The sequence below is a fragment of the Cibotium barometz genome, chromosome 29 (assembly GCF_041138505.1).
Source record: "Cibotium barometz isolate CiBa-2024 chromosome 29, ASM4113850v1, whole genome shotgun sequence".
In the NCBI taxonomy this organism is placed as follows: Eukaryota; Viridiplantae; Streptophyta; class Polypodiopsida; order Cyatheales; family Cibotiaceae; genus Cibotium; species Cibotium barometz.
The window spans coordinates 1181872-1253960 of NC_141074.1; the positions used below are offsets into that span (position 1 = coordinate 1181872).

Here is a 72089-nt window from a genome sequence, read left to right on the forward strand (position 1 = left end):
ATACATGTACGTCTCCAAGACATAGCACAACTGAGGGGTCAAATGCATAAGTGACCACATACATCACCAACAACAATACACAGCTTGTGTCTCCCCTCAAATGCAACTGCCATAGAGACAACAATCCTAATTTAGATTTGAGGTACCAATCAGCATTTTTGATAAGGGCACAGGAGGGAAATCACTGCATGTGACTATTAAAGCATAGCCATCATGTGCGAAATCGGCTTCCTCTAAATTGTTAGTTGTGGTGGGAGGCAAGACCTTGTTGCTTCTTTTTCTCCTCACTTTTTTCCGCTTCCAATAGACCTCAATGACATGAACAAGTTTCCGACAATAATTGCATCTCTTCAAGATTCTCAGATTTCTCCCCTTTGGAATCAAAAAAATCTGAATTGGCTGGTACCTTACCCTTAGGTTTAGCACAAGGAAAAGCCCCAAAATTCCCTTTTCCATAGTGGGAGGGAGAAAAAGGAAGCTTTCGATTGGAACGAGAATACTCTTCCTATAAACATGAGAGCTACTAACTCATCTTTGTAAGGAGGCGCAGAGTGGTAGCAAATCCCTAATATGATTGAGGCAGTCCATTGAGAATTGTAGAGACAAGAAAACTGTCAGGAATGATTTCATCAGTATTAATCAACTACTTTCTTAGATCCTTAACACGAGTTAAAAAAGCATCCATATATTCACCCTTAATCAAAAGGCTCTAAGTCAAGATTTTTTCGGAGATAGGCAACTCGAGCTTCATTGTGGATATGATACAGAGGCAAGTATATCCCATGCAGCATTAGTAGAAGTACATGAACGGATGTGAGGAATGACTTGGCGTTTATAGGAAAGAGCAATCAAGGCATGAATCTATGCATCTTTAGCATCACATCTAAGATGTTTAGTTTAGACGAAATGGGTGTAGGTGGTACAATTCCACTGGAACTAAATTCACCAGTTTTGACAGTGAAAACTCCTTATGTGGTGGCAGTGGTGTAGGGCCAGCAGGCCTTAAGTAAGCTCCTAAGATATACACCCACACGTTTTTTGCCCTAGTACATGCCTCATCATGTATGCCCACATGGGATAGTTGGTGCTATCCAACTTATCATCCATGAACAATATGCCAAACAAATCACTGATGTTTTTGGACATTTTACACAAAAAAAAATGAGCAAACTAAAGTAAATATGACACCAGCAGTAGCTAAACGTGACTCTCAGAGTACCTCAAATGTCTACTCAATGCATGTGCAAAATCACCAAATCAGTAATTTGTAGGTTGGAAGCTATAGATGCAATTAGTAGATGTGATGCAGAATCAATAGGTGTAAAAGGTCGAAAGCTAACGTGGTATCAGGAAGTCAACATGTCAGAAGCTGACGTGGCATCAACCAACGATTTTAGCTGGCTAGGGTTCCTATATCCGGCGGTCGGGTGAAGAGTTTCCCTTTTCTCTTCTAGGAGGTCTCATGGAGGCCTTGCACTAGTATCATAGCATGGTTTTTTCCTCATGCTTCGCTTTCTCTACGAAATCTCACCACTGGCTATGCACATTGTTAAAGTGAGGAGGATTTAGTGCAGTTTCTCTCTGCCTCGCCTCGTTTTCATATATCTTGGAAGAGTGCAATAGCCATCATATACGGTGCAACAACCATCACTTTTAGTCCTTGCGCAACCGAACAGCAATCGTATACGGCTTTTGTAGGCGGTTCAGAACACGTAAGTAGGCCATAACGACTGCATCATCAACAGTAGCCGAGCCACCACATGGTTGCCAAGGTGACGACTGCAGCACCTGGCGCACCTCAACGTCGACTACAGCCACCACACATGCGGCAACAACACAACATCCGCACAACAGCCCGGTGCGATCGGAGTAGTTGTGCGGCAGTTCACCGTTTGACGCTGAAAAGCCGGCCATCGCTGCAGTTCACCATTCGACGCTGCAGAGCCAGCCAACGGCAGCCATGTTTTTTTAAAGAATATATATATATATATATATATATATATATATATAACAAACGTTGTTGAATCCAGCCATGGGCAGACAAAAAAAAAAAAAAAGAGAGAGAGCAGCGACCAACTTTTTTTTTATAACTCTCTCTCTCCCGTTAGTGTCCACAGCAAAGCCAACATCCTTCTCTCTGATCTCACAGGCGGAAGGAGAGCCGCATATCTTTCTCTCTCTCTCTTATATCCGGAAGTCCCACCCTTGGTCGTATATGCCCTCGCGTTGCATTCTACCAACGTTAATACCTCTCTCTCTCTCTCTCATATCGGGAAGGAGAGAAGTATCATTTTTTCTCTCTCTCTCGTATCGGGATCTCGTATCGGGAAGGAGAGAAGTATCATCTTTTTACGGCGGTGAAGGAGAGAAGGACCTTTCTCTCACTCTCTCTCTCTCTCTCATCGAAAGGAGAGAAACATCTCTCTCTCTCTCTCTCTCTCTCTCTTATTGGTGAAAGGAAAGAAGCATCTCTCTTGTATCGGTGGAAGGAGAGAAGCAACATCACAACTCTAGCACCGAGGGGTGTCCACAAGAGTAAAGAGAAATCAAGAGCAAGTCGAGCCAGGTATTCATCTTCATCTTGCATTTGAATTTGATTTATTACCATAACCTTAGTAGATTTCGAGCACCCCGAGGGTCAGAAGCATGATGGTCATCCATCTTTGGATAACAATATGGCTTATCTGGATATGGGTGATCACGGATTTGTAGATTTGCATGTACATACTTTATTAGAATCATGCACACAACGTATTAAGCAAAGTTTACTTCTTCTTTCTCAAAGTTTACAGACCATGCAAGAGACTCTTAAGAAGTTGGTCACTAGTTCAAGGTTTCGGAGTGTCTCGATTGATACTCCAGGGGCATCTACTCTTGGGGAGTCAACTCAAGACACCGAAATGCTCGGGAATCAGGAAGTCACAAATATGCTTAAGAGAATGAAGCCTCCTATGTTCTGCGGGGAAGAGAAGAAGCGTAATAAAGATGCAGTGAACACTTTTTTACAAAAGTGGACAAACTTGCACCTTTTGAAGCGTTCTCCTGATGTTGTTTGTGCACTTGAGGTAAGTCTCACGCTTGAGGTGGATGAGTCTTGGTGAGAGCAGTCAACCTATGACATGGGCTGCTTTTGAGGCACTTTTTTGAAAATAATTCTTACTTGAGAATGAGAAGAAATATTGCAATTGGGATGCTTGGGACAGCTGTAAGATGGAAGATCTTCCGTTAACCCAATATGATTCCAAGTATCGTGAGATAATTCTCAAGCTCAAAGGTTTGAATGATTTCCAGAAGGTACAAGGTTTTCTACGTGGTACATAATGAATATAAGACTAACATTAAAACTCAATATCCTAAAACTTTGGAAGATGCCATAAAAAGTGCACAGATCTTTGATGATAATATTGAGAAGAAACGCCTGGCCAAGACACCTTGGGTTAGAGCATCCGACTTCCGTAAATCTAAGGAGAACGAACAGAAGGGAGCCAAACAAGGTAATGATGTAGTTAAGAAGACCAAGGGACCAAGGGGTCCCTTGTCACCGCGTAAGCTTATGAGTGAGCTAAAAAGAAAAAATTATGTTTTATTTACATGGCTACTACTGATCATGATAAAATAATTTTCCAAAGAACCATGGCAAAGATGTCAATAAGGGCGGTAGTAAGGCAGTGCACACGGTGCAAATCTTGCCACTTGAAGCTTCTCAGAAGTTTTTTGAAGTTCAAGTATGTCATACTGATGCCATGCATGAGTGTAGTGTAACCTCTACGATGTGGGTACCCTCTTTCGGGCCTTATGATTTGGTTCGAATACATGGACACATCAATAGACAAAGAGTGGGCTACACATAACTTTTTGAATTATTATTTCATTAAAAAAGTAAAATTACCACAAAGCCCTAGTGATCATAAATACATGGTATCTCTTGCTAATGGGCATGATAAGCATGTATGGGACACGGTAGTTAAGCAAGTACCACTTAGTATTCAAGGACATGAAATGCACTTAGATTTTTAGGTTATGCATATTACGAGAGCTGATGTTACTCTAGGTCATAAATGGTCATTTCATCTAGGACCATCTCTTTCTCGTAGTTATTTAGATGATACTTTTGATTTTGAGGTATGGTAAACAAGCTCGTTTGCAGGGTGAACGTGATGTACCCCTATCTCCACTCATTTATTTTGCTAAAGTGGACTGCCTTGTACATGCTCATGAAATAGAGAATCTCTTTTTATGTTACATGTCTCCTTCATTTTTGTCTCATGATGACGCTAGTGGTGGTGGTTTTAATTCTAGTTTGAGCATTCAATCTCTTTTTATGTTACATGTCTCCTTCAGTTTTGCCTCATGATGATGCTAGTGGTGGTGGTTTTAATTCTAGTTTGAGCATTAAATCTCTCAATTTTGCAATTTGTGAACAACATTTTAGTGCTATGCATAATAATGAATAAACTAAAATTTTTCCTAAGCTGACTCAACAAGTTTCTAATTCTTTGCAAAATCTTTTGCATAAATTTCATGATGTATTTCCAAGTGACTTGCTGTTTTGTTTGCCCCTGAGCCCAATTTCCAGCATGCCATTGAAGTGCTCAAGGATGCAAAGCTACTCTACAAGCCTCCATATAAGCTTAGCACTAGTGAAGCCAATGAGGTAGAGCGTCATCTTGCTGACTACCTCTCCAAGGGCTTCATTAGGCTTAGCAATTCGCCATGGGCATCACTAATTTTATTGGTGAAGAAGAAAGATGGATCTATGCATTTATGCGTCGAATATCGTTGTTTGAATGCAATCGATAAAGAATAAGTATCCATTACCATGAGTTGATGAGCTTTTTGATTAACTATAAGGTGCATGATACTTTCGTAAAATTGACTTAAGGTCATGCTATCATCAAGTTTGCATCCGCATGGAGGATGTGCCTAAGACAACTTTTCGTACCAGATTCAGACATTATGAGTTTTTAGTTATGCCGTTTGGTCTAACTAATGCTCCAGCTACGTTTATGACATTTATGGAGAGCATCTTATGCCCGTACCTTGGTCGATTATTTGTAGTATTTCTTGATGATATTTTGATCTTTAGTCACACAGAGCAAGAGCATTTCCAACACTTAACGTTAGTGTTTGAATTGCTAAGGCAAAATGCACTTTATGCTAAAGAGATCAAGTGTGAGTTTTTTGCCTCTCAGAGATCCATTATTTGGGTCACATCCTCTCAGCAAAGGGAATTCAGATGGATCCTGCGTGGAAGTAGAGGCAATACTTAAGTGGCCTCATCCAACCAATTTGGAGGAATTATAGATATTCCTTGGGTTTCTAGGGTTCTATCATAAATTCATCCGAGATTATGCTAAGTTAGCGGTCCCCATGACGGACCAGTTCAAGGCTAAGGGTCACAACTTTGTTTGGAGTCTTGACCAACAACAAAGTTTTGATCGCCTTAAGGCTGCCATAGCTATTGCACCTATGTTGGCAATAGTATATCCTAATCAACCGTTTGTGGTGGTTGAAATGGATGCTAAAGACCATGTAGTTGGTGCTGTGCTTCTTCAAGGAGGAAGACCAGTAGCTTTTGAGGGCAAGAAGTTGGATAGAGCTTAGCGGAACTATTCTGCATATGAGTGTGAGCTTTATTCTATCATTCGTACTCTAGGTAAGTGGATACATTATCTCTACAGTGCTAAGTTTGAGATTGTCTTTGATCATGAGAGTGTCAAATGGTTGACAATTTAAACTAATTTAAAAGGTTGTAAAGATCGGTGGGCAGAAGTCCTTCAAGAATTCGACTTTCAACTAAGGTATCGTAAAAGTCGATACAATGTCGTGGGCTGATGCCTTATGTCGCATGCCTCAAGTCAACTTGTCTTTGATCATGAGAGTGTCAAATGGTTGACAACTTAAACTAATTTAAAAGGTTGTAAAGATCGGTGGGGGTAGAAATCCTTCAAGAATTCGACTTTCAACTAAGGTATCATAAAGGTCGATACAATGTCGTGGGCTGATGCCTTATGTCGCATGCCTCAAGTCAACTTGTTGAGTTTCATGGAGTTGAAAAGTGAATTTTTAGATTCACTCGAAGGAAAGTGCAAACATGATCAATCATATGCAAAGGTGTGGATAATTTTTATACATAGGGATCCCTCCCACTCCATAGTAGTAGCGAGTGCAGATGAGAGTTCCACGCCCAACTCTTCTCTTTCTAGGGATGAGCTTAATTGTTGGAAGCATTTTTCCATGGATAATGGATACTTGTTACACAAAGGAAGAGTGTGTGTACCCATGGACTTCGAGACTAGTAGGCACCAAATACTTTATGAGTGTCATCATAGTCTAAGTGCAGGTCATCCTGGAATTAGGAAGACCTATGTCTTAGTGAGAAGGAAATTTTATTGGCCTGGACTTCATAAGGATGTCCAAGAATATGTTTTGCATTGTCAAAAATGCCAAGTCAATAAGGTTGAGCATCTTAAGATAGGCGGGCTATTACAACCATTAGAGATCCCTGATGGTGGTAAGTGCAGGTCATCTTGGAATTAGGAAGACCTATGTCTTAGTGAGAAGGAAATTTTATTGGCCTGGACTTCATAAGGATGTCCAAGAATATGTTTTGCATTGTCAAAAATGCCAAGTCAATAAGGTTGAGCATCTTAAGATAGGCGGGCTATTACAACCATTAGAGATCCCTGATGGTGGTAAGTGGGAAAACATCTCTATGGATTTTATTGTAGGTCTACCTACAATTAGCAGAGGTCATGATGCCATCTGGGTTGTAGTGGATAGGTTGACCAAGATGTCTCTGTTCATTACGACTAACACAACGGTGAAAATGGTAATTTTATTAACCTGGACTTAATAAGGACGTCCAAGAATATGTTTTGCATTGTCAAAAATGCTAGGTCAATAAGACTGAGCGTCTTAAGATAGGTGGGCTATTATAACCATTAGAGATCCCTGATGGTAAGTGGGAAAGCATCTCTATGGATTTTATTGTAGGTCTACCTACAACTAGTAGAGGTCATGATGCCATCTCGGTTGTAGTGGTGGACAGTTTGACCAAGATGTCTCAGTTCATTCTGACTAAAACAATGGTGAAAATACCAAAGTTAGCTCGACTTTTCATTGAGAATATCTATCGACTTTATGGACTGCCAGCCAATATAGTCAGTGATAGAGACCAGAAGTTTAATAGTCACTTCTGGCAAGCAGTCTTCAAAAGGTTGGTCACAATGCTGAGTATGATCACAGCTGACCATCCCTAGAGTGATGGTCAGACAGAAAGGTTCAACCAAGTACTTGAAGATATTCTAAGAGCATATGTGAGTAAACGACAAACAAATTGGGAAGATTACTTACCAATTTTAGAATTTTCCTACAACACTACCAAGCATGTAGCTATAGGCTTTAGTCCTTTCAAGGTTATGTATAGGTTTCAACCCCAATCTCAAGTAGCTATGGGGTTAGATACTTAAAGAATTCAAAAGGTTAAATATTTTCTACAGGATCATATAACGATATGCTAAAAATTACTAAGGAAAATGTAAAACGGGCCAAATATTGTTAAACAAGCATTATATGGATTAAGACCATAGAGTAGTCACATTTGAAGAAGGTGACCAAGTATTTCTCAAAGTTCCCTCAAGTTTGGAAACTTTGAAGATGGGCAAAGTGACAAAGTTGTCACCTAGGTATTGTCGACCCTTCAGAATACTTAAGCGTGTAGGTGAAGTTTCCTACAAGTTAGCTCTACCAGAACATTCCAAGGTTCACCTAGTTTTTCATCTTAGTCATCTGTGGAAACGACTAGGCAAAGATGGCAGTGTGGTGGATACATGTGTTCTTGTAGATTTAATTAAGCCTCCGGTGTTACCACACGAGCCAGAGCGCATCTTGGATTTTCAAGCAAAGGAAACTCATCATCACAGAATTAGACAACAGTGTCTAGGTAAGTGGAAGGATAGACCAGAAGAAGATTCAACTTGGGAGGACGTTAGTACTCTCAAGACCCGATATCCTTTCTTTGTTTTTGAGGACCAAAACTCTTCCAAAAGGGGGGAGTAGTGTCAGGACACCGGTAGGACTAGGCGGGAGTCAGGTGGTTCAGGGGAGTCCGAACATGTGTGGACAACCAGGGCTATTTTAGCCGGCTAGGGTTCCTATATCTGACGGTCGGGTGGAGAGTTGCCCTATTCTCTTCTAGGAGGTCTCATGGAGGCCTTACAGTATGGCAGCAAAACCGAAATAGGCCACCCATGTAAACATGATTCACCACTTCAGGGAGGGACTAAGATGAGGAGTTGTTAGCTCTACAGCCAAGCTTAGAAAACCAACTCTAAAAAATGCAACAAGAGCCAATGACAACAAAAGGAAAGGTGTCAAGACTAATGGTAGGAAGTCAAGGCTAGAACAGATGCAAATGCCAGAGGCATGAGCCATCAACCAAATGCAAACACATGCACTAAAACGGAGTTCGCTCTGAGCTATTGGCATTGAAACCAAGGCCATCATAAACACAAGATCTGATACCAATTTCGGATGAGGGAGAAGATGCTCTGCACACTCACATAGACACGCATGCACACACAATCAAATCAAGCTTTAAGAACAAGAGAGAGACCAGAAGCGAAGCTGGAAAGTACTTGATAATAATGATAAGGAATGAATGGAGTACAAGAGTACAAATAGCCCTAGCCCTATGGGCTGATGTGGCTAACACACGAGTGTTTTCACACGGGGAAAAAACCCTTGCCAGCATAAGGTAAAAAGTCCCTGTGTGCAGAGGGTTGTTCACACTAGGGACTTATAGGCTAACATATACTAAAGATGATGCCAACTCAATATAGTACAAGAAGCAAATGTTGGTAATAACGTGAGAAATTTTGGATCTCTGAGGAGATTTGTCTTGGTTTTTCTCCTTTTATGAGAGGAACATTCATGGTTCTCTACTCAATTTTCATGGGTTTTCCTTGCTCTCTAGTCAATGCTATAGTCATGTTTCGCTATCCATCCTCTTCCAAGGATTATTTCTTTTGGCATACTTCTTGCAATCATGATAAAGAAGCTACCCACAACAGGATTAGAGTTCATGTGGAAATCAAGCTTCACGAAACCTTCACATTCATTGTACAGTCCTAAAATGGTTTGCACTAAGGCCTTTGTAGGCTCTAGGACTACTTTTCCTCATGAGATCCACATTTGATAGGACATCAAATTTTGACCTGCTCTTATATCTAATAAAACAAGTTTTGCTATACTATTTTCTTTTATTTGGAAGTCTAAGAAATTCCTTATAGGCATCACTTCTTTCTCCACATCATTTGTGTCTACTATAGCCATGTGGATATAGTATTGGAGTGGAGATCAATGTAGCAACACACACATAGATGCAAAAAGTAAGGACAGAATGAGTGACTCAAAGTAGATTGATGAAAATGAGTGACGTACAAGTGAAGGGACATGATAAGGTCACTTACACACACTCATAAGAGTGTGTACATACACACAAAAGAAAAACCTCCTAAAGAGGAAAAAAGTGCCCTATCCCATTATTAGCCTACATCCACACATTACTATCATATAAGTGGCTATAAATCCCCCCTGAAGTGGTGATGATGTGAACATGTACATGGATCATTTGGTCAATCCCCAAACGACAATAAGAATAAATTTTTACACGAAAAGCTTCAAACTTCTCTTATGAGAGAACCTTTCATGAACATATATGTGCCATATTACCATGTATAGGGACATAAGCTAGGCTACCGGACATAATGATAATGCACCTCAATGTGATTTGTGTGCAAGCATATGAAACATTGGGTTCCTCATAATACTAGCTAATGCACTTTGGCTACTAGTGTGAAGATGGAGGTGGGGGACTATTCTCCAACACCAAGATCTACCAAAAGGCATCTGAGCCATACACACTCCACAATCACTATAAAAACTAACCTATACTCAGCTTCATAGCTCAATGTGGCCACTGTTAGCTTCTTCTTACTGATCCATGATATACATGAATCACCAATGTGATAGCAAAAGCCATTAGTGGGACACTTGTGTGTGTGATCACCAATGTCTTGAAAGAAAAAGCCACTAGTGGACACTCATGTGTCATAACATGCTACCTAATTGGTAACTTAATTGGAATCACTGAAGTCATTCAAATGTACATCACCCCCCTTAGCATAGAATAAGCCAAGGCCCTGAGTGCCCTACAACAAGTATCTAAATACTTTCTTTTTGTAGCCTGCCAATGCTTACTTCCAAGACTCTGCATAAACCTACTCTCAACGTACTCAACTTAAATTGAATGTCTGGCCTTATATTACGTAGATAGATCAGGTCAATACATTAAATGGTTCACCTACATCATGGATACTAAGCCTAGAATGCATGTTTGTACTAGTGTAGCAACGTGATATAGTCTTCAAGAACAAATCGTGTAAGTAGCCTTTGTATGTAATTTGACTATAACATAACAATACTATCATCACACTGCATAAATTTGTATGTCCAAATAATAATCCAATAAGCCAAAATATATCATCTCAAATGACACATATAAATCAGTCTTAAAGGCTAAAATCTTCTCCTCAGGGCCAATGTGAGTAGCATGTCATTAACGTATAAAAAGATGTCCAAAATATAATGTTTACTCGTCTTTTCTTAGTGGGTACTCTCACTAGTTGGACTGTTACGAAATCCATAATGATTCATAACCAAGTATGAGTTTATCTTCTTATAAGATTCTCTAAGAGCTTAAGGCCATATAAATATTTTCTTAACTTGTATACTTTAGATTTATTCCCTTTCTCAACAAAACTATGAGATTGAGATACATAAACCTTCTCATGCAAGTCACCAGTCAAGAAGGCAGTCTTAAACATTTCAACTATGATGCACTACCAATGCAATTATACATTGTCCTTGCAACCATACAAGATGTGGGTGAAAAAGGTTTCATTATAAAATATGTCTTTCTCTTGAGAGCATAACCCTTTTTGCAGTAGCAATAAGCCTTTCCTTATACCAATCTCAATGCTACCATCAGCTTAACACTTAATCTTTTAAACCCCAATCGCCAATAGTACCATATTAGATGATTTGGAAAATTTCTCATTCCCATTTGAAAAATGGGATCATGGTGGTGAACTTGTTCAAAAGTTTGTCAAAACCCCCTCATGTGACATATCATTGGAAAGATCTTGAAGAGTAGAATCTAAATCTAAAATTTGGAGTTGGTATGTTTAAGATATGTACAAAACTATATGGAGTAATTGATTCCCAAAATATGACATTTTTTCCAAATTATCTAATATTGACTTCAATGGCCTTCTTGATCTTATAAACTCAATGCCAATGGCCTTCTTACTATAAGGCAAATCTGCTAAATACTAAGTTTCATTTTTTAGAATTAAGTTGTACTCATTCTACATGGCATGCATCCATTTTCCTGTGCTTCTTCAAAGGAACCAAGGTCCTCTTCATTACATATGCTAGAGCATGATCTATTATAAAAGAATAAGATGCCATGATGAGAACCTGCACGTGTCCTACTTGCTAAAGAGTAGCAAACTCACTGTTTCACAATATCTGCATAAGCATTTTAGCATACTCTTGGACACTTGTATGGCTACCTTTTCTCTTTCATTGTATCATCCACAATTGACTCATCAATAGGCTGATCTGGGAGCTGAAATTCAAGCTGATTTTTCAGCCAGTGTGTGGGCTAATTTGCAACACTTTTTTGAGCATTCATTTACTCCACATATGTCTACCATGTATTGTATGAAGATATGAGTGTATCAAAGGTGTCTTGTGGGTATACATTTGGTTGTTTTATACATAAAATTATGGGCTGAACTAAGTTCTCAAAGACATCTCTACCCAAAGTCCTCTGGGTATACATATCAAAGGTGTCCTGTGGGTATATATTTTGTTGTTTTATACATAAAAGCATGGGCTGAATTGAGTTCTCAATAAATATAATATCTCTACTCACCAAATTCAACTTTGTGGCTGGATGGTAGAGTCTATACCCTTTTCTTTTCTAAGCTATATCCCACAAAAATACATTTTACCACCTTATCATCCATCTTATTGCATTGTTGCTCAAGCAAAAGGGCATAAGAAAGATAACCAAAAATATGTAAATGGGCCATAGAGGGCTTCCTGCTGCCATTCCATGATTTATAAGGGCTAATTATCTGTAAGGCCTTGGTGGGGCATCAATTTAGCATATAAGTGGCACACATAAAGGAAAAAAGTAAAGATATCTCTCAGTCAATGGTGTGTTCATGATGGGACCACATATATCACTATGTATAAGATGTAATTTCTAGAAAGCCCTAACTGATCCATATTAAGAGAATGATGCCTATTGCATCTTGCCCAGAAATGTGCCTCCTCACATACATGTTTGATAGGGGCCTGAAGCTTTGCAAACTCAAACACCATTTCTTACCTTTTAAGGCACAATAAACTACCAAAATTTAAGTAACCAAAGTGGGCATGCCATAGATCCATGGGATAATAATCAAACAAGAATTATGTTCCAATCTCTCAAACCTATCAAATGTGTAAAGACCATCACTTAGAGTATTCGATATACCATATTTATGTCTCCATCACTTCGGTCCAATAATGTACACCTATTATCAGCAAAGTTGACCACTAGGCTTGCCTTAGCTGTAATATTCCTCCATCAACCTCTAAAAGTGTATAACACAACCCCCAGTGATCATTCCCTCTCTTTTGTGCAATAAAAGACCTTGTTTACCCTGTTCTAACCTAGAGAGATAAATATTCTAGAGAGAGAATACCACATCTTGGAAATATTTTTGATAGAGAAATTGTCCCAAACTTTATGATCACATTCCTTAAAGCAGTATCGTAAAAAAGGATTTATAGATTGGGTTAAAATCTTGGACAATGGGTGCATGTAAACACGCCTGAAAATTTTTTCAAAGGCCAAAAATAAGAAATCTTTCTAGATATCAATATTTCCACACATGGGAAATGTGGAACATTGGAAAAATAGAAGATATTTCTCATAAAAAACATAAAATATTCAAGCATGTGTGGTGTCAAACAAGTGGAAAGTGGTGGCATAGACTTGGGAGAGTGTGATTATTGTCTTAAAGAGCAAATTGACACCTTGCAAGGAGAGGTAATCCCACTTCAAGGGGGCACCTAGAAATCACATCAAAGGGACTATTTTTTATTCAAAAACTACATGAGGTGGCTAGATATTTCTTCATTTTTTTAGATAGGCTTAACGAGGCCAATTTTGATCAAAAGTAAGCCAGATTAAATGGGGATCTCTAAATTTAGAGAGCACCCCAGAGCCCCCCCTTTGTAAAAACGTTAGTGTAAACCTCATTCTAGTGTAATTTTTCTCATTTCTCCATTCCTCTCCCTTGGTGGAAGCTTTTGGGCTTTAACTAAACCACTTCATCTTGCCCTAATCGTCTTCATGGTGGCCATAGCTCTCTTCTTTTGAAGCCTACTCCTTTCCATGGTGGTCTAGCCTCTTCTCTTTAAGGGGGACCCTCTTTTGAAGGCTCCTTCTTCTTTCCTTAAAAGTTATCTCTTCTTGAAGGCTACACTCTTCTCTCTAAGCTCAAGAAGCAAGCTCACACTAAGTGTAAGCCTAAACCATGATGCTTATACTCTTTTCTTATCTTTTATGCTTAGAAGCATGTTTAGACATGGCTTCTTATCTAAACCATGTTTAAGGGAATGTTTAGACATTAATATCTTGTTTATGCTTTTGATTAAGGTTTTTAATAATGTTAAGATGTTAAACATATACTCCATGTGTATGTATCTCGATGTAGATCATTCCCATTTATCTTGTTTTCATTTTAATCATGGATAGTCATGAGGATGAATGTATAAACCATGCATAATGATGTTCATCTAGTCTTATGTGTGGAGAAATTTTAGTTACATTTACATGTTCATATTCATGGCATGCTTATGTATGAACATTGAATGTCATAGATGTCAAAAGAGGAATTTTAGTTACATTTTCATATTCACATTCATGGCATGTTTATGCATGAGTGATATAGATGTCAAAAGAGGATGTTGGTTACATTTACATGTTCACATTCATGGCATGTTTATGTATGAATGTCATTGATGTCAAAAGAGGATGTTTGGTTACATCTTCATGTTCATATTCATGATATGATTATGCATGAATATCATTGATGTCAAAAGAGGATGTTTGGTTACATCTTCATGTTCATATTCATGGCATGCTTATGCATGAATGTCATCATTAGGGGACATTTGAACATATTTTGGGCCTTTTGCTAATGAAAGTAATTAGAAATGGACCAATATGAATAGAGGATTATGAACATTTGGTCTCCTTTGAATATAGTTTGAATATAGGGAGGGAGACTAGGCTGTAGGGAGGGGGACTAGGCTTTTAGTACTAATAATTACACTTCTACCTTTCAAAAAGTAGGGGGGATAGGGTAGGTATGGTCCCACCATTTTTGTGTCTCAAAAAGTCCTTAAAATTTAAAAGTTTTTGAGATTCCCCTAAACGTCACTTTCCCCCCCCCCCAAAAAAACCCATCTCAAATTTCATTGTAGTCAAAAATTTCATTTTCAAGTCTGCTTTCCCTCTTGAACGTCCAAATTAAACTCTCGTTAACCTTCCTCCCTTCCTCTTCCATCTCTATCCATCAAGCCTAAAACCCTAATCTCTTCGTGTTTTCTTTCTCTATCTCATTTGCCCAACCCTAATCTCACTACTATAGCTTCACAATTGATATGGCTACACCACGAAGAAGACTAAAAGATGAGATTGAGGAGATCTCATTGTACAAAAAGAGGGACAATGATGGTGCTTGGGTGAGAGAGGCATTTCACAAGGGTGCTTGGGTTTTCCTACAACCTACTGCTATTGGTCCTCACCGAGTTCGACGACGAGATGTGATGGAGCTTCATTGGAAGGGTCATTTAGAGGGATTCAAAAAATAGAGCAATGGAGACCTAGTGGCCATTGTACAACATGTGTACACGGCACGAGACATACATCTTCATAAACAAACTCGATTCCCATGCAACTGTAAGTATCATAGGGATGGAAGGAGGCATGTGATATTACGATAGCTACATCTTTCATGTTTAATGATCTTATTTTTTGGTTGCAGATTTTTTTCCTTCCAACTTGGCAGAGGAGAAACCATTACAAAGCCTTACTCGAACATTTTAAGAACTCCATGCAGACATTGGTGAGGCACTGTTTTCTTGTAAAACCAGTGCAGACCTTGTTAACAAAAAGATCTTCTTTTACCAGCACTCCTATGTGGTGCCAATGCATGACGGTGGGTTTGGTAAGCTACATATCATCACATCTCCTCTCCTCTCTTCTGTTGAATGGCCAACTCTTGATGCTTGGATGGTTATGGTCATGAAATCAAAGATGCTTTGTGACATACAAGGATCTTTGAAGTTTGCGAAGCCATCTCAACCTATGGGTCTCAGTTAGGTATGCCCAATTCATCTTTTTGCTAAGATGTTCAATCAATTTACTTTCTCACAAACACTTACCATGTTTGTGTGCACAAAAGTACTAGGTGATGACATGGTTGCCTTGCTTGGAGAGTAGTGGAACATTGTAGAGCAGCAGCATAAGGATGATACATTCAAGTGCAAAATAGTAGAGTCGAGTGTTACATTTCAGTATCTTAAAGCTCATGCTACCTTATACATTCACTTTTTTAATACAAACGGTGGATGAAGAAAAATAGTAGTTGGGTCCCATTGCAAAAGCGGATGAACAAGTTGTTTTATCTCTTCACATATGCATTAGGTTGCCCAATGGTGTGGTGGAAATTGTACGTGCAAGCAAGCATTGGAGCCTCCTAAATATTAGGGAGCACCTCAATATCATGGGAAGTGAGGATATAAGTGGGGCACATTTCAAGGTGAATAATAGAAAGATTCGAATGGAAATGGAGTGGAAGACCTTGGCAGATGCTGATTGGGAATATGATTGTATAAGCATGAATTAATAAGAAAGCTTTGGAGTTTTTTTATGAAGTCTATTTAGAATTATAATATTTGCCTTCGACTCTTGGGATTTTGTAAATTTACACATGTAATTCATTAATGAAAAGTTTTCTCTTGTGATTGCTGTGCCTTTGTAATTTTTTATGTTGTTCTTTTAGAACTACAATATTTAGAGCTCTTTTTATGACTCCCTTTAAGAGTTCTAATATTTTTCTTTTAGAGATGTACTCGATTCACGAGATGACAAATATTTCACAATAACTCAAAACCATTACAAACTCAAGTACAAATGTGTTTTAAGTAAAAAAACATCATAAAATGAGAAGAGAATTTCTCAATCTTTACAAAAAAGATTACAAAATTAGAAAAAAATTTACAAATATTTACAATGATAAATAGAGAGGAGAATGAAGTTTTCTATTTTGTCTCCATCTCCTCTTGTTTTGTCTCCATGTCCCCCTTTGTCTTCTCTAGTTTTGTGGCCTCCTTTGTCTTCTCTAGTTTTGTGGCCTCCTTTGTCTCCATGTCCATATCCTTTGACTGTTTCTTACAACAAACTTGAGTTCCTTCTTAGGTTTCTTGCTAAAACCCTTCTTGGCACCCACTTGAGGACCACTTTTCTTTGAGGTACTTCCTGATTTACTACCCTTGGTTTCTTTATGTGTGCCTTGTTGAGGAGCACCCTTGGTTTCTTTTTGTAGAGTTCCTTGCTTAAACATAAAATGCTTTAGTGGGTGAATGTATATGCATTTTCTTCTTCTTCTTAGATGGAGAGGCTTGCGTTGGGGGTGGTGGAGAATCTGGATCATTCGGAGTAATTGAATTATTCAAAATAATGTTGATATCTCTTGCACAAGCACTCCACATCCAAAACTCATGAGATCCAAGAGTCTGTCAAATTAAGAAAATTTCTCAGATTTAAGAACCAAGAACTATAGAAATAAGTTAAAAAATTAAGTAAAGATTTACTCTGTAAAAATAGTGGGTTTTTAACTTAATCTACACTGCAATCAATCTCGGTATATGACAAAAGATATTTTCACACATTGGCAATAACATGCCATCCACATGAGGTAGAATCTTTTTGTAAAGCCACTGGGTGATTCAGAAACTTATACTCTGCCTCCTTTTTCAAATTTGGATATTTATCTTCAATAGCCGTAATAGCTCTCTTACATGCCATATTAAAAATTAAATTTGAATATAAGGAAAATTAAAGTATGAAGCTTAGAAGGGAAAATAAAGTATGAAGATCAATATTCAAGTTATTAAGGAGAACTACTTACAATTTAATCTATCCACTATGCATGCCAATTAGGCTGTTCATGAAAATAACACTCCTTCTCAGAAGATTAATAACACAAGCACTCCAGTGTTCACTGGAAAAAAGTAAAAGAAATATTTAAGAAAGTGAATATCATATGTCAAATATTTAAACACATAGGAATCATCAATTAGAGACGAACCTCTCTACATATGGCAAAACAACAAAACAAATGTTCTTATTTTTCATTGGCTTGAAATAGTATGCCAACTCGGAAGTCTTCTTCTTCTACAGGCAACACTAAGGGATCATAAATGAATATTTGGTTGACTTGATTTGGAGGCAATTCCTTCATAAGTGTCATGAAAGAGTTTATAAAGTAAAAATTAACAAAAAAGAAAATATTCTTATATTATTAACATATGAGAAAATAAACATATGTGAAAAATTTAGTCATACCTTAAACACATGAGAACAACACTGTCATTAATCTCCCTATCCTTCTCTACAAGCATGTAAATGTCCTCAGGTGCAATATAAAGATAGTCTTTGTCCACTATGCCAACATTGCAGATTAGCTGCCCTGGTACTTGGGCAAGCCTCTGAGAATTGGCCTTCTCCAAATGCACAAGGGTCTCTAAGCTATCATGCACATGTGAGATCTTTTCCTTCACCTCTTCCTCCTTTTCCTTCAGCTCCTCCTTTTCCTTTAGCTCCTCCTCCTCCCCAGAACTCTTATCATCTGGCTTAGATTTCTTAACCAACTTTCTTTTCTTCTTGGGAGGGGAAGTAACTTCTTCAACTTTAATATTATCTTCCTTTGATTTCCTTTTTAATGCTAGGGGAATTGCGAGGATCTCAAATGATTTCTTATCCTTCATTGGCAAGGGATGAAGAAATTTGTCAAACCTATACCTCACCCTGCTAACAACTGTCATGTCTTTATTCATCAAAGTGACTCTTCTTGCATGGGCAGCACATATGAAGCTATCATTCATGAAGTCTATAAGAAAGTCTTCACAAGATTCTTGAAGACATGCCACTGCACTGCTCTACCATTTATAATGTCCTTGCCCTTTGATAATGTCACTTACTGTTCTTACAATTTTTAGGAATGGTGCCCTAGGGATGAGAAGATGTGTAGCCTCTTGTGCTTGCCTTATCTCAGCAAAACAATTTCTTTCGTCTCTGGAGGAAAGTTCTTGCCTTAGATAAATTGGCTCTACCCTTTATTTGTTTCTTCTCTAATGATGGCGACTTAGACGTTATTGCCTTTGGCTCTTACTCTAGCATTGAATCTTGCTCTTTACGAAGAGAGGGGTCTGGGCAAACCATCCTCACAATTTGCTTTGTGTATGAGCCATACTTCCAAGGAGTGATGAAGCAAGAATCTGTCTAGGGAGTAATGAAGCGAATCTAACCCTTCGAGAAGAGCTGGATTCACTCCTCCATGGATGGAATCGGGCGACAAGGCAAGGGATGTGTTGTCCACGGAGCGATAAGGAAATTTTAAGCCCGACTAGAAGAATACAATTGCACCGTGGAAGGAATCGAGCGAGAAGGTGACGACGAGCCGACGTTGTCCATGGAGCGATAAGGAGGATCAGAGCGTGATGGAAGGAAGCACTCGCACCGTAGAGGGAGGAGGGCAAGAAGGCGGGAGCTGTCCACGGTGCGATAAGAAGGATTGGAGCTTGATAGAAGTGTCTACTCGCGTCGTAGAGGGAGGAGGGCAGATGCTACGAAAAAGTTTAAAAATAATGACTTAAAAAGTTCTCGCGCCGTCAATGGTACTCGATTTTTTTTTGAATATTTTCTTCTTTTTATAGAATGCGATGTCATCATTTTACGATGAGGATGACATAAGCCCTACAGGTGGCTCTTGGTGATGATGTAAGCCTTACACATGGTGGCCAGAGGGTGATGATGTCAGCCCTACACGTTGTCGTGCCATGGCACGTCTATGATGTGAAACCGTGCATGTGAGGCCATCAAATACACATCCAGATGCATGGGTTAAGTGCCATGACGAGTCATTATATGATGCCATGTACATATGTTCATATTGTAAATGAGGTTCAATAAGACGAGCTGAGGCTGAGCCAGATCTAGGAGTTTTTGTATATGAGTATGGAGGATGATGTTTTTGCTGTAACTCAGAGCTCATGGGCAAGTTAGAAGCATCCAGTTATATATGATGGCATGAGGGCATACCAATGCACAAAGGAATGCATTTGTGAAGGCATGGAGAAATACTTGAATGAGCAATTGGGGATTCTATAAATCACATGGGCCGATATGATGATTTATAAACTATGAAGGTGTCAAGAGAAATGGAGATTTAATGAACATCACAGTGCCGAAGAGTTCATTGAATGTGGGGGAAATGTGGAGATAGAAAACTGCACTTGGACTTCATGGATCATCATGTAGAGGTACATGTATCTTATGTATATCTAATGTGGAGATAGAAAACATGGGGCTTGTAAGCATGTCTTCATAGGTGTGAGAATGCTTTGGAAATCTTGTGTTTGTGCCAAAGCAGAGAATTCAAAGTATCATCGGCTAAAATGCCTTATGGGTGAATGTATGTCATGTGGGGGCCAGACAAGAAACTTCTTATATACCCTCTGGAAGCAACAAGAACACAAAGAGTAATCCATGTTGAAGTGTTTGAGGATATTGTTGTGACCATTAAAAAGAAGGGAACATCATACCTAAAAGACAAGAACAGTGTGGTGAAAGATGGGACTAGCGCTAAGGTTATGCCTTGCAACCTTAATGCTAAGGTTAGAAACAAAGCACTATGGCTGGCAGCTTACGTGTAATAAATTCTAGAAGAAGCACAAGCATTAATGCGCAGTTTTTTTTAAAATGGAAAGCCGACTATTAAGCTAGAAAAAGGTGGTGGGGGGGGGGGCGCCGAGTTCTCCGCGGGAAAGAGAGAAATTGACCGGAGGCAGACGACAGCGAACGAGTGTGGAGGAAAAAAATCTCTGAGAAAAGAGGAACAGCGTCCATTTGACCAGAGTTTTTAATTACAAGGAGGCGGCTTCTGTTTATGGCGTGTAGGAGTTAGAATTGTAGAGAAAAATGAGTGCTATCCAGTGATAGGATTTTCATCATATACTTGTATTCTGTCTTCCGCGGTCTGCAGGCGAAGCCGCCATAGAAGGAATAGAGAAAAATCGATGAAAATCTCACCTCGCTCTACTCACAGTTAAGTGGGTTTTTATTTTATTTTGAATATTATAATCCACGATTTGGAAAATCGTATGTTTGGTAAACCTTTAAAGGTTTTGAAGAATGGGAAGTTCTTGGGACTTGGAGAATTGTGGAAATAAAGCATCAAAAACACATTAAGGCTCCAGAAGGTTGGTTTTACTTCCTACTCGATCGGATTTTGGGATTCAAGCCATGGAGTTTTCTAAATCTCATGAGCATGTTAAAGCTATGCCAAATGCTATATTTTGCTTGTGAGATGTTAGAATATTAAGGCAGGTTTTCAGGTGATAAAGTGCATCTCGAAATAATGGTTTTGATGGCACTGGATGTTAAGGATGTAACTGGTCACATGTATATTGGAAAAATTGGAAGGACTTGTTATGCCCACATGTGAATGGTTCAAAGGATTTCATGCAATTCTGTGCAATCATCAGGATGAATTCAAGGATGTATTGAGGCAAGTTGACACAAGTAATTGTCATTGGAAATAGTGATGTTCAATACTCCTTGGGAAATTTTGTGCGTGAGTTTCCTTGTTGGATTTGACATTCACTCTCACAGCTAGAAGTTTCGTACTTTCCTGGCTGTACCGCACACTTCACGACATCTTTTGGTGAACCCGACGTGAAACTGCTGGGGTGAGAGTGTGGTGAAATATACAGGGAAGCTATGGCTGAGAATTCTGAGGGTCAGGGGGTTCATTTTGACCCCGGAGTTATGCAGATGTTTCAAATGTTTACCATGTACATGCAATAGCAACAAGCTGCTGAGAGGGGACAAATTTCCACGACCAAGGCATTACAATCAATTGTGAAAAAGGTGGATCAATTTGATGGGAAGGACATTACAAAGTACCTGCGCAATTATATAAAGGAGATGGAGCTAAACAGGGTGACTGAGGAGGATATGGTTCGAAGTTTCGAGCTGGTATGCGTTCCTGAGATAAGAGAGCGCATAAGAGGATTGCAGACAGCACATGGTGGCAGAAATTGGGAGGAGTTCAAGCTTGCTTTAAAGGATGAATACTTCATGGAGGATTCTGAGCGAGTGACCAAACGAACTTTCTTGGAATGGGTCACAAAACCTAAAATGGGAATTTTTGCCACAGAATTGCTAAGAGAGTTTGAGAAGCGCTATGCCCAGCTATCAAGGATAGAGCGTGCAACTTTGGACAGAGAAAAAACAGAGCTCTTCTTGCAAGCAGCTGGGAAAGATCTCCAGGAGAAATTGGAAATCCTCCTTGAGGATAAGGATACAGAGCAGGGATTAAAGAGTGATTGGAATGATGTTGAAGATGCAGTCACTATGTTAGCAAAGCGGCAGCGGAGGAGGGATAAAATGGTGATGGGCTCTGCACCCCCCATAGCTGCTGTTACCCCTGAGAATCTACCTAAACCAGCTGCTACAATTCCAAAGATAGATGGGCCGATGGATGAGCTTATCAAGGGTATGCGTGACTTAAAATTGAAGATGTCCAGGATTGAAGAAAAAGGTCTACCATTGGGGCAGGCTTCTATGCAAAGGCCTCAAAGCAAAGAAGGGTTTACATATAGATGCATATGGTGTGATGACCCAGAGCATGCAAAGAAGGATTGTGCTAGCTATAAAGAAGCTCTTAAAAATCAACTTGTGTTTTTCAAAGATGGGAAAATCCATCTTACAGAGACTGGTCTTCCATTGAGTACAAACTTTGGGAAAGGAGGGATGAAAAAGCTGGTAGAGGATATGGCTGCTAGTCATGCCATTTCTATGGTTGAGGCAGCAACCTATGGATTAAAGGTTGGTCAATTAAAGCAGGGATTTGAGAATGAGGATTATGAGAATGAGGATTTTTGGCCATCAACAATGGAATTAATTGCATCAAAGAAAGTGTCAAAGCAAGCTTTGCATGAGGCAGGTGATTGTATACGTCTTGAGACTGGCTGGGAGGAGCCTGTGGATTCTTTATCCATTCATGCCTATATTGCCAAATGCCAAAATAATGAGGCACAGGTAGAGGAAAAGCGAAAAAGGGAAAATGAGGAAGGAGGGCCATCAAAAAGAGTTACACGTGGAAGTGAAAAGAAGGATCCTAGGCCATCACATATGCCTCCACAGCATAGCAGACCTCCACATGATGTTTCAATGGAAGAAGTGCCAGCAAAAATGAAGGAGAAGGGTAAAGGGAAAAGTCCACTCTACAAGCTTCAATCTGATATTGAAGTTGCAACAGATCTCAAAAAGGTGCTTGAAGAGAGAATTCTAAACAGCAGGGTGGAATTCACACTAGGGGAAGTCTTGGGGATTGCAAAGAAAGAATTTCATGATGAGATAATTGATATTATACGAAGAAAAAGGCAGTCCATAATTGAATCTATTCCATCACAAGGGGAGGCAAGCACTTCCAAGACTCATGGTGTACAGGTACAGAAAAAGGAAGAGAGAGAAAATGTGGTGGAATGTAATCACTCTGCTGATGGGGCACGACAAGTGCGCTTTGTGGAAGAGGATGATGAAAAAGAAGTTCTTACAAAGAGTCATTACTCCAGGAGTCATTGGGCAAGAGCAACCACTGAAACCCTTGTCAAGATAGGTGATTTGGAAGAGCCATATGTCGCTCTAATTGATCATGGGTCTGAAATAAATCTTATGGCTAAAAATCTCTACAACAAATGTAAGTGGCCAATGGATGTGGATCATGGGTGGATGATTAAAGCAGCTAATAACTCATCTGGAGAGCTTTATGCAGCATGTCCAAATGTAAGGGTAACTATAGGGGATGTGAAGGATGATCAGAATTTCTTTGTTCAGGAGATGTCATCGTATCCCCTTATCCTTGGGCAACCCTACATTACAGCTGTAAGGATGGAAACAAAGGTTTTGGATGATGGTTCAGCATATGCAAGAATAAGGAGTAAAGATGGCAAAAAAGCTGTTCAGTTTTTGACAGTTTGCATTAATCATGAAAGGAATCGTGAGTCTCTTCGGGCACAGTCACTCCCAAAGATAAACAGAGAGTTTATGAATTACAGAGAGATGAGGGATTTTGGCAGGGTACCATTGTAAAGCGGGATTCCAATGGTACAAGGGGAAATGAGTTCTCGCAGGACTCAATCAATGTAAATAGTTTTTCAGCAAATTTTCAGGGATTCTCCAGCTATGGATCACTGGTTTTTGTAAAAAGCAAGGATTTGAAGCGTGGCATGCAAAAACATATACAAAATGAACAAAAAGGTTTTGAGCAGTGTGGTCTTTTGGGAAAGAATGAGTTTATTTCAGGGGTGCTTGATGAGGTGTCATTTATAGATACTATGGATGTGCTTTTTGATATGGGAAGAGCATGCTTACAGGGTGGAAATGAAATGATAAAGGTGTCATCTGTGGAGATGTATGATATAATCCAGGAATTTGAGGGGGTGGAATGTAAAAACATGAATTGTGAGATGGATGCTCATGTTGATACAAAGTACAAAACGGTTGCAAAGAAGGTGAAACCAGTTGCCTTGCCCTTGCCATCGGGAAGCAAGGAGAAGATAGATGAAGCTTCTATGCAGCCAAATCTTAGAGATCCGAAGAAAATTGGGCATAAATTTACTCAAGAAACTCTGAAAGAGCTGAAGATTGGTGAGAAGGATTTTCTGTTGCCAGTTGAAAGGGAATGCTTTGAGGAGATGCTTGTAAAACATGGGAAAGCTTTTGCCTTTCAGCCGCATGAGATAGGCTGTGTTGATCCAAGTGTAACAGCACCAATGGTGATCTTTACTGTTCCACATGTGCCCTGGAACCTGCGGCCAATTCCAGTACCAAAGGCTCTCTTGCCAAAGTTGATGGAATTACTAAAGGAAAAGATCAGGATGGGAATCTTGGAGACTTCATGTGCCCCATATTCCAACAGATGGTTTACTGTACCAAAGAAAAATGGGACATTGCGCTTTATTCAAGACATGCAACCTGTAAACAAAGTCACAATCAGGAATGTGGGAGCAGGTCCAATTGTGGATGAGTTTGCAGAAGCATTTGCAGGGAAAGCTATATACTCTATGGGTGATCTGTATTCGGGATATGATCAGTTCCAACTGGATATACAAAGCAGGGACTTGACCACAATGAGAACTCCTTTGGGATTAGTAAGGATGTGTACCTTACCACAGGGAGCCACTAACTCGGTGGCACATATGATGAATGGAATGAATAAAGTCTTACGGGACTTCATACCACAAAAAACTATGCCATTTTTGGATGATGTGCCAATAAAGGGCTGTGATGAGAAAGACAAAGATGGGGATTTGGATTCAAAGGGGTGCCGCAAGTTTGTGGCAAATCATATAAAGGATTGTGACATGATTCTATCCAGGCTTGAAGAAGTGAATCTTACTTTATCTGGGCAGAAATCAGTGTTTGGAGTTGGTGAAGTGCTAATAGTGGGACATCTTTGTAGTACTAGTGGACGCCGACCTTGTCCAGCCAAAATAGATGCAATACAAAGAATGAAAGAGACATGCATTAATGTTACAGAGCTGAGGAGATTTCTTGGAGCATGTGTCTTTTATGTTATTTGGATCCCACATTATGCACATGTAGCAGATCCTCTTTATCAACTTTTGAGGAAAAATCAAAAATTTCTGTGGAGTGCAATACATATTAAAGCTATGCGGAAGCTGAAAAATTTGCTCCAATCATCACCCACTTTGAGAAAGGCAGATTATGAGTGTGGCAGGCCTGTGATTGTTACAATTGATACTAGTCCTACTGGGATAGGATGGGCAGTAGGGCAAGATGATGAGGATGATCATAGGTATGTAATTAGATTTGGAGCAAAGGTGTTAAGCTTTCGGCAACGAAAGTATCCACAGATCAAGAGAGAGTTATGGGGGATAGTCAGTGCTCTAAAATGTGAAAAAGAATATCTTATTGGGGCATCTGTACTTGTGGAAACTGATTGCTTGCCACTTCTTGGGATGATAGCAAGTTGTACCACTCCAGATATTGCTATGCTTAGATGGATTGCTTATATCAAGTCACTAAACCCTGAGTTTGAGCATATTGCGGGAAAAGATAATCCAGTTGCAGATATGCTATCAAGAGCTAGGTATGAAGATGAGAAAGAGATGATTAGTGACATTGATGATATGGGTACAAAGTTCTATACTACAGCATATGCAAAAGGGGATCATATTTGCCTATCAAATGCACTTGAGTCTTTTATTGAGGAAATATATGAAGGAGATTGGTTGCTTATTGGTCAATATTTGAGTACTCTGACAAGGCAAGAAAATTGGTCTGACTCAGAATTTAAGAGGATCCGCAGAAAAGCATATGGTTATTTCCTAAAGGATGGGTATCTCTGGAAGCATCCTAAGCAGAGGAATGTCATATGTGATAAAGAGACACAAGGAAAGCTTGTGAAAGAATTCCATGAGAGTCTCTGGGCTGGACATAGAAGTGTGTGGGCCACCTTTACCAAAATAAAGGAAAAATATTGGTGGAGAGGAATGTACAAGGATATTTCCCAATATGTGGAAACATGCATAGTATGCCAAATGTACTCAAATGTGCGGCATCGTGATGGCTTGCAACCAACCTACCCACCTGCCATGCACTACAAATGGGTAGTGGATCTAGTTACAATGCCTTTGGGAATTTGGCAGATGCGGTATATAGCACTTACAAGAGAAGATTTGACAAATCAGGTAGAAGGGCTTGCTCTTAGAACAAAGAGTACGGAAACAGTATGCAAATTTCTCTTGGAAGATGTGATCTGCCGATATGGTTGTGTTGGGAAAATAACAGCTGATAGGGGTGAGCTAGATGTTGAAGAAGCAAGGGAATTCTTCTCTAGAATTGGTATCAAACTGTCTCTAACATGTGCTTACAATCCTGAGGGCAATGGGAAAAGTGAGCGAGGACATCCTCCAATCATTAAAGCTTTGGCTAAGGCATGCAGAGAAAGGATGAGAGAGTGGCCAAAGCTGCTACCATATGCCTTGTGGGCTGACCGTACAACTCATAGCTCAGTGACAGGATACATACCTGCAGAATTAATGTATGGTCAGAAGCCAGTGATGCCAGTTGAAGAAGTAATTCTAACTTGGAATGTATTGCCCTGGGTGGAAGGATTGAGCAGAGATGACCTCCTTGCATTGCGAATAAGACAGTTGGAGAGGAGGCCTGAAGATGTAGAGCTTGCTAAAGCTCGCTTGAAAGATGCAAGGCTAAAAAATAAAGAAAGATTTGATAGTAGACACAGACTCCGGCCAAAACCTATTGAAGAAGGTGATTGGGTTCTAATGTATGATAGTAGCCTTGACAACCAATTCACTGTTCAAAGAAAATTTGCAAAAAGATGGTTTGGCCCTTACATTGTCAAGCATGTGCATGGAAATGCCACGTATACTCTGTGTGAGCTTGATGGAACAGAAGTAAAGAATCTTGTGGCTGGCAAAAGAATCAAGATATTTAAAAGAAGGCATGATGGTGATCCTTTTGATTCACAAGAGATTCAGGATGAGAAGCTTGACAGTGGTAGTATGGATATGATTGAAGAGGAAGAGGATAATCTTCCTGGAACTGCATTCATCTCGAATGTTCGTCGACATTAATTAGATGGAACTCTTAAAAACACTATGATTTGAGCCTAGAATATTTGAAAACTTACAGTTTGTCGTATTACTCATTTTGTTAACTTTTTGGTGAAATTAAGTGTTTTGGTTTATCACCACATGATCTTTTATTAAGTCTTTTGGTGGTTTTTGGTCCCTTATGCTTGGAAATTCAACGATTCAAAGCCTTTTGCTCAGAAAGTTTTTCTTTTAATTATGTGTCATCCTACAACAAGAAAGGTGAAAGATAAAACATGAAGGTTTGACTTTTGGCTTATAGACTTTATTACCTTTATCGTGATAAAATAAAGAGAGAAATGACAAGGGGAACCATATCTTTTGTCACAATATTTTATCTTTGCATTTTTAACCTTACTACATCTACTACAAGTAATTTAATTTAATGTTTTTAGAACTTTAATAATAATACATGAGAAAAGAAACAAGAAAATTCAACAATTCAAAGCCTTTTGCTCATAAAGTTTTTCTTTTAATTATGTGATTCATCCTACAACAAGAAAGGTGAAAGATAAAACATGAAGGTTTGCCTTTTAGCCTATAGACTTAATTACCTTTATCATGATAATAAAGAGAGAACTGACAAGGGGAGCCATATCTTTTGTCACAATATTTTATCTTTGCATTTTTGACCTTACTACATCTAGTACAAGTAATTTCATTTAATGCTTTTAGAACTTTAATAATAATACATGAGATAAGAAACAAGTAATGTAATGTAATGGGAGGACCACTTTTGCATGTGAATGCATATGTCAACTTGTTCTTCGAGTTGAAAAACTTTTTCTCTTTTGGTATCAAGGTTCAACCTCTATGATAAAATGGGTCACAAACTCATATGTCAAGACAAAGCCCGTTAACCCATCATCAAGGGCAAGATGACTATGCAAAAAGCCCCATCAAAATTGTTTCCTCTAATCTCAATTTAATCCTCCAAGAATTAGCCCTACTAATCACTATAATTAAGACATAATTAGAGTAATTAGCATCCAATTAGCTATTCTGAGCAAAAATTAATGTTGTAGCTCATAAGAGGAGATTGTATTTGGCATTTGGACGTACAAAACCATCATTTTTATTGAAAATAAAATACATTATCAAAAAGTGACATCTAAAGATCTAGTATTTCTTGTTCAAAAGATCCTTCACTTCCTCCCATAAAATTTGTATGGTTTGTTGTCGAAGGTAACTAGATTTCTTTCGAGTGAAGCCATAAATAAGAATTTTCACATCATCTTGATTGATATTATGTGTCATGGTGACTGTCCTCTATTTTCTTTCCCTTTGGGCTTGCCTTAATTATCTCTGGGTATACTTTCTTGTTAGTGCATCATCTCCGCTTGTTTTGAACTAGTGAACATCAATTGACTATACCCTTTGATTCTCTTCTTGAATTTTGATGATCTTTGTGAATCAAAAGGGATATCCACTCTCATCATTTTCTGCTAAGACAATAATTATAATCCCCATTGTGAGCTGATTAACATTTTCTTTCCATATTTTGTTCTCTTATTGGAGTCATTTACTTGTTTTTCTTACACCAATATAAGCTTCTCAGAGTCTCTCCATACATAAGTCTCTCTAGCTCTTCAATTAATTCTAGAGATTATTCTCTCTTCTTCGATACCTCAGTGATGCACATGCCAAAGAAATGCTGCTAATATTTTTATTTCAAATTGCTCTGACACATTTTTCAAGTTCCAAAATCCACTCAAAATTTTACACTCATGACATAAAATAAATTTCACCTTAAAAAATCTTAAAAATTTGTTGTAAAACCATCATTTGTTACTACCAAATCAATGGAGACTTCAATTTACATCAAAATTTCATAAATAAAAATGATTGTTTTTTAAAAACAAAGATTTTCACATCTTTAAATCAAATTCTTAAGATAACTTCTCTAAATTTGAATTGAATACTAAAAAAAATATTATAACAAAAAAAATCTCTTAAAATAATGCGGGGGGACTAAATGTCATTAATTATACTTTTCACCATGTCCTTTTTATGATTCTTGATTGCTTTTGATGAGATTTATGATGAATTTATAGTAATGAAGACATTTCCATCACACAAATAACCATGCTTTCCAAAAACTAAATGTGGTTTTTGTAATTTTCTCAAAGAGGACAAGATCTTGATCACAATTCTATTTTTCAAATAAGAAATTTGACTTTGTTAAGTGCTTGCTTTTCACAATTTGGTGATTTGCATGCTTTTTGGTTATTTAAAGAATGAAGGAAAGCAACAATGCTTAATTTGACCAAATTAAGCATGGTTGCTTTCTTACATGCTTTAAATAACAAAAAAAATACAAATCTTTAATTGTGAAAAACAAGCACTTAAGCAGTGAGATTTCTTTTATGATCTCATCCTCTTTGAGAAAAGCACAAAAAACACATTTGCTTTTTGAAAAGCGCGATTCCTTTTGTGATGAAGATGTCTTTTATAATATAAGTTCATCACGTGTCTCATCAAAAGCAATCATTAAATGATCATAGTCTCCCCCCTGCACCCCTTTTTCCCCTCCCAAATATGTTACTAACCATCTCTTTCCTCCCAAAAGTGCCACATGTGTCACCAACCACCCATCTCCTCCTCTAAATTGAGAAGGTCTAGGGAAGAGTTGTATTCCAGAATAGAGCCCCTCCCCCCTCGCCCAACCCCCGGCCTTGCATCCCCCCCTTTTTTCCTCCAAAATGTGCCATTGACCACCCATTTCCTCCCAAATGTGCCACCAACCACCCAATCTCCTCCCAAACGTGCCACCAACCACCCATCTCCTCCTTGCTCCTCCTCTAAATTTTAGGAGGTGCAGGGCAGAGTTGTATTCCAGAATACAGCCCTCCCCTAGAGCTTGAAAAAATGCAAGATTTTGAGTCACTATCTCATTTTGAGTTCCGGAAGCCGCCTCCTTCCTGTATTCTGAAATACGAGCTCTAGAGGACTGTATTCTGGAATACAGGAAGGAGGCGGCTTCCGGAACTCAAAATGAGATAGTGACTCCAAATCTTGCATTTTTTCGAGCTCAAAGGGAGGGCTGTATTTTGGAATACAACTCTGCCCTGCACCTCCTAAAATTTAGAGGAGGAGCAAGGAGGAGATGGGTGGTTGGTGGCATGTTTGGGAGGAGATGGGTGGTTGGTGGCACATTTGAGAGGAAATGGGTGGTTAATGGCACATTTCAGAGGGAAAAGGGGAGGGGGAGGGGGGAGGAGGTGTGGAGATGCTTTTTTTTGTTGGGAGGGGGCAGGGGGGATGGAGGTACAGGCCATAAATGGGAGGGGTGGGGGTGGGGGTGTGGGCGGAAGGGGCGGGGAATGGAGGGGGTGGAGCAAGTTGGGGGGGGATGGCAGGGCACGGTGGGGTTGCATAGCTTTTTTGGGGGGGGGAGGGAGGGAGGTGGGTTAAGTTGGGAGGGAGGGGTGGGGAATGGAGAGGGTGGGACAAGTGGGGGGGCGAAGGGTCGGGGCGGAGCAGGGCAGGGTGGGAATGCGGGGGTGTCGACTTTGTGGGGGGGGGAGGGGAGGGGAGGCAGTGTAGTGCTGGGAGGGAGCCGTGTGAGAGGGGAGCAGGCCGGGGGCAGAGGGGGGTACAAGGAGCAGTTGGGGGGGCGCAGGGGGAGAGGAGGTGCAGTGTGGATTGTGGGAGGAGGGGGTAGAGCGGTGGGAGTGATGTGGGGTGGGTGGAGGGAGCGTAGGGGGGGTGGTGTGGTGGGGAGCAGGCAAGACTTTGATTTTTAATGAGTTCATAAATTTATATTACAAAAGATATATTCATCACAAAAGCAACTGATCTTTTCAAAAAGTAAATGTGCTTTTCATGATTTTCTCGAAGAGGATGAGATCAAATAAGAAATCTCACTGTGTTTAGTGCTTGCTTTCCATAATTAGTGATTTGCATGCTTTTTAGTTATTTTTAGCATGCAAAAAAGCAACCATGCTTAATTTGGCATGGTATGCTATAAATAACCAAAAAATATGCAAATCTTTAATTGTGGAAAGCAATCACTTAACAAAGTCAAATTTCTTATCTGAAAATAGATTCTTCATTAGGATCTCGTCCTCTTAGAGAAAAGCAAAGAAAGCACATTTGCTTTTTGAAAAGCACTTTTTGCTTTTTGGAAAGCACGATTGTTTTTGTGATGAAAATCTCTTCTCTAATATAAATTTATCATAGATCTTGTCAAAAGCGGTCATAAATAAAAAAACACGTGGTGAAAAGTATAATTGATGACGTTCACCCCCTGTCCCACATTATCTAAAGATATTTTTTTGTTATAACAATGTTTTTGTAGTATTTGTATCTTAAGAAGATGTGAACATCTTTGTTTTTTAATTTTTAAAAAATAACAATCATTTTAATTCCTAAAATTTTGATTTAAATTAAACTCTCCATTGATTGGTAATAACAAATGATTGTTTTAGACCAAATTTGTAAGCTTTTTTAAGATGAAAATTAATATTTGTCATGAAAGTGACCAATTTTGAGTGGAGTTTGGAACTTAAAAAAGTGTCTGAGCCATTTGAAACAAAAATGTCACTAAAACTGTCTAAAATAAGGTTACTAATTTTTTTCCACATAAATTATTAGTTTTTTTCACATTTTTAGGTGATTTTAGGTGTTTTTTTGGAGGGACCAAAACTACACCTCACGCCCTGTTGTATTTTGAAACGGTTATATGTTTAGATCTGATATTGAAAGGGATGAGAGTTTTGGTGTCAATTTTAATTGAATCTAGTTGAGCCACTTGATATGAATGAAGCTTGATGCCTTCGCATGAGAGCTTTATGCTTTGTTTGAAGTAGAAGCCCTCCATTTTGTTGGTTTAAGTTAATCTTCAACAAGGAGTAAAAGAGGAGATGGCTCAAGTGATTAGTGTTAATTACTCTACTTAATCTGAGTACCTAGGACACTTATAATCTCAAGATCATTGCCTAAGCTATGATACCATTTATGAAAATGAGTATGTGTACACGCTAACCGATGAGAAAAGCAATGCATCAAGGTGGATCAAAGTGATGCATAAGCATTGTTATGCAAAAGACTTAATACTAATGAGAATGATTAAAGCTTGATTAGCACTAATGACCCACGAGTTGTTTCAAAGCATAATCCATCACTTTTATTTATGAAATGGTGCCTCTCATATAGACAAGATACAAGCATGAGGAGCCAAGCTTGATTCCCCCAAATCTCTCCAATATTCCATCTCTAGATTGTCGATATTTGTCAGTCCATTGTGCTCTTACACCTTTGGCTAAGTGGCTCATCCATTTGATGGGTAATATTTGAACTCCCAACAGTTCTACAATTGTATTGTAGAGATAATTTATAATATAACATGTACATATGTGTATTCATGTACTGGATCATTCCCATTTTGGAGATCTTTGATTTGTTTAACTAATGTAAGTCGTTATAATTGTGTTGTCAATATAATGTGATAACTTGTATATATACTAGTGGGAACCCGTGCTTTGCACGTCTTTTGAGACTCCAAATTCAAATTCTATCCAAACCTTCTCAAACCTCCTCCTCTCCTTTCCAAACCTCCAAATTTCTGCCATGTGGCAACTTTGTGTGAAACTCTTCCTTAAGATAATATAGAGATAGAGAAGAGATGTGTGTATTAATGTTATGATAGTCTAGTTGAGCCTTAACTTAGGTGTATGAATATGTATCCTTGAGCACTTCTTTATCTTAAAGGACCTCCTTACGATGATGCCTTTTATCATGGCCATTCCAGCTCTATCATGAACATGCCATTGCCATCGTGTTTTTTAAATCATTGTCCGTAGAATCATGCCCTTGCGCCGCCTCGCAATCTTTGTCACCTCCCGCAACACATCGTGGGCCATGGCACCTGGTCCGCTCTAGCCTCTTTCTGGCATCCATGTGCCAATTACAAACTGACTCCCTTACCTTTTTAGATATCATGGCTTTCTTGAAGGAACACCCAATCTAGAACAGGGAGGAATGCATCATTCACATGCTTTTTCTCAAGTATTTGTGTAATAGAAAACCCCTATGTTGCCACCAACAAAACTCACCTGAGTAACAAGCGCATACATGGGCAAAGTGCTGTAGCTGCAGAGAACCTGCACGGCTAATCTGCTTTCAAGAAGAGCAATTAGCCCCCCCAAAATAAAAAATAAAACGAGTGATGTTTGTGTTTTACACGAGGCAGTGTTTCCAAAATGCACAGAGCTATAATATATCAGGCACGGTTAAGCATGGCACAAAGGCATGTATGTGTTACGCACCCACAGATAAGGCGCACGTAAACAAGAGTCTGGTTTTTCATCATGCAAGAATGATCCGGGACATGCAACTGAAAAAACCAAAACAGAAACTCATCTTAGGACAAGCTTGACGACATACTCTTACATGGTAGCATTTGTACTACTCCCCATAATAAATAATAATATCCCAAAAATGTACACGTACCCAAGACCATAAAAAAGTTGCGAGCTCAAACGCACTCTGCACATCTCCACCCCACCAAATCAGCCACATGTTGCTACAAAGTACTAGTAACCACTAAGCGTCCATCTAGTTCGCAAGTTAGCTACCTGAAATAATATGAAGTGCAAAAGCCAAAGGAGATATTCTGGTTTCCCAAACCAGAAAAGCTTCTTGTGAGACTTCGTCGTACGTCCAACTCCCAATTTCTCGACTGCTAGAGTTGCTATCACATGTTGCAGTTTCGTACCAACCACCAAAACAACCTGCAATGTACATATTGCCGGCCATTTAAATTCAGCTCTCGCTCCCTCCCTCCCTCAAGCCAATGATCGACGGAGAGTAAATACTGAACAAAGTTTCACAAAGGTAATCATGCAGTAATCACTTATCTTACCGAATCCGATTAGAACTCTCTCTCTCTCTCTCTCTCTAACTCCCGTGACCACCATTCACAGCTTGAAGACGTTCTTGTAACCCGGTCCCTCGCTTGGATCTTTAGCTGCGTAATTACAGGTTGTCCGCAGTAATCCTTTCACCCGTGCTTTCCAAGAACGGCTCGCAGTTTTCAACCTGATCTGGTTTTTGCAGCTTAGAGCTGCCCATACAATCGCCAAGGTCCATAGACGGTTTGGAGAAGATTTCCCACCAAATCGTTGTTAAGAGAAGGAGAGAAAGAGAGACGAGACAAGAGACACCACATAGGCTCCACAAGAATGAATCATATTAGTCACAAGTCACATATATATAGACAAGACCTAGAGTGAGTTAAGGCTAGTTATATATAGCTCCAACACCCCCACTCAAATAAAGGTCTCCAGCTACGAGTAAAAAAACCCTTGGGAACACAAGGGAAAAACCCGAGATCCTATATATAAATGTACAATGCCACCTTAAAGTCCATGTGCAATGTGCTTCTATATACAAAGTACAAAGAATAATTTTCATGATGTGAAGTAATGTATGAAGTGTCCTAAAGTCTATCGACTATGTATGTCTACAATCATTTGATCAGTTAGACAATGTTCTACCATTATTGTTCCTTTCCTTACTTCATGTTGAACATAGTGATAATGAACTGCAATATGCTTGGACTTGCTATGTTGCACGTAGTCCCTGGCTAGACTAATAGCACTTTGGTTGTCATATCTAAGAGGAGTGCTTGAGGAAGGAGAATGACCAATATCAGCAAAGCAATTATCGAAGCCAAACCAATTCACGAGCTGCTAAAGATGCAGCTACATATTCAGACTCTGTAGTAGAAACTGCAATACAGCGCTGTTTCTTGCTAGTCCAAGATACCAAACAGCCATTTATAAAGAAGCAATTACCACTGGTGGATCGCATGGACAAGTTAGAGCTTGCCCAATCAGCATCTAAATAACCCAAAAGATTAAGAGAAGTTGATGAAGATATGTCTTCTTGACGGCGATATATAAGTCCGAAATCAGCAATGCCCTTCAAGTACTTCAAACACGTTTAGCTTGAGACCAATGTCTTGTAGATGGAGAGGACAAGATCCACCATATCAAAGGCTGAGGATAAAACCTTTTTTACTTGTTGCATGAAAGATAGATTATTAGACACAAGTATAGTGTCATCAACATAAAAGGCCAATATCACAAAATGGATATCCACATTGCGCTTGATATAAAGATTTGGATCAGAGAAGCAAGAAACAAACCCCTGAGGTGTGAGAAATTGATCAATCTTGATGTACCATGATCGTAAAGCTTGTTTTAGTCCATACAAAGCACGGTGGAGTTAACATACAAGATGTTCCTTTTCGAGAATTGTAAATCCTTCAAGTTGCTCCATATATATTTCCTCCTTTAAGTCTCCATTAAGAAAAGCCGTCTTAACATCCATTTGATGTATTTCCAAATCAAACTGAGTTGCAAAAGCTAGTAATACTCGAATAAGTCAATATTAGATAAAATGGGAAAAATCCCTCAAAATGGAAATGTATTTAAAAAATTTGTTTTGGCCATAACTTGAACATGCAAACTCCAAATTTGTCGAACAAAGTAGATCTAGATTCTACTTTTCAAGCTCTTTCCAATGATATGTCACATGAATATGTTTTGACAAACTTTTCGATGAGTTTACCATACCCCCACTTTTTTCATGGGAATGGGATTTTTCCCACTTTATCTAATATTGACTTGAATGCTTGTACTACGAACTATGGGTGAAAAAGAGTTATGATAGTCAATCCCTGCAATTTGTGAGTATCCCTTTGCAACTAAACGAGCTTTGAATTTATCAAAGGATCCATCTGCCTTTATTTTAGTCTTATAAACCCACTTACATTTGATAGGAGTACGATCAGAAGATAGATTGGTAAAAACCCATGTACCTTTCGAGATCAAAGACTCATATTCAGCTTCCATGGCTTCCTTCCATTGTTCCTTTTGTGGAAAGGACATAGCTTCTGCATAAGTTGAAGGATCTTTATAAACAGCCAATACATGATTAAAGGTTTCAAGATCATCATCATATACATGATTTGCACCGTGCTCAAGTTCAATAGGAAGATCAACATAGATATCAAGATCTGTAGCAGTCTCCTTTGAAACCGTAGGATGAACATCAATAGACTTGTCTCCAATATCCATCAAAAGAGTGTTGTCATCATGCAAATCATTGTCCAAAAGTAGAAAAGGAAAAGAAGTGAGTAATGTTTTTATATCATCAGCATCATCTGTGGATCACGAACCTCCCATCAATTGCTCATTGAATATAGCATCTCGACTAACAATTGCCTTTTGAGAACTTGGATCGTAAAACTTGTAACCCTTTGAGTTGTCAGAATAACCAATAAAAATAACCTTCAAACCTGAAGGTTCTAGCTTGTGTCTTGTCTCTTTTGAGACATGAATATAAGCAATACACCCAAAGACTTTGAAATGTGCAACAGAAGGAGTTTAGCCTGTCCAAGGTATGATTGGAATCTTACCAGAAGGTACAGTAGTTGGAAGATGATTTTAAACAAAAACGGCTATCAATACTGTTTCTGCCCAAAAAGAGCGAGATAATCCAGAATAAATAAGCATGCATATGATTGTATTCAAAATTGTACGATTCTTTCGCTCTGCAACTCCATTCTGTTGGGGAGAATATAGAATGGTATACTCATGGTGGATGCCATGGTTGATGCAATGATCATGAAATAAGTTGAAAATATATTCACCACCATTATCACTTCGAAGAATTTTGACTCTTCGACCACTGTGATTCTCTACAGATATTTGATACCTCTTAAATGTGTCCAATGCTTCTGATTTATGTCATAGCAAAAAGACATTTGTATATCGTGAATAGTCATCAATAAAAGTAATGAAGTAACGGTAGCAAGACTTGGATAGAGAAAAAGGTCCACAAATATCAGTCTGAATGAGATCCAAGAGATTATTTGAATGAATATTTGTAGACATCGGAAATGGCTTACGATGATGTTTGCCTAGAGCACAATATTTACATATCCCCATATGCGGGTGAGATTTGAGGTTTATACCTCTCACAAGATCATGACGATGAATATCAAGAAGCTTTGAGAAATTTGAGTGAGTAAACCGATGATGCCATAGCTTACAATCCAGATCTCCTAGAGCTGTAACAACATTTGCAACATCCTCATTCAATCAAAGTCAAAGAGATTACCATGTCGAGGAGCAACCGCAATAGTGGTGCCATCCTTTTCGATGCGACACTTCGTATTATCAAGTCCAACAAATAGACCAAGATCCATAAGCCACGCAATAGAAAGAAAGTTTCTTTGTAAATCAAGAACATATAAAACTCCTTGCAGTATTTTGGTCGAGGAAGAAGTTCCAAAATACAAGTCGCCAATACCCATTACTTGGCAAGTTGTATTATCAGCAAGATAAACCACTTTCTTGATAGGAATTGGATGATAATTGTGTAACCATTGCAATTGATATGTCATGTTGCCAGTAGCGCCAGAATCAATAATAAAGAGAGAACCATCACGAACATGTAGTACCTTTTCTAATGAACCAAATAATTAGCCTCTTGATGAACATTGTCTTCATCATGAGAATTTTGTTGAGTAGCATAAGCTTGATTTCGAAATTCATCATAACGCCTCTTGAAGCATCGACTGGATGAATACCCTGTGCTCCCACAATATTCACAGGTTGCAGAAGAGGAAGAACCCCTTGATAAACAAGGTTGCTTATTTATAATACCGTGTTCTTCATCGTACTCGTGCCCAACATTCAGATACCAAGTGGCCAGTTTTGTCACAATAAGAACAACGCTTTTGAGGAAATCTCAAACGAGAATAATTACCTCCTCTTTGGAAGCCACGAGATGTAAATTGAAAGGAGGAAGAAGGGCGTTGCTGAAATGGACGTCTTCGGACAGCAAAGGTTGTCTCTGATTTTGTGTACTCTTGGGCAATCATGACCGTTTCATGAGTTTCCGACGTCTGACGATCATGACGTTGAGAATATTCAATCAAAGAAATACATGTATGCTCAAAGTCAATTTCATCCTTGTTAGATAATATAGTGACAATATTATCATACAAAGGATCCTTCACCATATCAAGAAGGTGTGTAACCAATTGAGCTCAAGAAATAGAATCCCCTGCAGCAGAAAGTTGATTCATAATATCTTTGAATGATTCAATGTGACTAGACATGGATGTATCTGCCTTGAATTGAAGCTTGCCTAGAAGATTACGGAGATACAGAATCTCTCTAACAGTTTTCTTCTCAAACATAGTGATAAGATAGTCCCATATAGCATATGATGTGGATAACGGATAAACATCTAACATGAGTGAATCGTTAAGGGCAAAAAGTATATACCGACGAGCAGCCTTATCACGACGAATCCAGTGTGCATGATCAATTTTTCACTGTTCATAGGACCTTCGGTAATAATAACATCATTCTAAAGTGGATCAATAGGTTGAGAAGAGCATACAAGAATACTAAGAACAATATCTGCCAATTCGTCTCCTTCCAAAATTAATAGCATCTTGTATTTCCAACCAAAAAACCCTTGGCCTTGAAAAAGAGGAACAGTACGCTGCCCAGAAGAAAATCCGACAAGTATGGTGTTTGCCATGTCGGGTTGTGAGAAAACGTACAAGATAAGATCGCAGAACTTGCAGACCATGTATGAGATATGAGAAACGTAGCCAAAAATAGGCATGCACGTAAAAGTGGAGACCCGTGTCTCATGCACGTAAACAAACTTAGAGGTCCATAAAAGACGAAAATAATAATAAGAAAAAGCACCGCGTTATGACGCAACTTGCACGGCAAGTTTTGTATCTAATTGTAGCTTGTACAGCAAGCATCCGTCTGAAGCTTTCACGAAAAGCTTTGACAATCAAATCCTGCTTACGACTCAGAGACAACTACCTGTTTGCTCTCACAAAGAACCTGTTTTACTGTTTTAGATGCCTGAACTGTCCTAACTTTTGACTCAGAACTCCGATTGACAAACCGTTTTGATAGGATTCACCAGCACTGTACCATCTACGCACCAGCACCTGGTTTTGGTTTTAAGGCCAAAACCACTATAACTTAACACGTGTGGATATGAATCTCCCTTTTAAGGACGCGATTAAGAAACAATTCTAATTACAACAAGTGGAGCTATAAAATCATGTAGGCAACATATAATCAAAGAACCAATTTACCCTACACAAAACTGTTACCAAAGATCAATCTTGTGAGACATGAAATCATAATCATAAATTAAACAAGAAGACGTAGATGCTTCCCTTATGATTAGAATTGCTCTGATACCATGTTGAGAGAGGAAGAGAGAGACGAGACAAGAGACACCACATACGCTCCACAAGAATGAATCATATTAGTCACAAGTCACATATATATAGGCAAGACCTAGAGTGAGTTAGGACTAGCTATATATAGCTCCAACAATCGTTATTCTACAGGCTACTACAGCTATCAGTGGACTGAAATTTTATCGGCAGATGCATTTTCAGCTTTTGAGGAAGTTGGTTTAGATAACGAACAGGTACAAAGTGTGCAGGCGTGCAAAACTGAAAGCTGAAAGTGTGCAGGTTCAAGCGGTGAGCTTTTATAAATACATAGCGTGGGTTTTGGTCCCGAGAGCAAACTAATGCAGCATTTCAGAGGTTCTGTTCCAGTGATTCCAGCTGAATGCATGTATGCATCGTGTGGGCTTCTGAGAAATGGATACTTCGTGCAATGTTGATGACCAAGGTGTCTGCCAAACACCGCCTAAAACATGGCTCATTTTTGCAGAAGAATGAGGGAAAGTATGCCTTCCCCAGGCTCATCTAGGGGCGGGGAAAATGTCTTGAATCAAAGACGATTCTATGTATGAAAAAGTGCAGATTATGATCAAGGTGGAATTGAACAACATGCGACTAGATTTGGAAAAGGAAATGTATGAGGCTATGGAAGCCCGGAAGAACGACATGTATGCATGCATGAAGGAGTTATCGCCATTACCTCTCTCTCGCCACCCTAGATACCATCTTACACGAGATGCTGCTGGAGTTTATTGCAGTGCAATCTACGATGGCCTTTTCACTCTTGACCTAGATAGCCCTTTAGAGGAGCTTACGAGAGGCTTTACAGAGGTACTACATACCTCGGCAGCATATGTTTTCCCATATACTATAGCTGCCTCTAAGCCCTTGAGCAGTACTATTCCGTAGAATAGCTGGTATGATGATGAATGCCGAGAGACCCAAGCTCAGCTACAGAGAGATGTCGCACTTGGGGCACGTACACACAGACACGCCAAGACACTCTTCCGATGCTTTGTGCGAAAGAATAAGCAGGATTACTTGGCAAAGCTTGAGGCAGAGTTGTACCAATTATTCTTGAGTCAGGACAATAAGAGGGCTTGGAAAATGTTCGAGGAGAGGCAGCCACCTACCCCGATCACGGCACCTGAGACTTGGCACGAGTATGCGATGTCCCTATATGATGTACCTGGACAGCCTCCCATTCCACGGCCGCCATCACCTCGACCGGATCATTGCGTTTCCTCACTTTGCGGATGGTGCTAGATGCGATTGATAGACTACACATAGGGAGGGCAGCTGAACATTTCTCGTATGCACGGGATACTCTGGCACCGATCCTTGTACACATGTTTAATAGAGCTACGTGTGAAGGTTTCCCAGCTAGTTGGGCAGATAACACTATTGTGTCGTTGCTTAAGAGCGGGGATCCCATGATGCCCACTAACTATCGTCACACTAACTATCGTACGATCACGATTGGCCATTATCTGGCTAAGATATACATATCCATTTGGGAGCATCAGATGAGCCGGTGGGCAGAGAGGCAGGGACATAGAGCAACTGGATAGGCTCATTTTAGGGGGGGATACACCACACTGGATCATATACTCACCCTCAGAGCTCTTATTAAGGAGAGACGAGAACAAGGACGGAGGATATATTGTTGTTTTGTGGACTTCCGCAAAGCATTTGATACGGTACCACGTGCCAGGCTTATGAGGAGACTACAAGATATTGGTGTCCCTGAGGAGATGCAATGGGGAGTATGCACTTTGTATGAGTCAGTGGCAAAGTACATGCCCCACGGGGCTTGTCGGATGCAGTGAACAGTACTATTGCGGTGAAGCAAGGCTGTCCGCTTTCACCCACTCTTTGGGCTATACATTGATGAGGTCTCAGACTGTGGATAGATTGGCTGGCCCAGGGGCGAGCCTAGCTGGGGTGTTGATACCCATCCTACTATATGCAAATGACATTGTGCTTATCTCAGACACTCCTAAGGGACTATAGAGACACTTGGATGCATTGAAGTCTTTTTGTGTGGACAAAGATCTCACAGTGAACCTTGGTAAAACCAAGGTGATGACATTTAATACCACACAAGCATGGGTCACTAGAACACAGACGCTGTTTACATTTGGAGGAGAGACAATTGAGTATGTCAGATCCTATGTGTACTTGGGAGTGACCTTCAGAGGGCCGCGGTTTTCTATGTGGGAGGAACCACGCACAAAACTATGGCTATTTGACAATCTGGTTACATCAACACTTCTCTATGGAGCGGAGATATGGGGGCCTAGTCTTTTCCATAAGAGGAGGGAGCCATTGGCAGGACAGGACGGACCAAAGAGAGACTATTACAATGGATGGCAGCATATGGAGAGGCCATTAGTGATGATGATTGCACGCATGATTTGGAGCACGCATGATTTGGAGCAAGTCATCTGTACCACATGAGATCATCAGGGCAGAGATGGGGGCTGCCCCAGTGGTTACTGAGGCTTTGTTCCATGCAATTACTTTTCTCCATAGAATATGGGAGCTCCCTCAGCAGAAATACCCTCGCCTAGCACTCACCTCCTCCAAACAGCTTGCAGATGAGGGAGACACCCAGTGTTGGTATGCCCAGATGCACACATGGCTGGCCTTGCATGGCATGAGTATTGATGCACTCCCGCCTTTTGCTTACAGCCTGGACTGCCCGTTCTTAGATCTCAGCCGTTCAAATCTGAATCGGGTGATCAGGATGGACATTGTGAGACTAGATACAGAGTGGACATGGGTCAGGCCCCCGCAGCCGTTGGGCACGAAAATGGCACACTACCATAGTCATTTTCTACACCTCTCTTCGGATGGGTTTATTATATGCCATGCTTACATGGACACACACCTCACATGGTATTCGGAGTGCTATTGGACAGATTCGCACCTCTTCACACCGGTTGAGGATAGAGACAGGTCGATATGAGGATATATCACTAGAGGACCGCATATGCCAGCTTTGCCATCAGGAGGTGGAGTCGGAGGAACACTATATATGTCGTTGTATTGTCTACTATGAGATCCGAGGGAGGTACCACTGCCTGTTCCGTGAAGGCTTTGGACCTTTGCGTCGGATCATGGACTTCGAGGACCAAAGGTGCTTAGGGCTCTTCATACTTGAGCTTAGATGCCATAGAGAGAGCCTATTGAGGGACAGGAGTGCAGTGAGACCAGAGCCGCCTAGACAGAGAGCTCTCAGATATTTTCAGAGCCAGCACTGTAACCCCACCAGCCTCTACTCCCCCATCTACAGGCCTACATGGCAGACCACCCTCTAGAGGAGTCACCCTGGACAGTGCCATTGCTATCTGTAGAGCGAGACGCCCACGACCACAAGGATCGCGTCCACGACTCCCTCACCATCGGCAGATTCGAGCCATCATTGCCCGCCACCAGAGGAGTTTACCCGCGACGACTCAGCGGTTCAACTTTCAGTTCTAAGCTCTCTTAGGATGTTACTATTTTCATTCTTTCTTTCAAATTTGTTATGATGAGACATCATCATCATCAGTTGTACCTTGTTTCGGTCTCATGGGCCATTTCGGCTTTTAAGAGATGTTAATATATCTTTCTTTCTCTCACACAGAAAGTAGGCTTCATCCTACTAGATGAAGACGATGTTGTACTAATTAAATACAGCTCAAGGCTTGCAATAACGCTTGGATGCATTATGGACCTTTTGCCAAGAAAGTGATCTCATAGTGAACCTTGGGACAGCCAAGGTCATAGTCTTTAATAACACAAGCCATGGGGTCTTCATTCAACAAAGAAAGTGATCTCTTAGTGAACCTTGGGAAAGGGTCATAAACTTTAGGGGCCTTCATAAGGATTCCTTCATTCAACAAAGAGGCTTAAACATTGCGAACGATATGCTCACTTCGAGGTGGTCTTTTCGGGACCTAGATCCCAGCGTGAAACCTGCAGCCACGTTTCGCCTAGCTAGAAGATATGCTTCACTAGCAGGCCTACATTGACTGCTTCCAGGCACACTCTGCCAGCAACTCTATACTAGAAGCCTTCTCTTGACGTTGTTTTTCAGGACAGCAGCCATGTACCTATTTGGGTAGTTGACCACCTATGTTCAGGGTGGAACCAGGTGGAGTTCCATACTCCCAAAAAAGCAAACCCTACTTAGCTTTTTAACTGATATACCTCCAAACTGCTAAGCATCATTTGCTCATCATCGGTTGCTTTCTTGTAGAACTCTCAAAACCACCACTGGCCTTGATCTTACAGTCACTCCCATTGGTCATATTTGGCCTCACAAACATTAATGTGAATCTCTCTCGCTCTCTCTCTCTCTCTCTCTCTCTCATGTTCCTCGTTATTGCCACCTCCCGCACAACTTAAAAGCGAAATAGACCTTGCCACATTTATGGACGGTCACCCGTTCAAACATGGCCTAGGAAATGGATTTCTGTGGATTGTGAGAAAATTTGTTTTCATGGAGTAGGATGGAAAACTGCAACAAGATGAATGGATACTGTCCCAGCACCAAAACTCCAACTAGCAGGAAAACTCCGAGCTCAAGAAAAGCTGAATCAATTGAAGAATGCCTAGCATGGTGAGAATCTTGGATCCATAACAAACAGAGGTGATGTTGTGAAAAGTGAAAGAAGTGAAAACAAGTTGCCATTACTTCAAAAAGAGTAGTTCTCACCGAGCTCAAGGAGGAGAAGCTTCAGCACTCCAAATCAGAGTACAAAGGCTACCAGATGGGTGGTGCAGCTAGTCGAGATTTGCATCAATGCAGAGAAAGTAATAGAGGTAGGAGGTAGGGAATGGATGTTCAAGTTCATTTATTTTTCTTGAGCGATCTTCAAATCAAACTTATTACTAAAAACGATTTCCTCACGGTAGCTGTTTTTTTCTTCCACACGATATAATTATTGTTTGATACTTACAATCATAGGGATAAATGCAATCCAAAAGTAGAAGTTGAAACCTGCAATGTGCATTAGTACTATGTGAGCTCAGATCCTATATTAATTTAGTAACATACTAACAAAGAAACCAAAAAGACAGGCCATATTACCATTAACATTCAACAATATGAAAAGGATGGCGAATCCCCAAAGAGGAGCACTGGCAAGCCAAAAACATTTTGCTTAGATTCCCAAAGAAAACCTTTTCCAATGACAGATTTGGGTACATCTGCGATAATAAATAAATAAGCTCACACACTAACCTTATGCCGACGATTCTTGTAAAATCGTCTTCCATACACCGATTCACATAGTTATGAAACTTGTAATCATGGGGTAGATTGTGTTCCTGTGTACGGATAACATGATTGTTTAGAAAGTGTTATTGCAAAACAGATATAATGGGGATTCATTTATACAGATTGTTTTGACATTTATACAGAAAATGTTTTGACATCACCACTGACAAATAGATTAACTTGATTAAAATGCGAAGGACCACAAACCGAAATAAATCCCGATCTCAATGTAAGATAATCAGCCCGAGTAACGGATTGCCCAAATTGTCTAGCAAAACACGCCTGTTGAAGAAGAAGATAGAATTTTATGGCAAGTGATTATTATTTGTGCCCATATGTGATTATTGTGTGGTGCCCTGTTTGTGACCTCTCTTATTATAGATCTAGTGATGGCCTCTCAATATGATAGAATGATCATATACCTCCTTACCAGCCATACAAGGAACCTATTTCGACTCCATGGCTTCGATGTATGGTAGAGTGCAAACACAAATTGCCGTTTTAAAGGGGTGTCTTTCGTAATCTCTGCAGCAGGACCAATGAAAGAAATTTTTGAGAAGCGAAGGTGGTTTAACGAATCCAAACATATATCAATTTAGCTGCTTCTACCAAAGCATCACAACCACCATGATCAAAAACTGATCCCAACAAAGTGTAGATTCATACCAAGGAAGCTGTCATAAGTGTCACCGTGAGCCTCTTGCTCCCATTTCCTCCAACTGTAAACCTGGAGACACGTTGTATTATTCACCAAATAGAAAGAATGGTTTGCACGTTTGAGACTCCTGTTCTTTCACCAACAGTATATGCATACGCGCTCGCACACACATCTAAGTACATGTTGTATAATTCCTTATCTTTGGAACATAAGTTTCAACTTCAAAAAACCACCACCTTAATCAGTGCAAGGGCCGCTGTCATACAACTATAAGAAATGTGCGTGACAGCCATCACAAACAACAATCGATGGATTTCATGGATGTCCTCAAGAGAGATGAAGGGTTCCTTCCCCTGCAAAAAAAGTATAGTGCAGCACAATTGTAAAAGTGCAACTTGGATTTGACGCAAAAAAACTACTGAAACCAGAAGATTACAAACCAAACTGGGACCGCATTTGAAAGAAAATGTGGTGATTAAGTTGGTAATAAAAGGAACAAAACACCACCACAAACATTCTGACCTTTCCACAAGTATGCTCTTCTGTAGGGCTCAGCATCCGTACAAATCTACCAAAAGAGAGGAGTTGTCTACCCTTTTCTGACCACCTTGCAATGGCTGTCTGTTTACATGGGGTGAATTGCCTATCGTAGAAGGAGGATTCTATGCAGATTCCAGAGAACCAACTTGCTAGAAAAGACAAAAATAGGGATATAAATCCCAACAGCATCAGCTCTGCATCACAAGTATGTGCCCTACTTTTAGTCTCTCTCTCTCTCTCTCTCTCTCTCTCTCTCATATCGAGCCTTTTAGTATTCCATGGCTTAGTATTCCCATGGCAGTATCGTATTAACTTTTGGGTCTCATAGACCCTTTGGATCTTTCGTAGATCTCTCTCTCTCTCTCTCGTGTGTTGGTGAGATCTCAGGTCCCATCCATGCATTTTGTTGCCATCATATGGATCTTATATTCTCCGTTTGACATTAAAAGTACTACTCTCTCCAACCCCACAACATCTCACAAACCCAAGACTCACCAAACCCCAATGCTTATGTCCAAGTGCCTCTTCAAAACGTGTGGGCTATCTACCTCTTGTATACATATTGAGGATGCAAAGCCGAAGAGACACCCCAAAAGGTCGACATTAGCTACCACCCAAGGTGGAAATCCAATATATGGGTTTATGGCGCTGGTCACCATAGTAGCTAGGCGTTTCATGAAACGAGTTTCAGAAACGTTTCATACTTTTCCCAGAAGTTTTGTAAATGTTTCATACAAGACGGGGAGAGGGGGGGGCGGGGCGGGTGTACAAGGGACAAAAATACTGGATATTGCTACTACAGCTTCAAGAGCATGTATAACACTCTAACACACTCAAAAACTCCCTAATATGCACTTAAGAATTTGCATACATCTTTACAACCTGAGTCCTGAATCTTGGGTGTTGACTCCTGAGTACTAGCTCAAACCTGTCACCTATTATCACATGTCAATGTCATGAATGAAACATGCATAGTTGTTGAAAGACTATCAAGTGACTTTTGGACTAAATCATGGGTAGTCTTGCTGAAGGCCCCTATGGGCAGGCACTAGTGGTATGGGATGCCGGTGTTGACTGGCATGGACCTATGGGAGTGGAACCTTAGCCCCTGGCTCAGGGGTGGTTCGCAATCATGAACCTACGTTGGGTGGTGAGCTTGCCCGCACCCCTTCTATTGGGTTTGTACTAATCTTGTTTTGGCCTGTGTATTAGGCTTGATCTATGGGAGGCTCTCACACTTGGTATCAGAGCCATCCTAATCGCGGAGGTTGAAGGAAAGCAAGGTTTGCGTGCCTTTGGCATCGTAGGAAATGGTGTCGCGAAGTCCACATGTTCTCTCTTTTATGGTCTTCTCTCACACTTGGTATCAGAGCCATCCTAATCGCGGAGGTTGAAGGAAAGCAAGGTTTGCGTGCCTTTGGCATCGTAGGAAATTGTGTCGCCAAGTCCACATGTTCTCTCTTTTATGGTATTCTGTCACGTATAGTTTTGAGGGTAAGAGGGAAGCATGAGGAAGAGGGTGTATGTTTGCTGATTTCTGGATATGCACAGCATGGGCATAGTCGTGTGGGTAAGACCCTCATGCAGCAATCTCTCTTAAATCAAACCTATGCATGTGTGTACTGTGTGCTGCCTACAGTTGTGTATGGCCGACATTCCATTGGAGTGAGCACTTTCACGTATGCATATGTGTGAAGGCCGGCAGTTGGGACTTCGTAGTATCCATATGCCCTGCCCGAAACTACAACTCCCTAAAGCATTGTACGTATGTGTCAAAAGACAAATTCTTCATGTCCAAGTCTGCAAACTTGGCCACTATATCAAACTCATCCTCCGCTTGAAGGGACTCTTCCCAAAACTCTCTCGATATCTGCCCAAGTACTAGGTTTGTTTTGCAGCTCCCGCCACCAAGTCAAAGCCTTCCCCTTAAGGAGACCTTGAACCATCTGGATCTTCTGGGAAAAGGATGAAACTCAAATTGAACATTCCATCGATTCAGCCAGGAGTCGACCGCCTCCTGAGTACGCTCCTCCTCCCCATCCGGGGTGAAAGAAGGTGCTGCTGACACTGATGTTGGAGTGGTATCAACAATCGCCTTCTGAAGGAGAGATACCGTCTCCCTCAAGGCCTAGATCTTTGCCCGGGTATTAGTTAACTGCCAGTCAAAATGTGTTGGTCTCCTGCTCTAAGTCATCTGCCCCATCTCATGGCGCTCTTCCACAAGGTCATCCTCATGATCGGAGACATCATCAACAAAGCGTAGAGCATCTGCCATCGCACCAAAAAAAGGTAGTATGTTGTCCTGACCGGGTAAAAGCACCCAAATCCCCAAAAACTAGGGAGAATTGCTGGTCGCCCAAACTGCTATGTGTGGTGATGGAGAGAGAGAGTGAGAACAAACTTCCTCTTTATATAAAGGTTGAGTATGCTCTTCAAAAGCGTTTCTTGCTTTTTGAAGAAATTCTGCTGATATGGCTTAGAAAACACATATCTTTTTCTTTTAAAAACGATATGTATGCTTGCATTTAGAAAAATGTTTTTTATACTTGCACCCATTTCTGGATTTAAAAACGAGCTCTATTGATTTAGACCAAGACTCGGGGATCATTCCACCTATTAGAGTGGATGGTAGTCAGTACTATTTTCAAAACCGGTTGTTGTTCCAGGATGATAGACTCTGTGCGCCGGATTGTGCTGAGATTAGGGCAAAGATCGCTCATGATTGTCATGACGCTCATAAAATAGGTCATCTGAAGATTCGACAGACTTGTATTTTTTTATCATCCTCAGTCCGATGGATAGTCAGAGAGGGTGCGATCAGGTTCTAGAGGTTATGCTTTGTGCATACTGATCCAGGCAACCATGTTGTTGGGAGAGGTACATCCCTATGCTCATGTTTGCCTATAGTGCTATTGAGCATATGGTTATGGCAATAGCTAGAATATGTTTGGTAGAAGTTGGGTTAAAACCCAGATTCCCTCAAACTTTGATAACTTGAAGGATACACAATTGTGGTGCTTGATAGTTAGAAGTCTCTTGAGAGGGAGATATGATATCCCCTAGGTACGAGGATTTACTAGATCCTGAAAAGGGTAAGTATTACGTTGCAACTAACAAATATTTGTCTCGGTGATTTCAGGTTTCCAATTCCATGAGGAGTTGAAGGATGGTTTATGTTCTTCATGGACTCTGAGAAGGTTCTGTTTTTTTTGTCTTGTTCCCACGGTCATTGTTAGAGGAACAGCAACTTCAGTTGAGCTAGTTCCTCAATATGTGGCTATGTGAATTTGATGGACAGGTATAATCATGATTTCAGAGATAATTGATGCAGGTAACTAGTTTCTCCGTCTACGAGAAACGCCAATTCATTCCAAGGCAGTTCAGCCCATTGTGCTCATTACAGACTACAGAAATACAAGCAAATACACCATCCATGGTGGGACCCTTCAGTGCCTTATCGAGACCCCTATCTCTTTGGTTGAAAAACACCTTCTAGTTGTTTCATGTGGGAAAATTTTCCCAAATTCACCCAATTTTTTAATTGAACCCCCAAATTCTTCAATTCTCCCAATTTCCCCTAATTCTTCCGACTCTCCCAATTTCCCCCATGTCCCCTCAATTTCTCCCATCCCAATTTTCAATGTTTCATATTTTCATAAAACATGAACGTACTTAACTGATGAGTACTTTTTGTACTCGTGCCGTACACGTTTGAAATGTACTGTACCTAATGTCCCTATCCACCTTGCCCATTCCTTTTCTTGCATGAAAGTAATTAAGTATTCTATCTGCTAACTAACAAGAAGTATGAAGCCTTCTGCCGTACATCACATTAGTATCAAAGCATCAGGTTCACCCTGACGTAGACAAGAGCATATCAGGACCAATGTCCATGCACTTCATGTCACATTGGTATCTGAGCATTAGGCCACCTTCTACTAGTTCCGAATGTTAAGTGATCCTCAGGCATGTTTGCATTAGGTTTTGCAGGCAGCAAAGTTTGCATTACAGTTGTGCATTAGGGTGTGCGTTTGGGTTTCCTGCAGTCAACTCTAGAAAGTCTAGAATTAGTTTGTAGAGGCGGCATCCGTCAAGTCTAGGTGAAGTAGGAAGGTCTTCTTCTGTATACTTTCCTGACATAACCAGTACCAAGATGGATAGCAATGATGCTACGATGGAGAGGTATCCACAGAAGTATGAGATCCAGCAGGAGCCCCATCGTCAAGAAGCTTCTGCTTGGTACAGCGTTTTCCCCTTGCCCTAAGAAAGGACTGCGAATTATCTTTTGTTCATCAGTTAGGTAATGCATGTTGAAACATCACGCAGCAAGTAGCTACACACTTGAGTTTAGATCAGTGTTTTTTCATTGTGTATACTCATTCATGTTTGGTAAGATACAGTAGGAGTAGATTAGGTAAAGAGTCTTTCTTCTCCTTCAAGTAGATGATGCAAGTAGATTACTGTTGATGATGATGCAAGTAGATTACTGTTTCCCTGATCAGCAATAATTAGGATGAGTCATGCTTAGCTTCCAGTCATGTCACACACTGCACATTACCGACCTAAGACCCAGGATAGGAACCGGAGCCAGAAAATCCGACCAGAATCAGACAAGCCCACTGACCCTTTTTTATCTCATTGTTTCTCTGGAGGAAATAGTCAGACAACTATGTAACCTCCTCATCTCACACGAGACTCTTGTGATTCAGATGTTTCTTTCTCATTTTGATGTTTTCTAGTAGGATTTTGAAGATGTCCTACACTTCTTCTATCACGGTAATACTACTTAGCACGTGTTAATTTGGTCTCATGGGCCAATATGCCTTTTAGACATTAATAGATCTCTCTCTCTCTCTCTCTCAGACACACACATACACACAAAAACACAGAAAGGTTGCTGAAAAGCCGGGAGCAAGATGCAGAAAACACACAAGAGCAAGCTTGTAAGCTCGGGGTGAATGACACATAACGTACAGTGGTTTGCTAGACAGGATGCATCTCAACTCCTTATTTTTTCCCTCCAAAGACCTTGTTAACGAAGGCCCAAGGGTTTCTTCAACGGCCAGAAAGAGGACAGGAACGCTTTCACTAAATTGTTAATATCCATGTTGGTGGCAAGAATATTGCCTAGTACATGAATATGCTTGACAGAAAGAGCAATTTTGCACATCAGTTGCCATTTGACTAGGCTCTCAGCATTCAACTGGGACAGATCTGAGTTGAAGGTGTATGTTCTCTTGAATTGGTGGTTCGGATACTGTGCAAGAGATAGTGAAAGAGGTGAGGTGCACCTTAAGGAAACCTTGGTAAATTGGGGCCTGAGATGCATGATAAGAGAGAGATTGGGAACCCGATCTATGTAAAGCAAGTGACACCTTTGCAATGGCAATGTCTTCCCCTTCTGCCTACTCGCTCACACTGTCCGGAAGTCCTCCACAAAATTATAACTATGGTATGACTGTGGATGCAACATCCAGAAGGAGATTGTCAAAATGGAGATTGCAATGGGGCCGATCTCTCAAGGAAAACCGAAGCCAAGAATCGGGTTTTTCTTGAATAATGGCATCCGTAAAAGCTGTATAGCACGTGCACTGCCATGCGAGAAATTCACAAGCTACAGAGAAATATGCATGTACCTTCCTTCATTTTCTCTAGACTTCCATACAAAGGCTTGCGTTTGGTCTTCAAGAGCCACTGAGAAAAAAGACAAGGTAAACAGTTTATTACACATAACTACGATTTTGCTAAGGAGCTTACGAACTGCCATTTGACTAGAGAATGCATGTAGCAATGATCGTGCAAAGGCATGTGGCGATGCATTGATGAATAGGTGAATGCACAAATGCTTGTATGTGCAATAAAATGAATGTATGCATGCTGCATTGATATAATTTGGAATGTAAAGCCATGATTCGGACTAACATATGAATGATTGGAATGTTCCATGGCCATCACCTGCGCACTAAGATATGCATGATTGAGATGTCACCATGTGCGATTTTTTATGTAGCCATGAACTGTACTAACATATGCAAGTTATGAGTATTCCATAGTCATAGTCTGCAGGCACGGAAGCTTGACTGACATATTTATGAGCCATAATGTGCACTCCAATACTGCTTGATTCGGATGGAACCATAGCCATGGCTTGCATTCCGTACCCAAAACTTGCAGTAGCATTTACATGACTCGTGCCATGGTTTCCATTCATGTATTTGTGCATTCTTTCCCTTTCTTGTGGTTACATTTAGTTGCAGGGTAATGGACGAAGGAGAACAACTTACACGGCTAATAAAATGGATGAAGCGCTCCACCATGAGCGAGACGAGGACGAAGACGGCCATGATGGAGGCGACAGCCCAGGTAGGGGTGAAGGGCAAGGCCTTACCTGTGAGCTGCTCACTGGCTTCACCTGGGTCAGCCATGGTGGTGGTGGCTGAGGGCACCACAGACAAGGGCTATGTGTGCAAAAAGATGTAGCTACATGCAGGACGATTGCATTGCAACCATCGCGATCAAAGTCAAAAGCACAGAGCTACTCTCTATGCCAGTAATCTTGGGGGGGTTTCTAGCTAGCCAGCTTGAAACAAGGGTCTTCAGGAGGACCTGCACATTATATGGTGGGATGATGGTGAGATGGGTCACCATCGTTGCGCCTGTGCTTTGTAGTTAAACTACTTGCGCACAACCCGGGTGAGCTGTAGACCGCCCACTTCGAATCGTCTGCCGGCTTCTCTCTCTCTCTCTCTCTCACAGTCTGACACACACGTGTTTTGTGTGTGTGTGTGTTGTGCCCATCCTCCGAAGTTGGGATCTGCAATGTGCATCCGCACCAGATTCCTTACACGTGTCACGTATGTTTTTTGTGCCATCCGCACCAGATTCTTACACGTGTCACGCAATGTAGGCTCTACAGCCCCTCTCCAGTGTGGGCGCCATTCCACCTAAGTTTTTAAGTTTCAAATTTTATGAGTATCATTTCATCAATCCCAAGGTTCGTTTCCGTCCTTAAAACCCCGACTATGGCCAACCTCCTAAGACTCCATTTCGGGAGGGGTGCTAGTGGTAGAGCACTTGTCTGCCCGTCAAAAATATAACACAAGGATAGTTCTTCACCGTTGGAATTCCTTCTCCTCTCTCTCTCTATACCATCCCGTGAAAGATAATCCTATGCTTCTAAGGACCAAGATCACCCCTCTCTCCAAGGGGAGCACTCAAGATATATGTTGTCATCTTCATATATACAAGAGAACTTTTCTTCACTAAAGTCTATCCACATTATTGCATGTAGGCAACCCACACACACAGCTCACAATATAGGTTTGTTATATGTACTCATTCTTACAAAAGATGATATGATTATTCATTTCTTATTTGTTTGTTTATTTTCATAAATATGTGATTTAGACCTAATTTTTAACTAAAAATGGCTTGAACGATTTATTATCAATGAGGATAAAATGAGGCTTTATGGCCCTCTCCAACTCATCTCTATTATCTTAACCTCCTTCCATCCTTATATAAGTTTAATAAAACCTCTTCCTCTCTACCCAAAGAAAACAAAATGTTTACGTCTCTACCTTGAAAACCCATCATCATGCTTCTAAATAGCCCACTCTCCACTCACTAGAAAAGTTGTTTATCTCTGATACCTCTCTACATCCATTTAGTCCAAGAACTCTCTCTCTCTCTCTCTCTCTCTCCGTAATAGAGGATATATTACCCAAATTACTTTACAAATGGCCACATGGCCGCCATGTGATGTATTAGCTTTCCCTCACTAATTACTCCAAAACACAAGTGTAGCTCGAAGTACCCTCATCCAATATATAGCTGTGTCATTCTCCACCAAATGAGTTAACCGCAAGGAAGAGACTTGTTGCCACAATAGTAGCCCTTTTATACAACCTATGTGAGCTATAATACCCACTTTTGCATCAAATATGAAGGCATTCCTAGTTAACCAGATATGCCACAAACATGTCCACTTGGAAAAATGAAAGAAAACTGATGTTCTGGGTTATCCGGACCATTCGGAATCTTGTCAAAAGTCTAGTCTTTAACCTTACGGGCCTATCTGTTAATGGAAGCCATATGCCAGAAAGGAAACCCCACACCTTCTTTGCCATCAGACATGAAATGAAAAGATGCGAGCATGTTTTCAAGCATGTAGTACAAAACACACAATTACCAGAAGCAATCTGCCGCTTTCGCAAACTGGTTCCCCAATCGTAGGCCTCCAACTAGCATGCGCCATAGGAACACCTTCCCTTGATATGGAATCTTAAACCACCATCTGTGTAAGATTACTTCCTTCCACCAGGCCCTACTTCTCTCTCTCTCTCTCTCTCTCTCTCTCTCTCTCTCTCTCTCTCTCTCACACACACACACACACACATACACATAAAGGTCTAGAAAACCTTATAGATCCTTTACTTTTAACTCATCTTACACTTTGGTAAAGAGCCTTCACCTCGAATAGATTAGATTCTAATTGTTTGAACCTTCTTACTTAAAAAATCCTCACTTTCCAACTTGATTACACAATGGTTTTTCCCTTTTTTAAATGTGTATTTTCTCTTCTTTCGAAATATTCCTTGCCTCTCATTTGTGAAATGGAAAGCTTCTTTAAAAGGAGCAATAACTATCTTCTTGGAAAAAAGTATACAAAATATGCTAGTGTTTCCTTATTAATTATTAGTTTATTAGTAAACAACATATGGTAGTGTTTCCCATGTGGTAAAACAAAGTGATATACACTTATTTGCTCTATCAGAATCAAGTTGTAATGTTTCATGAATTTAATAAAAGCATAAATAAACTTAAGCCATATAAAAGGTAGAGAAACTCTCTATTATATAGGGATGATAGTATAAACTTATCTTATCGAGGATAGTTTGCTTTACTACTTTGTGTGAAAAAAAATTTCACATGTATTAGCTTGTGTGAATGAGTACTTGTTCATTATATAACGTATTGATTTATTATATAATGAATCAATACTTGCTCATTATATTCGTGTACGGAATTTTTTTTTAATGAGTGTATCATAGATCTAAAGACGAGAATTATCTAGTCTAGAAATGGGATCAAGTTTGCTAAAGAGAAATTACAGCCGCATCAAAGAGTGAGTTTGGTGACGTACGGTGAATTTGGGCATTGCAATTTTTTACGGGTACAAGTTCAAACCAAAAGGAATCAATTCAATTCACAAAGGCCACCTTGAAATTGCTTTAATGCTCAAACATACGATCTAGTCTCACGAAATAAGCGTTGGTTAATTCTCATGTACTAAGAAGTATATTGTCTTCTTTACAAGATAATAAAAAATGATCTTTATACCCTCAGAGTTATGGAATGATCCAATTTACCGATAATCAAAACTTATGGAACACGATAAAATTACTAGAATAAACATGGGCACTAGTAAACCAACGATACAAGTAAAAATAAATAAATTACTAGAATAAACAAGTGCACTAGTAAACCAATGCTGTCAAGTTTTTTTTTGAAGAAATTACTAAAATAAACATGTACACTAGCAAACCAATGATGTAAACTAAAAATAATAATTTTTTAGTGGACCAATGATACCAGGTTATGAGAATAAATCAACAATATTTAAAAAAACGTCAACCATATATTACTATATATAATTTATAGAAATTCAAAAAGAAATATTAACTACATGTAGAGTATTACACCCATTAACAAGCTTGCTAGTTCTCAAATTAAGAAGGAGGAATTACTAAGCATGTTGATTTATAAGAATGAACATGTTGGACAATAAGTTCTAGAGTCAATTGCAAAATACAAAATGAGAACATTGATTTGTTATCGATTAAGTTTGGAAATAATCTATAAGCATGGTAGTTTAGGAGAATAAAAACTATGCTAAGAAACAAGTTATCATGCAAACCACAAAATTGTGAGACACTCTTTATAAGAACTTCCAACAAATGATTATAGATTTTTACTTGTTGCAATGATTCTATAATACATTTGTTTCCTATGTCTACACAACATCATTACCATCTAAATGGCTACAATATTCAACAAAGCAAGATGAGGCATTATATTGCACATTTAACTACTTATTACAAAACTTGGACTAACATATATCAACTGCAATATTCCTCAAGCTAGAGCTCGTGGAGTTAGTAACAGCAATTTGTCATGAGTAAAAGATGAGGCATTGTACTGCACATTTAATTATTTATTACAAAACTTGGACTAACATATCGACTAATATATCTTCTTTTTGGTTTGAGAAGAACCTGTTAATTTAAATATCTTCTTCTTTTGGTTCATATTTATAGTTTAAGTTTTTTATGTGTCATATTTTTTAAGTTCATATTTCTACCTTAAGTGTGTTGTGTCTACATAAAAATTTGACACCCTTCGTATAGATCGAGAGGGGGAGTATATGTGAAAGGATTTTCATGTATATATGGCCGAAAGAGGCATAAAACATCAACGCACAGTACCATATACACTTTAGCAAAATGGTGTGGTTGAGAGGAAGAATAGATCTCTTATAGCACATATCATGGTTAAAGGACAAGATTTGCCTCTTACTTTTTGGTTAGAGGAAATTATCTGTGCATTTATGTGATAAGTAGATGCCCCACCAAGGCCTTGCAGACAATTACCCTTATGAAGCTTGGAATGGTAGGAAGCTCTACGTGGCTCATTTACATGTTTTTGGTTGTCTTTCTTATGCTCTTGTGCCTAAGAAACAACGTAATAAGATGGATGGTAAGGCGGTAAAATGTCTTTTTGTGGGATATAGCTCAAAAAGCAAAGGGTATAGACTCTACCATCTAGCTATAAAGTGGATTTTGGTGAGTAGAGATGTGGTCTTTGTTGAGAATGGAAGCCCATGCTTTTATGCAAAAAACAATAAAATTTATGCTCACATGACATTGTTAATACACTCCTACTTTTGTACAATGCAAGGCACAACCATATGTAGAGAAAATGAATGCTCAAAAAGGTGTTGCAAATCAGTCCATACTAGCTGAAAATGAGCTTAAATTTCAACCCACAGATCAGTCTATTGATGAGGTGATTATGGATGATGCAATGGATGAGGAAGGGCAGCCATAGACATCCAAGAGTATGTCAAAATTGTTGTTGCTCTGCTATAGACATTGTGAGATAGCAAATTAGTTACTTCTTTAAGACACGTGCACGTTCTCATTATACATCTTATTATTTTGTGGATCATGCTATCATTGCTAGTATATGTAATGAAGAGGAACCTGGTTCCCTTAAGGAAGTATAGGAAAATGATCATTGGTGGATGCAAGCCATGCATAATAAGTAAGACTTAATCCTAAAAAATTACACTTATTATTTAGCAGATTTGCCTTATGGTAAATGTCATGGGTTTATAAGATTAAGTGCAAAGCTAATGGTATCATGTGCTACAAGGCAAGGAGGGTTATGCTCAGGAGAAGGGAATAGATTATGATATGACCTTTGCTCCCATGTCTCATATGACTATGATCAAGTGTATTATTGCATTGGTAACATATTGGCAATGCATCATGGTTGGAATGTACATCATTTGGATATCAAGACTATGATCAGTTGTATTATTACATTGGTAGCATATCATGGTCGGAATATGCATCAGTTAGATATCAAGACTATCTTCTTAAATGGTGATTTGTATGAGGAGGTTTATGTCTCTTAACCTCACGGTTTTGTTTGAGAAAGGACATGAGTGTAAAGTATGTAGGTTAAGAAAATCTTTATATGTTCTTAAGAATGCTCTCAGAGCATGGTATGAGAAGACAAATCCATATTTGGCTGCAAATGGTATTTGCAACCATCTAACTTAGAGTACCCTCCATGTAAAGAGGAGTAAAGATTGTTTTTTTGTCATTGTTTTATATGTTGATGACATGCTGCTCCATGCCCTCATGAGGATAAGATTTCAGCCTTCAAGGCCAAATTACATATGTCATTTGAGATGAAATATTTGGGCTTGTTGCATTATTATTTGGGCATATAGTTTATGCAGCATGATGATGTTATAGTCAGTGTACATACAAAGGTTTCTTACACAATTTGGCCTTGAAGACAATAAGCTTGTTTTGCTACACTAGTAGAGACTGTAAGCTTGTTTGTTGTTGCTAGCACCAGTAGGGATAGCTGCTAGGCTTAGTCTCCAAGATCCAGATAAACCATTTGATACATCATTTTATCAGCAGACTATTAGATGCCTCGTCTATAATACGAGGCTAGATATTCAGTTTTGGGGTCTCCTAATTGAGCAGGTTTATACATCTCTACTATTGGAAGAATGTGTTAGTAGGCCAAGCAAGTTTTAAATTTACTTTTAATTACTATGTACATTTAGAAGACAAAGATCCTCACTACTTATAGTAGGGAGGACTATTTCATTGATACCTTAATAGGGTCAGAGGAATTGTTGACACATATAACAGTGTGACCACTTTGCATAGTATCCATTTTTTTGACCAAATAGTTTTGTGAAGTTATGTGCTTAGAAATACCACAATCAAAAGACCACCTGTCTCAGTGATAGTTGAATTGAGACATACATCTTGGTCATGATTATAACTACAAATAGCTATTAGTTAAAAGTCTTGATGGATAACAATATTAATAGAGTTCTCTTTCTTGGAACTCTAGTTATTTGATTGGGCTTTTTACAATATCAGCAAAGTAACCTTATTTGGCTTTTTGGAATCATATTTAGTCTCATAAGTTCTACTGAAATAGGTCTTTTGCTGAAATTTCTTACCCTTATCCTTGGCTGCTAAATAAAGGTTGATCACTGCTAGAACTCTCAGAAACATTATTTCTAGACTATTTCTCCTGCAAATAGTAAGCTTACGAGCTCTTGATAAGTAAGAGGGGCTACATTGCCTCTCAATGAAAGACATAGGAAAGTATTGAAACCCAAATAAGATTCAAGAAAAGAATTAAGATTGATGTTAAGCATTTCCTTTGCAAGAGTGACTTCATCTCTCTCAAGTATTGTAGCTTTGTTAAATGTTTATTCATCAACCCCTTTTCTTGCATATTTTCTTTGTTAAGTTGCCTTCTGAGATAGGTAATCCTTGCATCGTTTTTAGCATGATACCTAACTTCTAGAATGTTCCAAGCAAGCATGGATATTCTACAAGAGTGAATATGTAGAGCAATAAACCTATTAACTGATAAGGCAATCAATGCCAAAGCTTGAGCATCATGATAATCCCATGTTCTTTGTTTAGAAGTAATTTGAGGAACTTGTTGTTAGATTTGTTGGCCCTGAACCCTTTGAGAAGTAGCATGAGTATTCGTCAGTTAGGTGGGGTCGTCCCCTCACCACTAACATGCCCTGATAAGCCTTTTGTAACTAGGATATTTCTGACTATAAATCTCCATAGGGAGTAATTTGACCTATCCAATTTATCCTCTTTGGAAAGAATACTAAACAAATCATTTGCAGAGTTTTTGGCCATACCTGACTGATGAGAATTGAAGAAGGAGAAATGCTAAATAAAGCTTGAATGGAAGTTAGTAGAGCTATTTTTGAACTCACTAAAAAGTTGTTAAAAATTCTCAGCAGTTAAATCGTTGATTAGAGGCTTCGATCGGACGATTGGAGATAAAGAATCAGACAAAACACTGTTTGTAAGCAAAATAGGTAACTGACCAGGGTTACCTAAAAAGATTCCCTCCCAAAATGTGTGAAATCTCAAAAACGGCTTAAAAACATAGTTTTTTGAAAGCACGTCTAGAATTCCATGGAAAATTTAAAAATTACATGAATTTTGCTAATTTTTTCAAGATTGAGAACATGTGTGACCTTCATAGATTTATAAACTGCTGTTGTTTGTGACATAAAAATAAACTTGACTTACAAAATGACATAGGAGTCTACATAACTTAAAGAAATATCAATCTTTTTCAAATAAAAACTTATTTTATAAATTTCATGAATTTAAGACACTTTTTGTAATGGACTTTCTTGGGACAAATTCTACCACTATGCATAAATATGCACATTATTTGATAAGCACTCAAAAAATATTAGAATACATAACAATATAAGCTCCATAATTTATGAAAAAATCTACAAACATCCTTGAGTCTATTTCTAGACCCAAATAGTAAAGCCTTTAATATATACTTACCTTGACAGTTTGCATGACATAATTATTTTGTCTATTATTTATAAGCACATAGTGGGCATGATATACAACCAATGCTAAGAGTTTAAAGAGGTCAACTTATAGGTGTGCAAAGGTAGACTTGTATTCATATATATATGTAGAAGATGGTAACTATGGAGGCTCTTAGTAAACCTAAGCATGTTAAAAGAGTAGAAAATTGAAATATTTTTTCGACATGACAATCTTAGAGGCAGACGTCATATAGCCTATGGGTGTAAATTTCGACCCACATAGGCATTTGTTTTCATGAAGGAAATTTTTGTTATGCAATATGGATAAGGGTGGTGGGAAGAAATTGTAGCCTATATCATGTACATATGTGGTGGGGTGGCAAAAATTCATAGTATGCATATGTTGATGTTTGATCCAGATAGCCATTATCATGAACGTAGGTGATGGTATATCTAAGAGTAGTGTAGGAATGAGCTCTAGTTATAATTATTCAGAGTACATGTGAAGAATGTTGAAAGATGGTATGTTTAAGGGTAGTGTAGAATGAACTCTGGTTATAATTATTTGGAGGACATCCAAATAATTATAATTATTTGGAGGACATCCAAATAATTATTTGGAGGACATCCAAATAATCAACATCCAAAGGATGCTGAGAGATGCAATCTTTGCTCTCACGACATTGTCTTTGTGTACAAGGAGAAAAGAGGGGAGCTTAGGGCTTCTGGAATGGTGGTAGAGAGAAGATATTGGAGCTTTCACGATGACGGTAGATTCAAGGTCCCCTATGCTGGAGAGAATACTACTGCACATAGGCATGGCAGGGTCTAGGCTCACATGCATACCCCTTCTCGACATAGATGGTCACACCATGTGTATTTGCTTAGAGTTCTTTAGCTTTAAAATTGAATTGTGGAACAAAAATCAGGATTGGCGAATCAATTGACTTGTGGTATTCTAAATCAATGGAGCCTTGCATATTTGGATTAAAACCATGGATTACAAGTCATCATGGATTATCTCATCTAGCTCTTTTGTTATCATGATTTTTTGGAGCGATATTATTTATGATACAAAGGTTACATGGTTACATAGACAAGCATTTTTTTAATGACCTCCTCTCAAATTTTTAGTCAAAGGTTGCAACCATATGTGTTTTTCAGGTCCTTAGCCGTAAATCTATGTTCTATCTATATCACCTTATTCTAGGTATATTTTTTCTTTAATTCTACGATTTATAAGTTTTTTTAAAAAAATTTAAGATTTTATTAGCTACTATCTACTATTTGAAATGAGATTTTACAGATTTATTGGTGATAAAAATAAAAATAATTCTCATAAAAAATATAAAAATATTTCAAAGTTAAGAAAAATAGTCCCTTAAAATTGATGTTTTACATCAAAGTTGATGCAAAATATCAACTTTTCCACACAACTCGATGTTTTACATCAAAGTTGATGCAAAATATCAACTTTACTCACAAAACTTGATGTTTAGTATCAAGCTTCAAATTCTCCAAAGAAGAAAGTTGGAGGATCGGAGGTCAATTTTCACAAACGGCCTGTTTTAGTGATTTCGGCTTGAGTACCAACACGACTATGTTTCGATGCGATGTACAGAAGTCACAAAGTGATTAGCAAATCGCTTTGTGACGTTTGCACATCACATCAAAACATAGTCACGTTGGTATTCAAAATTTGGAGAATAGGTTGTTTGAGCATGCCAGCGTGGACGGAATCGCTAAAACAGGCCGTTTGTGAAAATTGACCTCCGATCCTCCAACTTTCTTCTCTGGAGTATTTGAAACTTGATGCAAAACATTAAGTTTTGTGGTAGAGTTGATGTTTTGCATCAACTTTCATGCAAAACATCGAGTTGTGTAAAAAAGTCGATGTTTTGCATCAACTCGATGCAAAACATCGAGTTGTGTGAAAATTTTTAGCCTAAAAGTTGATGTTTTGCATCGAGTTGATGCAAAACATCAACTTTTCCACACAACTTGATGTTTTGCATCGAGTTGATGCAAAACATCAACTTGATGTTTTGCATCGAGTTGATGCATCGAGTTGATGCAAAACATCAAGTTTTATGGAAAAGTTGATGTTTTACATCGATTTGATGTAAAATATCAACTTTTTCATAAAACTTGATGTTTTGCATCAAAGTTGATGCAAAACATCAAGTTTTGTGGAAATTTGATGTTTTGCATAACGTTGATACAAAACATTAAGTATTGTCAAAAAGTTGATCTTTTGCATAGAAAGTTAATGTTTTACATCAACTTGATGCAAAATATCAAATTTTTATAAAAGTTGATGTTTTGTATCAAGTTGATGGAAAACATCAACTCTTAGCTGAGAAGTTCTTACTCAGCACATTAAGTTGGTCGCAAATATTGTAGCTAAAACATCCTTACTATGTGTAGTAACCAGTATGATTCGAACCTAAGTCCCTACCTGATATTTTACAAAAAAGTATTTTGGAAAGTATAAACTTTTGTTTCTTAAAGCGAGCTTTTTCATAATTTCTGAACTCATTTAATTACCATTTGCCCCCTTTTTTGTCATATCAAGGACACATCTTCTTTAAAATGAGTGTGGAATTATTTTTCAAAATTAGATAACTTTTAAATAGCTTATTCATGATATTTTAAAATTCATATATACGTAACAAACTCTTTTAAAAAAAGTATATATTATCAATTAAGAAATTGTGATACGCAAGAGCTTCAAAATGGATTTTAATACTACTCTCATCAAGAGCCAAAATAGGGTTTTATAATTAAGATAATAATTGTATCAAGATAACGCTTTGTAATATAATTATATAAATAGTTTTTTATAGTTGCACTCTGTAGCACATCCTCAATCTTGCTAACATGGCAAATGACCCAAGGAGTCTAAGCTTCATGTGTATACATAGAAGAAAAAAATGTATTTAGGAAAGGCACATCAACTAGTGATGCTGTAGCAATGATTATGAGGAACCATAACTATGCTATAAGCACCCCCGAATCCATTGCGAATCCATTGCGAACCGAATCTTCCAAAACCGAACCGGGAAAAACTTCCTTTGCCCAGAAAGCACGGGCGATTCCTCCAGGATATTTTTACTCTAACGTAGTCAAGGTCATTTTACTGACCAAACTGATCCGACCGAACCTAAAGTCACTTGGTCAGATCAAGGAAGAAACTTGCACTTGGATCATAGAGATCAATGCTTTTTTCCCCATCGAGAGGCACAACCGTTGATTCCTTTTTCCATAGAATAATTACTATCCGGGATCTACTTCATCTAGCCCCTTAGCCGGATGTTAATGCAAACTTAAAGTTAGTCACACCACTTACACACCCAATATGAAATTGCTTTCTTTACAGATTGAGCTATCTTTAAAACAATCATTTAATGAAGCCATAGTATCACTGACCACAATCCTCCAAAATATCTGGTTGAATCTTAATTTCCAATCATTCCTTCATTGGAGTATCTATGGCATCATTGGCAACCAGAATGCTCACCACTTGTCCACTCAGAGGCCTTTTCAATAGTTCCTAGCTCATAGTACCTGGCAATATTTTCACTTATAAAAATTCAAGATAGAATCTCCATTGAAGATTAGCAAGATCAACCAGCAGATCCATATGAAAGAGCCATGGACTCATCCGTTGGAGGACCAGCAAGGTCAATCAACCAGATCCATGCTCGGTTTTAGAAAACAACTCTTACTCCTTGTTCCAATATCTTCCACGACGCACGTGTGGGTATCTTCGGCATCATATGGTCAGCACCCTCTAGGATCCTTTGTAGGTCACCTAGCGCTTCCCTCATAGGCCGCTTCCTTGGTCCCTCATCCACCGTACCGGAAGCTCACCATTTAAATCGAACTGAGGCTGGTCAAGACCTCGGTCGACCTTGCTATGCGAGATGTCCTCCGTTGACTCTCCGTTAGCTGTTGCAACTTTATCAGTTAGGTCTCCACGACCTTATTCACAAGACGGTCAAAATGCTTCCCCAGCATTCTTGACATAAAACAGTCATTTACAAACAGGTCACAAATACAGTTTCTATAGTGAACTCTCGTCTTTCCACATTATTCCACATCAATCCATATTACTTAATCCACGTCCAATTCATGTGTACCCATTCTCATCCAATCACATCATTTTCCATCTCATCACATCAGATTCATTCACATCACATATCATCCATTCACATCCCATATCATTCATTCACATTCTGATTCACATGACATCACATCTCATTCATTCTCATCCCGATTCACATCACATTACATCTCATCCATTCACTCACATCGACATCACATCCTTTCACATACACATCCTCATTCATTCTTCCACATTCACATCCACATATACATCCATATCCACACTTCCACGTACACATTCACATCAACATCCATTCTTCACATACACATCCGCATTCATACATCCACATCCATTCTTCCACATACACATCCACATTCATTCTTCCACATACTCATCCACATCCATACATCCACGTCCATATCCACATCCACATCCATATCCACATCCATACATCCACATCCATATCCACATCCATATCCATATCCATACATCCACATCCACATCCACATCCATTCTTCCACATACATAACCACATCCATACATCCACATCCATATCCACATCCATACATCCATACATCCACATCCACATCCTCATGCTGATTTACAACCACCACTTTCATTGGACAATCTTTGATCTAATAATCATCTATGCCACAATGATTACAGGTTGCAAGTGGCATGCTGGAAGATGCAACTTGGGTGATTGGTTGGTTTTTGATGGGTCACTCAGAGACTCGGTGTGGTCCTTGATAGCATTGAAGAGGTATTCTCTTAATAGTAGAGTTGATGTCTCAACCTCTTTCTACTGTGGCGGCTAGCTGGTATACTAGTTTGACTTAGCCTCTTGCATTGACTACATAGTATTCGGATAAAACTTTGTGGAGTCCTCGATGACATGTGAGGCACTGTCCAAGTCAACCTCGTATTCTGGACACTCAAAAGGTTCCTCAAAACCTATTTGATTCAATGGTGTGATCCCTCTGTGATCCTTAGGGGTGGAGGTTGAAGTCCCAAAATTGATGAAGGTAATGACACATTTTGTGCATTGTAAATCCCCCTTGTAATAAGTTGGTGTCAGCATTGGGTTGAGATGTTACAGTAGGCATTATGGCTTATGGTTGTGATGGATTTGGTAACACCAACTGCTAAGGTCAGGAAGCATTAGCAAGGGTTTGCAAATGTGTGCGGCATTATAAAATCTTATGTCCATAACGACCACAAAAAGTATAATTTCCATTATAGCGTGCCCTTAGGACTGGACAATTATTGGTCGAATGCCCTTGTCGGCTGATTGAGCACCATTGAAGCTCTCTCCTTGGATACATATATACATTTTCTCAAGCTCTATTGGACTTCATTCCCTCCTAGAGTGCTTTCATGAAATCTATGAAATTCATCTCCGCTAAAGTGTTACCTTTAGCAAGAGGTTTAACTATAGAGGTGTATGTCTCGTGACTCCAGAAGCAATAGAATCCGATGCTTTGGCTTCCTTGACCATCATATTATCTTCTAGTTGGATGGAATTTGGTGTGACTTCATCCCATGTAGTGATCCCTCATATGACTAAGCTATTATAGATCGCTTCATGTTTAAGCCCATGGATGAATCGATCAAGCAGGTGATTATTCGAATAGTGTTCATGTGGAAGGCAATGAGAATTCAAATGCTAATGAAATCTCTAACCTATGAAGATACACCCCATAAGACTCCTTCACGCACGTATTTCTTCAATAATAATCTTATAAGAGCAGTGAGAGTGGTGAAGTTCAAGCATTCCTCGACCTTGAGAGTTCTATACCAATCCCCAACCACATCGTCTAATGTTAGACTAAAGGCATTGGTATGGAAAATCTCATTTCGTTCTACCAACGCCTCACACACTTGATCAAATACCTCCAAATGTCTCCTAGTAGGATCACCATTTCTACTTGCAGAGAAGAGACCGATGTAGGGAACGACCAACCCTACAAAGATGCTAAAAAACAAGCTATTGAGCTTGAAGATGATCTAAATTGACATATGATGGCTAAAATCAATAGTTGGGGAGCTAGAGGAGGATCTTGCAAAAGATAAAGCCCTACATGCTCTGCATATAGTATGTGATGAGATTAACTCACTATGGCAAGCATTTATACGGTTTGGGTTTGCATTTTTCAAGAGGGAAAAGGGATGAAAATTTCAGAAATTAGAAAGAAAAATATGCAAAAAAAAAAATCATGGGGGGCAAAGGTCAAACTCTTTAAGCTCTCAAAAATTCTTCAAGAAATTGAAGAATAGGGTTTAAGAAATTTCAGCCATGGATGCATGAAAATCTCAATAAAATTTTGGGAAAAAAAAACAAAAATTCAAGTCATTGGATCAAAACTGAAGAGCTGTGATACCATTGCAAGAAGGAGTAGAGGAGAGAGAAGGATTGCACTCAAGTGGAGGACCACACACACTCATAATGGAGTGATCACATGCACTCATGGGAGTACCACCATAGCTAAGAGCTTGAAGCTCCAAAAACTATAAATCTTGATTAGTGTGAGTTAATTCTGTTTAGGAGTTCACAATTCACTTATATACCTCATCCCCTTTTCACACTCACTAGTGTCCATACCCACACTTAGGAGTGCACTTAAGTGGAGTACCATACACACTCATAATGGAGTGATCACATGCACTCATGGGACTACCACCATGTTGGAATTAGGGTTAGGGTTGCAACAATGCACACACACAAGATAGAGAAGCTTGAGAGTACACAAACTCACTAGATTAGAATGAACAAATGTGTGCTAGATACAAAAGATAAGTACACACCCCAAAACGAGTAGATAAGAGGGTGTACATACGCACGGGGAAAAAAACATCCTAATGAGAGAAAAAGTGCCCCAACGGTCCTAAGTGTGTTCACACACATCACTACCATATAGTGCTACCAATCTCCCCTAGAGTGATGTTGGAACATATACAAGGTATAGCCGATCAATCTTGAAAAGGCAGTAAGACCAAAGCTTTACGAAAAGCTTTGAACTTTCACGAGACGACGAGGAAGAGCCTTCGTGAATAAATCTGCCATGTTGTCATGTGTAGGCACATAGACCAAGCTAATCTCTGCTGTGCAGAGAGTCTTTCCATGACATAGTGGTAATGCGCTTAGTGCGAGCATGAAACACTGGGTTCCTCGCACTACTAATGCGCTCTAGTTTTGTCAGTGAAAATTGTAGTGCTAGACGATTCCAACACCCAAATCAACCATACGACGTCTGAGCCACACACACTCAATTGTAGCTGTAAAAGCTTCCCTGTACTCAGCTTTACAGCTGGAAGTGGCCACTATAGGTTGCTTCTTGTTGAGCCATGATATACATGAATCACCAAGGTGAAAGCAAAACCCAATAGTGGACACTCATGTGTCATAACATTTAGCCCAATCTCAATCACTGAGAAGCATGCAACTGTGACTTACTCCCCTTCAAAAAACCCGCTTAGCAGCCTGCCAATGCTCGTGGGCTATGCATAAATTTGCTCAACTGTGAGACTGCATAAATCTGCTCAACTGTGAGACTGCATACTGTATATCTAGCCTCATGTTGCACACATAAAGAAGGGATCTAATAGCTTGCCGATACAAACTAGCATCAAAAGAGTCTCATGTATCTTGAATCTAAGTTGAGCACCTGTATACATAGGTGTAGCCATAGGTTTATAGTCTTCAAGATTAAACCTCCTCAATAGCTTCTGTATATATTTAGAGTACAGCATAACAATGCCATCATTGCGCTGCATAAACTGAATCCCCAAATAGTAATGCAAGGGCCCCAAACCTAACATCTCAAATGATGATTGCAAATCAATCTTAAAGGTTGAAATTTGATCTATATCATGTCCCGTGAGAGCAGCATGTCATCAACATATATAACGATGACAAAAAATGTGTCCTTACTCATCTTCACATAGAGAGTACTCTCTGTTAGAGTGTTGCAAAAATCATTTGCAACCAAGTATGCATACTTGGTTGTTTGCAAAAAATCATTTGCAACCAAGTATGCATGAATCTTCTCATACCATGCTCTAGGAGCTTGCTTAAGACCATAAAGAGCCTTTTTCAACTTGCATACTTTAGACTCTTATCCTTTCACAACAAAACTAGAAGGCTGCAATACATACACCTCCTCATGTAAATCACCATTTAAAAATGCAGTCTTAATGTCCAACTGATGTACATTCCACCCATGACGTGCTGCTAAAGCAATGAGACACCTAGTGCTAGTCATACGAGATGTGGGTGCAAAGGTCTCATCATCAATGCCCTTTTGCTAGGCATACCCCTTTGCAACAAGTTTGGCCTTGTATAGCAATCAATGCTACCGTTTGCTTTGTGTTTTAAGTTGTAAACCCACTTAGTAACAATGGCCTTCTTGCCATGAGGTAAATACGAGGTGTCATTCTTGTATAGAGTTATGCTTATCTTGTATAGCATGGATCCAATGATCATCATCCTGTGCTTCCTTAAAGGAAATAGGTTCCTCCTCATTACATCAAGTAGAAATGAAAACACGATCCACATGAGAATAATCTATATGATGAGAACCTACACGAGTTCTGCTATAGGTAAAGGATTTTGCCAACTTGCTATCCCTCAATGTCTACACAAACCATTTTGGCATACGCCTAGATTCTTATATGGTTGCTCTCTCCTTATCCACTACATCCTCAATAATTGCCTCATCAATGATTTGCAGGTTGATTTTGCACCTGCAAAAAGGCTGAATTTCAGCATTTGGTTGAGCATTCAATTTCTCTACATATGGCTGCCCTCCATTAAACAAAGATAGGAGCGAATCAAACATGTCTTGTGAGCATACATTCTGTTGTTTTTTTGCATGAAAGCATGGGCTAATGCAAGAGAATGCAATGAAATTTGATGCAAGAGGATGTTCCCCACTGTGGAATAGTACTCTAATTTTTCAATTTTGATTTTGGTTCAGCTCAATTTTTGCTAATTGCTTATAGTAATACCAATGATTAAGTGCTAATCATAGTGATTAACAACAACAAACTTTGGAGGGCAAAATTGAGAAAATGAGAAAGCTTTTGGATGGGTCTTTCTTAATGAACTTCTTTGCCTTGATGAGGGTCAAAGGCTCATGTAAAAAACTCAGCTCAAAGATGCCCAAAAAGGTTGATTTTCACCTGTTTTGGCTGCCTGGTTTTCTGCTTGCCTCGGCCGCGGTACACAACACCATTAGAGAATTCCTTTGGTCAGTTTCAAGCTTATATCATTGCCTACCTTGGGCTAGAAGGGCTTGGCCCAATGTTTTATGTAGGCAGAGAAATCGCGAAAAGACCAATGGCACTATGCACCATTTTTTGCTTGTATAGAGAAGGAAATTGTCTAATTCCTCTTGGATGTGTATTAGCCTAGGGTTGAGCAATACTCTCCTAAGAGGACTTGGCTAATGATTTAGAGGAGAAGCAATGCCAAGCGCTTGAAGTTTGGACCACAAAGAGGAAGAATGGGATAAGATGAGATTAAGTCTCCTAATGATGTGATTAGTGAAGAATAATGCTAGAGCTAAGGTAAAGGGGAGCTTAAACCAATCTCTGATACCATGATAAAATTCATGGATCAAGCTTCCTAATGACAATCAACTATCTAATTAGATTCTAATCTTGATATAATCCTACACTAATAACAACACTAATCCAAGGTGGATAAAAATGAACAATACTCATATGATGAGTGTGTGCTAATTATGTTTAGACTCAAGTTCAATTAGGTTACAAGATGGAAACTTATACTCATAAAAATACTTGAGATGTGCTGCTTTTATTTCAATGCTTGAAATGTCCTCCTTTTATATGAGGAGAGTACAACAAAGCTATGATAGCTCATGTGGGATAACTTGGCTAGATGACTTGGCACTCTAGCATCACTCATTTCAACACGTGCATGCAGTGAGGAGGCAGTGAAAAAGGCCCTTTTTGAGCTCATGGCCTAGTTTTGAGGATACAATTATGTATCCACCATTGCCTTAGAATACCAACACAAAATAGTTTTCACCACCACCACATGGGGAACCTTTTTACACAAGGTCATGCCTGTAAGATTCCTCCTTCCAACTTTTGAGGTGTGCAAGTGTAAGAACCTCCCCTTTTGATCTTATAATTATTCCCCTCTCTGAAATAAAAGAAAGATCCTATTTTACCATGTTTTCGCCTCGAGAGAGATAAAATGTCTAGAGGAAGGTAATTCAACATTGAGATATTTTTGGATATAGAAATCCTCCTAGTGTCTAAAATGGTTTCCCATGAAACAGAAATTCAAAAAGAACTTTTCAATGTGCAATTGGAATTAATTGAAAATAGGTATAAAGGACCTTAGCCTAAGGGTCCAGATTTTCAAAAAAAATTAGATTATGGTCCAATTAAGGTTCCTATTTGGAGGACCAATAAGATTAATCCAAATGTAGGGAGGAGATAAATTGAAGAATAAAACAAAAACCCCCCAAGAATGAGTAAATGTTTACATAAGATGAAGAGTGGACTAAGGACCAAAGAAAACAATAAAAAAACTCAAATTTGACACCTCAGTGTGTGGGGATCTCCCCTCATGAAGTAGGTGCCTTTTTCTCATCATTACCCCCAATTTTTAATCAATAAAATGAGATATTTTCATCTCTTCTCTCTCCTATTTCAAAACTAGATCCAAATGGTAAGCTGAACTGGCCCAAAAATGGTCAAAATTTGACAAAACTGATCTGAAAAATTCTAGAATCTGTTTGTTTGGTTAGAGGCTCACGTTTTCCTATAAATAGAAGCATCCCCCTTTGTAAAAGCTTAATGGTATTTATGCACTGTTACTCTACTCCATCTACATTGAATTTTTTAATAATTCAATTATTTTTGGCCTAATCCTCTCCAAAGTGAATTGGTGGCCACTCTTGCTTCAAACAAGAGTAGAACTCTCAATCCCTCAAGCCAAAGGAGAGCTTACAAGCTCCATGTAAGCAAGTTTCTTAATTGTTTAATGAAAAATCTATGGTTTTCTTAATTTTTATGTTTTGCAGATGTTGAATTAAATTCAAATGCTATGCCTTTGATAAAAAGGCCACCCCCTTCTCCTCTTTACATTCCAGCCTTTCTCAATCCTAGAAAGATTAACTAAAGGATTAATTAAACTCTTCTTATTGTTTACTCTCTTGAATTTAGAAAATTGTGTAGATTAGAGTTATATAAATCTAATTTGGGTTAATTTAAGTTAAATAAAGAATGATAAAAATGAGAAATGGTCAACCATACAAAGGAGGTTATGGCAAAATTTTCTAAAATTTTATGGAAAAGAAAGTTTGTTTTTATATTATTCCAAAAGAGTAATTCCCACCATTTTTGTATCTAAAAGAAATATTATAATTACTCCACGTACATATTCACCTATGAATATGCATGGATATCACTGATATTAATTATTAAATTTAATTTTTATATAAAGAAAGATGCATAAAGGAATTATTTTTATTACAAAAGTGTTATTCTCATTAAAATTGATTTCTATGCATAGAAAGATGCATAAAGGAAATTTTTTTATTACAAAAGTGTTATTCTCATTAAAATTAATTTCTATGCATAGAAAGATGCATAAAGGAGTTTTTTATTACAAAAGTGTTATTCTCATTACAATAGAAGTGATGAGATGCGATGTGAATCAGATAGATATGAATGAAAGAATGGATGTGAATGTGTATGTGAAGAATGGATGTGAATGTGTATGTGAAGAATGGATGTGGATGTGGATGTGTATGTGAAGAATGGATGTGGATGAGTATGTGAAAGAATGGATGTGGATGTATGTGAAAGAATGGATGTGGATGTGTATGTGAAAGAATGTGATGTGATGTAAATAGATGTGATGTGACATGAATATATGTGGATGTGAAGTGATAGATGTGAATGTATGGATAGATGTGAGTAGTCATACATGTGAACGATTAGATGGATGTG

At 39.1% G+C, this 72089-nt stretch overlaps 1 protein-coding gene across 2 annotated transcripts; it reads right to left on the minus strand.

Moving 5' to 3' along the window:
- Positions 1-32234: 32234 nt before the first annotated feature.
- Positions 32235-52636, minus strand: LOC147621717 (MLO-like protein 11). Of its 2 annotated transcripts, XM_086822752.1 has the most exons (15): positions 52128-52636; positions 51480-51537; positions 45826-46037; positions 45540-45656; positions 45312-45372; positions 45076-45170; positions 44853-44927; positions 44610-44695; positions 44457-44506; positions 44326-44366; positions 33702-33857; positions 33577-33612; positions 33393-33460; positions 33180-33240; positions 32235-33090 (listed from the first exon to the last, which is right to left on the minus strand). In XM_086822752.1, exons 1-15 carry the CDS (start codon positions 52266-52268, stop codon positions 32881-32883), a joined length of 1467 nt encoding a protein of 488 aa, XP_086678878.1. In that variant the 5' UTR covers positions 52269-52636; the 3' UTR covers positions 32235-32880. The 2 variants fall into 2 exon arrangements, with proteins under 2 accessions (XP_086678878.1, XP_086678879.1); XM_086822753.1 differs by lacking the exons at positions 33577-33612; positions 33702-33857.
- Between the last annotated feature and the right edge of the window lie 19453 nt (positions 52637-72089).

Bases quoted from the DNA above. Each gene is read 5' to 3' on its own strand.
- LOC147621717 (XM_086822752.1), bottom strand. From the start codon at position 52,268: ATGGCTGACCCAGGTGAAGCCAGTGAGCAGCTCACAGGTAAGGCCTTG. The intron at 44,928-45,075 runs GTAAGGAGGTAT...CTTCTTCAACAG, and splicing joins ATAGGTTCCTTGTATGGCTG to GCGTGTTTTGCTAGACAATT. The intron at 33,461-33,576 runs GTACGTGTACAT...TGGTTTTTTCAG, and splicing joins CAACTTTTTTATGGTCTTGG to TTGCATGTCCCGGATCATTC.